We start from the raw sequence: 72,089 nt of genomic DNA, 5'->3' as shown, positions 1-72,089 counted from the left end.
CTTTTGAATAAATCTGTTGTTAAGGAATACTAAACCACAGTGGTTTGAAATGTTGCTGAAGACAGATCGGTCATTGAGTTCGAAGGAGAAAGAAAACCGTAGGTGCATTGAAGGCTCTGTTTAGCTCTCCGTTTTTGGTTTTGAAGTACACCGCCAACACTGATGGCATGACAGATTTGGGTTAGCATCCAGACCTTGTTTTGGATCTTGCTGTTTTTGCCTTGGAGAAAGGGCCATAAATGCTATAGCAGTCACGGAAATCCCTCCCTGGTTAAAACTCCATCTGTGCACACAAGTAGCAGAATGTGCGCGAGGCAGTAAAAAATGAATGTGAGGATTGTGAGACGGCCCAGGGAGTCTGTTACGCTGATAGAAAATGTAAAGTGCTATAGTCATGGATGTAATGTAGAATGATTGTCTGTCCCCCCTGTTTATTTGCCGGTGTAAGGGCTGTAATGGAGACAAATGCTCGTCTGAGCCTGTGAACCTGCTGCTTTGGCAATCTAACTCCTCGTATGTGTGGCTGCTCAGACAGTCTGCACTGTGAGGACTGTGGAGGCAGGTGAGAGGTCCTCAGGTGACTAACCTGGGTTTTATGCCTTAATGACTCCTTGTTACTCTCATAGCTATTTCCCAATTGCCACCAGCAATTCCACCCTCTGTGTCCATTAGATGCGGGGAACATGGATCAATATGTGATGCAATTTCCCTGGGGAATGAACGAGGCTTCTTTAGGGTGGCTGGCCCAATTTCTCCCCCTCTGTTTCACAGCCTCATTCTCCCTCTCTTTAGCTTGCTCTCCCCTCTTTTACATGCTATGCCGAGTAAACCTCAGGTAGGTGTTGCAAATACAAACGGAGATTTTGCTGAATCATTAATCTAAGTGGAGTAAAATTCACCGATGACAGGAAGCCAGTTGTTGCAGCAGCTAAAACAGAAAGCTGTCACCCAGGTCTCTCTAAAGCAGATGAGGAATGAGTCATCAGCGGCCCAACACCCACCCTGTAGCGAGGCTGGCACTCAGCATGCCAGCATCATCATCTGCCTTACAAGGAATGTTGCCCAGCCATTATCTTTGAACAATGAGACGCGGTATGCTAGTATTCGATTTTGCAAAGGTCAACATCATTTAGCCACTGAAGTAAAGTGTTGTTTTCACAATGAATATGCCCTAGATCATGCACAGACACAACATAGCCTGTACAGTCTCAATGCATTAAAGCTCAGAGGGTAAAAGCACATTATATAGCAATTGCATACCTTTGTTAACACAATTAATACAACTTTTTTGTCATGATACTTCTCTGCAGACTGTTTGTGATTTTCACACAATAAAACCCATTAATAATTAAGTTAATCCTGAGTAGCAGCAGCTGTTCAAATATGTTTGTTATGTACCTGGACCTCTTGACTCTGAGACACGCTGGTTTATAATTACATTTAAATACTAGTGTTATTGAGATTCCATTTATCCTGTACTACTTTATAACAATATATATTGTCTCACATCCCTAACAGCCCACGGCTCTTCAAGAGTATGCATGACATTTTTCATTGTTGTTGTTTAATACCTGAAATGTAACCAAACTGTTAGAGCATTACAAATCTGCACTCCCTGAATTAACCCTTGTGTGGTGTTCATATTTTTGTTACTCTGCCAGTGTTCGTGGGTCTGGTGGACCCGCTGCCTTTTTGGGCTTCAATTCAACACAATCAAACTATTTTATGTTAAAGGTCCCATGTCATGCTTTTCCGGTTATTACCCGTCCCCTTGTGTGTTATGTAGCTTTTTATGCATGTAAACGGTCTGCAGAGTCACAAACCCTCAAAGTACACCCTGTAGCGAGTAAAACTCTAACACAGAAAAGACCTGTCTATGCTGCCCCAGAACGCCTCGTTGGAGATTTCTCTTTTTCCATTGTTTACTTCTTGGGTATAGTGACGTATTTCGCGTATAGTGACGTAACGTAACGTAGCGGAGCCGTTACGTTTGGACCAATCCGCGGACTTCCTCACACACACACGCGAGGCGGGACGTTGCGAGGCTCGCTGCTGCGAGGAGCGGGACACTGTGAGCTGGCTCACTGGTGTGGGGTCGGCGAGACAGCGAGACACCACGGAACTCATAATTTGCAAGGCCCTCTGAGCAGAAGATCTTTTGGCCATCTTGATCAGCTGTGATAAGGACCCAAACTGGCGAAGCTTTATTTATTTTGTCTCGCCCCAAATTTGCAGCTGGGATAGAGTAGAAAAAAAATAAAGATTGGTTCCCGCAAAACATAATGCGGGAATATGAGAGCAGACATGAGTCGGTGCTTGAATTTATCAACAATGATGCAACCTTGTGCGGGAATGGCAGGGGCAGAAACACAAAAGTCTCAGACACACACACCACACACACACACACACACACACACACACACACACACACACACACACACACACACACACACACACACACACACACACACACACACACACACACACACACACACACACACACACACACACACACACACACACACGCAGAAGGCCCAGACAGGTGCACAGGACCTACAATTTCCACACTTTTGTTAGCCCCGGGTCCCGAACACCCTGTATGTAATGTAAATGTGTGTGGGGGGGAGGGGGTACAGTGGGTGATCATTGAAAATGTGTTCTGATATATGTTCTTCACAGAAATTGAGCCAAGGCCATTGAGTGTGAGTTTGAAAAAATAATTTATCATATCATTTTTCTTTAGCTAAATAATGAAAACGGGTCCCACAGACCCGAATACCATACAAGGGTTAAGGAGCTGTCAGCGGAAAACACAGGCAAGGCAATAAGTCCCAAGGGCATTTAGTCAATGGTGATGGCAGTCAGTGAATCTTGTAAATTGTACAGAACCAGAAAACTACCTATTTCTGGAGAACATTGACCATTGTACCAGTGCCAAAGATTCACCCCACCCTGCAGAACTCAGCCATAAACGGAAGAACCCAATCACAGCAACAACTCAAAACAACTAGCCGTGAACGGCTTGGTTTTCGAGGTGGTTAAATACACATGTACATCTTAAAGCTCATGAACACCCCAAAGCCAGAAGAACAACTTTCCATCTAGAAGATGGGAGGTGCATGGGATTTCACCGTAGTACCGTGGCTGACAGGGCAAACAATGGCCCAAAACACTGTTGGCAGAGTTGGTCTTTTTTTAAATTGTGAGTGTCAATATATTTGAAATGACTAGGTTAGCTAAGTTTGCTATAGCTAGTTTACAGAATATCTGCAATAATATTGGAAGGAATCCTACAATTACATTGTTATAATAAGCAAATAATTTTTTTTAGGTAAGTTTCCAGTAACAGTGACAGTTGGCCAACATTAAAATCCCTGAACAAGCGCTGTGGTCCCAGCTGGGTGCATCACTTTTTAGTGTCCCCGTTTCCACGGTGCAGCGTTTTTTATTTGCAGCTTTTTTATTTGCAGCACGTTTAGTAAGCGCTGCGCATGTTTGGTCAAGTTTGTTGATGTTTTCAAAATACTGCGCATGTGTTGTCAAGTTGGTGTAGGTGTTTCTTTATTTGCATGTGTTATGGCACATTTGATTTTTATTTGCATTGTGTTTGGAACTGCAGTGCGTTTCTTCTAATGGAAATCTTTTTGGCCGCAGTAACGCGTTTGCACCTGTTGGCCACCGTAGACCTTGACAAAGGTTCTGCACTTTCAGAATGCCATTTAAGTTTTCTCTGTGGAGAGTGAAGCTTTGCACAATCAGTCTTCATTTCCCTGTTTGGAGAAAGTTGGCCTGCTGCTGTGTAAATGAATTGATCAATTCAGCTTTTCGTAGAGCCCTTGTAGTAATGGGTCAAATGGAGTGCTGCATTTGAATGTCCCTATGATGTGGTTGTTTGAAGTGTTTCTTAAGGTTTAGGTATTTCATGACAACAGATTGTGAATGCAAAATGCTTTAAATGTTTACAAGGCAATGGAGCACATTTCTCTCCTCAGGTCTGCACTGTCATAGGTCAGTGATTTTCTGTGGGCTTCAGGTTTTGTAGTTAGCACACTGAAGCAGTGGAAAGATGTGCCTGGTGCGCTGGGTGATCAGAAAGTCTGAAATTGGCCCAGAGAGAGCTCCGCTGTCAAAAAAAAGACCAGAGCATTGAAGAAAAGAAATGGAAAATGCCATCCCCTGCTGAGTGAATGAATACATGAGTTTCTCTGTGAACTTTTGCTCGTGCTGCTTGGATCACAGCATCAGCAAAAAGCCCTCTTAACAGTCTACAGGTTTCTAAAGGGTATAATAAAACGGGAAGGGTTATTTATCTGAGAATGCATAGGTTGGATAGAGGTAGGAGCATGAGGGGGGGTATTCAGTGTGATAGCAGAAGGAACCGAGCGTTAACATCTCGTTAGCGTCTTGTCCCATTGTTGTATTTGTCCGCAGGGGGATATTTATGTCAGGCTTTCTATGTTGATTCCAAAGGATGATGTAGGTGTCTTTCTCTGTGTCTTTAATCAACGCACAATGTTATCTTCCACCAGCCCGGGCCCTGCATTTGTCTCTGTGACTAATTCACAACTGTGCCATGGCTACTGAATGGCACAATTTCAGAGATGAAAGAGCAGTGGTGCAAATGTCATAAAAGACGGAAAGACAAGACAGACAAAGGGAGAAAGAATGACACAAAGGAGACCAAAGCAAAAAAGAAGAAGTCTCTGGTTCAGGATCTGAAGCACAGACATCAGTATGTGTGGGTAGTGTTAAATAATTTACTCCTCCCTGATCAGACCCTTTTTAATTAGGCCTTGTTCCACCGATTTAATCAGGCCCTCTTGGTTGGGGTTTTGGGCTATGAACTGTGCGGGGCGAAGGAGCATCATATGCTCGCCTGCTGCGTGATCACAGCGGGGCCCCAGGTAGAGGACACAGGGACACGTCCTGCCGGCTGACTACAGTTATTGCTAACAACACTAACAGGGAAAAGCAGCAGACCCCAATGACTCCAATAGACCTGCTAACAGGCTGTCGTATAACACCGTTCATGACTTCTAATTACGCTCCTCTTAACATCGTTTTACAATTACCTTTGTATCTGATTGTGGACAGATGTGTTGCTGAAGATGTTACCGAGCATCACACACAGAACCATCCCTCTAACCCCCGTTTTAGGATTAGTGGCAGCATCTTTAGAACTGGGATCTTTCTGGAAATGACAGCAGAGAAATAAGGGTGCATCTAAGCACTGTGTTGCCCAAGGCTAGTTTAGAGGAACTGCAAGCTGCCAGAGGATCCAATTTCAGGCCATTTCCCCCTCTAAAAAAAATGGACTGAAGTGGAAAATCACACTTGATGGCCCACCAGCAAGCCTTTCAAGCCACTAGATGGTAGTACGGAAGTCTTTGTATAAATCCATTTTCTGAAAAAAAGAGGTTATGATAAAAAAAGAAAGGTCGGACAAGAGTCCAGATGACCATCTGTGTCCTTTGGTAAAATACCGTGTTCTTCCCACGTAGTAAAAAGGATGGACAAGTTAAGCAGTTTTTCCTCTCACACTGTAGGATAGATGTTATTCGGCCAGTGGAGGACATTGAATTTGTTTTAAGCTGCACTCCCACGACGTGCAGGCAGTGCTGAGGTACACACTTTGATTTGTGACATGCAGAGAAGGGGGAAGAGAGAAGACGATGTGGAAGAGGGAGAGAAGAAGCAAGGGAACAGAAGTGCAGTGTCCCGCTGAGGTAATTTGCCTTGGGTCTTACAGAGCTTACTCGCACTGCTGGCAGAGTCCTATGCAGGCTGATACGGGAAAAGGAGACGATGTGGGAACAGCGTTAGAAGCCGGCTGAATCCCAAGTGTTGTAGTTTTACCGTGTAGCTTCAGAGGAAATAAGGAAAGAGTGAGAGGGAGAAAAAGCTGGGAGTGGAGTAGGGTTTAACTAATACTCAAACAAAGGTAGCCGAGTGTGCACGGGCACATGCACACACAGTCATCATCCAGTGCGTCTGGGAAAAGCTAAGGCCAATTTTCATGGGAGCATAGCAGTTTTGAGCACACATAAGCACCTGTGACACCTTTGGCAGTGCCAAGAGCCCACACATCAGCCGGCATTGACAGCATGCCTGGCACATGCCTGAGGGGCTGTGAAACTTCCTCTCTATAATTGCATCCCATGTCAACCTGTGACAAGTCAGGCTCAACCGGCACTAATCATCATCCAGACGACCTCCACCTCCTTTACCCTCTTGTTCCCCCTTAACACAACTTTCACCCCGCTCAGCAAACTCCCATTCCAGCTATCTGCCGCCTATCTCTTTGTTTTTAAATCCGCATGGGTAGCCCCCCTGAGTGCGCCATTACATCTCTATCTCAGCACCTGAAACTATTAGCATGACTCAAAACAGTCAACGCAGTTCTGTCTCATTAGTCCTCTGCCTTAAAAAGTATCTGTTAATGTAGCCATTTTCCATTTATTCCATCTGTTATTCTCACCGGCATGACACATTTTACTCATTTTATTTTAATTACATAATATTTGTTATAATGAGTGCCGGGGATGGAGATGATAATAGTCTGTCTATTCATACAGGACTGCTGGCTGGGGAGCTTCTTCACACCTCCCGTGAAAAGTCAGAGAGTGTGACTATGATACAGTTAGCAGACGCGTTAAAGCAATGTACTTTTGTGATTTAACACGACGAGGCGATTCGTAACAACTTTATGTGCGTGACGGCAAGTTTGTAAAAGTCTGTATGGCGGAAAGTCCTTGTGATCTTTGATGAGAGATATCAGCTCGGTGTGTGTGTGTGACCACGTCTTTGATCTTTGCTGAGTGATATGTGTGTGTGTGTGTGTGTGAGTGATTGAGAAAGAGAGCGACATGGTGCGAGTGCCTCCTGCCTCCTGCAGATTGAGGTGAGAGCAGCCAGGTGGGGCCCCGGTCGTGTCTGTGTGCCACAGTAACTGGATGTGATGGGTGGCCTCTGGGGATCTCTGCCTTAGAAGTGCTAAACGAGTGAAGCAGAGCAATCACACTGTTCCTGTGTGTGTGTGTATGTGTCGCCGGCACACACACACCTATATATATATATATATATATATATATATATATATATGATTGTCAGTTTGCTTCCCTGTTGCCACTGGCTCTGTGTCAGTGTGGGTGTCTGCTATAAAGGACACTGCATTCATCCGCAGACTAAATATAAGCACCACGAGATGGATGATTAGATAAAAAGGCCTTTAATGTATCAAATGTTGCCAGGTAACAAGCCTTTTTAGGAAGGAAATACACAAACATGGCTGCCGTTTCAGGTCTGTGATGATAAGTGGTGCAGACAGTCCACATGTGGTGGAGCTGCCGCGAGTATGACTCCAGTCACAGAGGTGGTGACAAGACACTGGTTCCAGTCTGGAGATTGTGACCCCACCCTTCCTCTAACGTACTCCATCCCCCATGTCTGAATGTGATTGTTAGCCTGATGCCCCTGAAAGGGCAAACCACCCCCCGCCCCTTCATTAACCAAACGGAATTGACTTAATTCAATTAAGGAGTAATATATTTCTTCCCATGAGAGTGTTTGTGTACCTTGTGCTCCACAGCTGTGTGTTGCCGTGCATGCTCACACATATATTACAACCTGCAAACCGAGCCCCCCATGCATATGAGAGGGAAACAAACAAGTGTGTGTCAAAGGTTGTGTTCTTGCCGCGGGGCAAACGAGGCCCCAGCGGTGATGCTATAGAATCCTCTGCTTAGCACCAAGGGCCCCAAAGCTCCGCCCGGCCCCTGTGTGCTGCCCGAGCCGAGGTGAATGCCAAGGAGTATCCGAGCCACTCCATCAAGAACCCCCCCCCCAGGGGAGCAGCAGCCAATGAATTACAGATTAGATCATTGTTACAGGATCATAACAGTGATCTAATTGCCAATTTCTCTTTTTAATTGAATTTGGTGGAGTGAAGAGGCAGAGATAGGATTCTTGGGAATTTGCGTGGAGCCGATTGGAGTCGGTCCGATGTTGACCGGACACGACAGTTAATGAGGGGAAAGATACCGCAGCCTGACATTCGGCTGCGAACTGGGCGTCGACTGCTGAGACGTCAGGCCTAATATCCCCGACAGTGCTTCTTGGTTGGACTGAATCTCGTTTTTGGAACGTTTAGGGCGTTTTCTCACCTAAATTAGTCAAATCAAATGACAGCATTATAACTCAGAGTTAAATCAATGAATCTGGGTTGCACACAGTTGGTTGTAGATCAATTGTCCTTTTAGATTTCTTTCTACAGGAAGTGGAATTCTCTCCTAGTATGTGTTTTCTCGTGGAAATGGCTTTAATCTAAACTCTAAGGCTGCAGATTTTCAAAAAGCTAATTGCAGTTTGCCTGTGTCTGTTTTATTGCCCCCCCTCCCCTCCACCTATCCTCATCCTCACACCGCCCACTTCCAAAAGAAATCCTCAATCCAGTTGGGTAAAAGATTAGCTCCACAGTGTTCTGATTATAGTTTGGTTAAATTAGATGAGATAAGTTAGCCCACATCTCCTTTACAGCCCTTGCTTGAGAGCTGACAAGCCCAATACATCTGCCGTGGCCATGGTAATTGAGATGGGGAGGGGAGGAGGGGAGGAGGGGAGGAGGGGGGGGGGGTTAGCGGATGGATGTGGAGCAGTGATTTGTGTGTGTATGTGTGTGTATAATGGTGGAGTTGGAGGGGTGGGGTAGGGGGGGATCCCTCAGTCTCTTGTTCCTCAGTACCTGTCATTGATGAGGAGCCAAGGAGAAGCTTCAGCTTGAAGCTGTCATTGGCCCTCTGAATCTGTCTGCCTCACTCTATCATCCCTCCCTCCCTCCCTCTCTCTCTCTTCCTCGCTCTTTGTGATGAGGATGCAGAGTGTGTGTAAGTCGTGAGGCAGCCAGCGAGCGTGTGTGAGCCGTAGGAATCCGCGCGAACCGGCTCTCGAGGTGTTTGGAATCGGGAGACGCCACAGACCGACCCGCCGCTCCACCACCGCCGAGACCAACGCTCCCTCTCCCGGACTGACAAGCAGGGCACCGCTCGCCCTCCCTCCATCCTCAGCACGCTCTCTCTCCCCCTCTCTCTCTCTCAAACACACACACTCCCTCCTCCTCCTCCTCCTCCTCCTCTTCTCTCTTCTTTCTCTCTCACTCTGGTTTCATTCCTTTGCGTTCAATCCGTGCATCCCCTCCTCCTCCACCACCTCCTTCTCCACCACCTCCTCCTCCTCCTCCTCCTCACACCTTTTGGTCAGAAGAGGAAGAGGAAGCCCAGCCCAGGGAGAGACGCTGAGAGGATGAAACTCTGACACGCCGACAGACCACAGGGAAACAAGAGCACAACTGTGAGTACAGCGGTCCTTTCACCTCTCACTCAGGCTTAACGCTGTCACACCAAACCTCGTCTCTCTCACACACACACACACACACACACACACACACACACACACACACACACACACACACACACACACACACACACACACACACACGCGCGCGCGCACACGTGTCCGGCATTTACTTCAAGCTCGCACAGTGACTTGACTCTACACACACAGATCCCAGAGCGTACTCACCATCCAGCTACTGCTCAAGTGTCTTTGTCTTTTTCAGGCAGGCACAGAAGTGTAGGATTGTGGTTTTTATTTTGTGCGATGTGTTCCTTTATGTCTGCTGTTTGGCGTGTTCTTTATTTGCAAACCAAAACAATCCAGCAAAAAGTCTCACACTTCACAATACATGTTTGACTTTAAACCCCCACTTTAATGGATGTACCGCTCCGCTGAAAAGTCATCTGTGCATTTTTCACGTGTCTTTGTTTGGCTCAGATGAAAAATCTCCCCAGGAATATGCAAGGTCAACTGAATAATGTTTCACACACAGCGCCTCCTGTTGTGAGCGCCTTTTGCCTGTGCACTTGTGCTGTTTTTATTAGCAATATACAGGCATGCTGGATCACAACATGAGGAGAACGTCCCTCTTCTTATCTCCCATCTTAAGCTGCTTTAAGCCAATAGATGCCTGCGGGGTAAAAAAAGGGGGGCGTACTTTCTTCTCAATGGCAAAAGAATCCCGAGCAATCCCCACTGCTTATTGCTTAGCGCTCAGCCAGGGGGAGGTCTGCATGGCGGGCTGATCTGCGCAACACTATTTTTTTATTATCTTCCTGGTTCATCTCTGGCCGAGGCGATTTCCTATTTCCTTCTCCCATTTCGAGAGCGGGGAGTATAATATGATAGCGGCTCACATGCGGGGAAGTGCAGACAGTGGATCTGTGCAGAGGACACAGATTGCATTTCCCCTGGAGAATGCTCCCTCTGTATTAAAGGCAGTGGAGGGCTGGCTCGGCACTTGTCATCAGCTCCACTAGTAATGCTGGCGAGGGTAGGGAAGTAGACGTGGTGTTTACGGCCACTCTCTCATTTAAAGAGCTCCCATTGGCCCCTAATGCCACAGCTCTCCATCTCCACCGGCCCGTTGCAATCCAGGTTATATTACATTTGTGAGGCCCCGGGATATTGTGTCGCGCCTCACTTTGCTCTGACAATCTGTTGAGCAAATGTTGGAAATGAAAAGGTATATATGTTAAGCATCCAGCGGTATATTAGGTTTGTTGTTGGGACTCTAAACTCCTGGAGTGAGCACTGCGGTATTTGCATTTGTATGATGTGGTTTAACATGGATCACGTGCACAGCGCCCGTGTCTGCTTTGCATTTGATTGATTTTTGTTCCTTTTTGTTCTCATATTCTAGCTCCATATCTCGTTTTTTTCACTTTCTCTGTTGTTCACTTTTACTCTTATACTTTCCTATTGTATTTAAAAGCTATATGTGATATTTTGTAATGCTTTCCACATTGCTAAATATAAATGAAGGATTGATCTTGAGTGTTAGGAAATGCGAAGTGACACATCAATGGCTCCTCTCGATTCCCAACAAGCCACTGGTTGGCGATGTGTCAGCAAAAGTGAATGAGACTTACTTCCTCCTCTGTGTCTGGCAAACTCACTGAACCCTTGTGATTTTAACACAAACACGCACAGACACACACTCAAGGTAAACAAGACAATTATCTATCCTTCCTTCCTTCCTTCTCTTGCCTCCTTTTTTCCCATGCAAGGGATTATAGGAAAGGGTTATTAGAGAGTGAAAGATTCAGTGTCCTACATCAAAATAAATCCACTCTCCATGCATCACCTATAACCACCATCAAAGCTACGATTTTCGCAGCACTGGAAGATTACAAAAGCTACATCACAAAAAAGTCATTTAAACTCTCAAAATTAATGCAACTTTCAATTTGGATTCGCTCCTGGCTCTCCATGAACATATCTGTAATTTAAATGCAGAAAGGCCTGTCTGTTTCTGACCGGCGATTGAAATCTATCTGCTCCACGTTGTATGTTTCATTGTTGAGGAATATATTCAAGGGGAAGTTAATAGCCTTTTAGGCCTAGGAAACATATTTAATTACATATACCCTTCACTGCAAAGCGCTTACCCCGGAGGTGCCGTTAATGTAAGTCTGTGATCTTTGGAGTTATTAAACCGCTTGTCAAGGCGAGATAAGTTACTGTCATCCCGTATGTATTACTATCTGCTCGTGTATCTGCACTTATCGATTAGAAGGTTGGTAACCATTCTTGATCATCAATAGAGATCCTACAAGGCGAGGGCCAGATAGTCTTTCCACTCTCCCTAAAGGCTCAATTACACAAGGAAACGTGGGGGGAAGGAGATCAGCCTCTGACAAGGTCAAATTATATATGTCAGCCTCAAATCATTTTGTTGAGGTATTCCGCCACATCTGAATGTGTAAAAGACACATTCTGAGAATCAATAAACGTTGTACGCCAGAGCTCTTGAAATATTCAGATGCCTCACTGATTAAATGATGTCTTCTGGAAGAGATGGGCTCCCCCTGCGTGTTTTCATTTATTTTCAGAAAACCTCAGAGTGACTTTGGGGTATTAGCTGCCGGTAATTGCACATCTTATATAAACGAGTGGAGGAATTTACTAATTTGCTAACTTGTAACCATTTAAACAATGTTGATTATGATTGCAAACCCCATCATATGTTTCCCAGTCTTGACACAGTGGAGAAAAGTTGTAATTGGTGCTTTGTGGGGCTGTTTGCTTTCGCTTCCTCAGACAATGGGATACACAGCCCTATTCAAAAACCCATGAATACCACAATTCAATGATGAAGGACATGTGTAGCAAATACTGAAGATTTCTTTTCTTGGTGGAAAGCCAAAAAGCAGAATTGATTTGTTGAATGAGCCTGGGAAGAGAACGGCCTCTCCTCATAAGGCCTTTGTGAGAAAGATGATTACTCGCAGGGCAAAGTGCTGCTGACAGAATACAGGAGGATTACCGCGCAACGCCAACTGCAAGTTTCTGAAGATATATTATGAACAAAAACATTTGTTTGATTCCCCAAAGTAGCAACACGGTTTAAGGGCCAGCTCACATTTTCTCATTTACCTGTGGTGCTATCCATCCTTGCAGATAGTTATGTGTTCTGAATGTGGAGGTATCTCTAAGATGTCTGCCACCATTCCAAACAATTGGAGGTAATGGGATTTCCGTGGGTGGTCAAAAGAGTGAAAAAGGACATTTCCATACAACAACACCGTCTCTTAAAAGGAAACTCGAGCTGGAAGGAACTTTTAGCCTTTGCAGACCATTTACAGGCATGAAGAAAAACCTTTATAACACACTACAGGAAAGGGGAGACCTTCAAAAGCATAATTTGGCCTCAATGTAATGGAACATATCACATACCCCCGGATGTACCACATGCTGTTGATTCAAATGCCTTTCTTTAATGCCGTGAGGAACACATGCAAAATGATTCCTCCATGGTTTTAGGTTTAAGGCAGAAAAACAGATTTAACAAAGCCTGGGAAAATAAACCAAAACCATTTGCATGTTACATATCACTAGGGGTGGGTAACAAAATGTGTCTGTGTCAATTACCTTGTTAAAGTTGCCCTGTACAGAAATGGTGCTTTGAACAGGATGTTTATTTAGTTCCTTTTATTAGAAAGTTTATAGCAGCCCTGGGTGAGCTTTTGCCACTCAGTCGCTATTTAATCAGTCCCTACCCCGAGCGTTAACCTTCATTACCTCTCTGTGTCATTCTCTGCAGGGTCATGCAAAGTATCATCAAATATTTATGATATTAATAACTGCCTTTAGGAAGGAAAAAAAGAACATAAATAAATCTGCTCGGCAAAGCACACGATTAAGAAGTCCATTCCATTTAATAAATGGTTGAAGGGGAAATAAAAGGGCAGACCTGGAGCAAAAAAAAAGGGAGGGGGGTGGGATGTTACAAAAGCAGTGACTAAAGATGGAGATGCTAGAAGTAGGAGCAGCAGACGGCTTTTGTGGTACAGTGGGATGTTTCTTCTGTAAATGTCATCATTATCTGCTGTGCGATTGTTCTTCTGAGAGATTATACGAGCCGGAGAGGAATGGTTGTTGTGGATGGCTTGAGCATCCACCATTCCCCGGGGGGCCTCCTACATCGACAGACTCCAAATAGACAAACATGCAGACACCCACACACATGCGCACACATATGTACACAAAGCTGTTTAGCATGGAAGCCGATTGAGGCACGGCCCAACATTAATTATCTGTTTTTCAGCCGAGGTCTGGTGACAGTGATTAGAGTGAGTTTTTTTTTGGAGAGTGGCGCACACACGGTCTAATGAGGAAAACTGGCCTCTCTATAGAGCTCTCCAGGCACACTTGATCTACTCTGCAGCTCTGCGAGTGTGTGCGTGTGTGTGTGTGTGTGCGCACAAGTGTGTGGGTGTGACTGTTGCTCCTCCAGGCTCACTGCTGGGAGAGACACTCCGAATCTGAGGTTTAGAAGCTGATGCAAGAGGGAAGACGCTCCCAAAGCAGAAAAGGTCTTTGACATAATTGCTGTTTAATTGTGCCTTATTGTGATGATTAATGTTTGGTTTACTGGTGGAGGACGCATTGGCTTCGGTGCTCGCAAAAAGCTTGAGCTGCTTAAAAGTAATGTGATTTTGCGAGCGGACCACATGACAGCGTGGACCGGTCTGCATCCCGTGGAGTCTGTTTAGAGAAAGAGAGCAAGCTGCTTTCCTTGCGAGAGAATTATAAATGGTTGTGTCCAAAGTTTGGCAGAGCGGAGCCAAAAATACTCTGCACAGTAGTGTGCAACAGCAGTGAATCTGGTGTTCATCTCAAAACAAAGGAATGATTTTCTGCAGGCTGAGAAAGAGACGGCTTGAATGAGGTTAGGGATTTAGAATTCAGAGTCAAATGCTCACAAGGTTCAGGTTACTTTGACCTAAATAAGCTGTGATACACTGCGGGGTCTCTTATGTAAAACATTGTTTTATCTGAACATGACAGAGTTCAAACTAAGCCAACTGCACAGGCATTCTCAGCAGCAGGAGCGGCAGATTGCATGGCTTGAAATAGTATTTTTCTTTCACTGGAAGCACTGGTCCAGCACATCAGCTCTCCAGTATCGTCGGCTAAATCACATTTGTGAAAATGCCAATGTTGGTGTGCACCTGACTGATAGATTTCTGCCCGCACGGGGTTGGCTTTAGGCTAGGGCCTACACGTCATTTTCCACACCATTTTGTCCCAAGTCGATTACTTTGCCTCCGCCGCTATGGCCGCCTCTGAATTGAACTACACATTTAGCTCGGGAGCTGCCAATAAAAGTCAGAGAGCCCGGTTTCCATCAGCGTAATGATATTTCAGCCTCAGTATTAGTTCAGCACTGTTCTCCACAGCAGTTTCTGCTCAATTAAAGATGGTCCATATTTAAATAAGTGGAAAATCAGAACGCTGGCCCGGCCCGTGTGCATTCACATATGCTGTGGAACGGTTAAATGATGAAGTTTGAAATGGACTTTCATAAGCAGCCAGACGCTCCACACCTATCGGGTTTGAATAAGGAGAACTGTTCATTTGTAGCTGTGAAATTTCCCTTTAACGTTATTGATGTAGATTAACTTTTAAAAAGGTAAGTAAGTGAAATGTGAAATAATTCATCAAGAGTCAGCCATGTAAGAAATGTGATTTTCCCTGGCAGAAAAAAACCTCTAGACCATTACCCCAAACAGAGGAAGTAGATTAAGGGCGGGGCGCGCTCCCCCCTCGCTTTCCGTCTCTCTAACTCTCCAGGCCTAAAAGTATGAATAGCACATTTCCAACTAAATTGCCAGGCAGAGCGAAGGACATACATTTCAGCTCGTGTCAGCCCTGTGCACTCACGGTTTGGAACTTCCGTTGTCTTCCTTTTCCCTGGCCACTTCGGCTTTATTTAGCGGGAACTGTCATTTCCCATAAATCCCTAGGAGGAGGCGTCCGTCAGAGCTGCCAGCTCCCCTGTGTGGAGCACCTGTAACAGGGGAGCAAAGTGACAGTTGTGCTGGGACAGTCCCATCAAACGTACAGACACACAAACACACACAGACACACACAGAGTCGCCTGCTCGGAGACCTTTGTAGGTTTCTAAGTAGTAGTAGCAGCTTCCACAGTCATTGAAAAGTCAAGACATCATAGGAGTTTTAATATATTTTAAGGCAATCAGTTAATTTGAATATCTTAAGAAGCTATTGTTTCAATAAGGTATAACATAACATTGTAAACTGTTCCCAAGATACTGTAAATAAACAATTAACTGGGTTTTTATTCTGTCAATCGCATAGTTTTGTATTTATGTCTGTGCCTGTCAGACACTTTAATAAATGACCATGGTGAAAAAAAATGTCATGGTATCTGTCAATTGTCATTTGCCACAGACTAATTGTTTTATTATTATATTTATAAATGTCGCATATGAATGCTCGTGAGGTGTAAAAAGAGGAGAAGTCTTTTCTTTCCTTTTTTTATCAGATTCAGCTGTCAGCACACATGCTCCATCATCTGCGCTCCAGGAAATTAGAAAGGAGAAACGTTTGACAGCACAATTTCACAAAACACCGCCACGCCATCATTTCATTTTCTCTGAACCTTTTTTTTCCTTCTCATTTATTTATTTCATTGTCTTTTGAAAAACAAACAGAGCGATAACAGCGGCTCCTTCTCTGGTAATGTATCCTTGTTGCTGTGTTAAGTTTTAATCTCACCTTGCGAAGGTTTAACCCCAGCTGATTAGCCAGCGCACAGGTGAGGTGTTACCTAATAAACAGAAGTTTGTCGTATTATGTAGGAGATGACTAACGTGAATAAAGGGCGGCTGTGTTTATCGGCTGGTGGCTTGATGGCCTTTGAATGAACAGGGTCTTTGGGGAGTTGTTGGTTGTTTTGGTCTGGCTCTGCCCTTGGCGTGCAAGAATGAGTTGCTCTAGTGAGTCTTGACCAAGGCGGCAAGAAGTCATCAGTCGGCGCACAGCCACGGCGTTATACATCACCAATATCAGTGGCTGACGGCTGCTTATCTCTCTGGTATCGATTGGAAGACTGTACAGGGGGGACCAAAGCGGCGCGGCCAATCAATGGGGGCATTTCATTCTCCTTGAACGGCCGCGTTTTGATCCTCAACACTGATTGGTTGGGCTCACTGTGATACTGTGGGGATTTTTGTATTTTCTGTTCTATGTTATGAAAAGGAGTGGGTGGAGAGTGATGAACACTTTGGTGTTGGCAGCCTGCTGAGCTTCTCACGGATGTGCATGGCATATGTACGAGAATCCTGTTGTGTTCCCCCTTCACTGCCAAGAACCCACAGATCTCGCTTAGAGGTTTGATTCAAATTTGCACTCTAATTTCGGAACACATAATTCCATCACAGAGATATGGAGACCAAAAAGATTTTCGTCTCACAAAGTTTCTCTGGATTACCTCCAGTGTCTCTGCATCTCAAGTACATGTGTAATCTCTGCAAAAACCTTTGAGAGATCTTTGTATTCCAAGCGGTTGTTGGAAGATTTAATAGAATTACTGAGCTTTACTATGTTCAGCTAACTCTTACAGTCGTTAATGCCAATTGTACACATCATATGTTTATTTTCTGCCAATTGGCATTTTTCTATTACAGGCTTAAACTTGACTGTCTACAACAGTCATTTCCGAGTTTCCAAACTGAGCAAGAGTGATGTAGACAGTCTTCCCCAACAAAAAGCTGTTTTGAGTCGTCTTTTCAAGCAACTCGTTTCGACCAATTGCGTCTATTGATAGGCGACGACCTCTAGTGGCCATAGTTGTTACGACAGAAACACAAGTGCAATATAGTCCGCAAAGGGTGTAAACTGTGATGGATGGGTGGGTCAAACAAACACAGGACTTCCATCCAGGCCAACTGTTTGTGTCCTGTGACAAACCAAAAGTCAACTTTTTAACGTATTTAAGTATGTTAACATACGTAACAAACTCACCTTACGTAACATAGGCATTCAATCAACTAACGTAAGTATCCTTAGTGACGCACTGAATCCTTTTTTTAATTCACACTTCCCCTTTATTCCATTTTGTTTAACCACTTGCTTTAAACGTCCCTTTCTTCACAATGTGCACCTGTCACTGGTACTCTCCATGTTGTTTTGGGTGTTATTAGCATACAAGTCCCGCTGTAGCCCAAAAAACATTTACACTGCAAATAATCATGTTAGTTCTTTCTGACTTTTCACAAGTATTTTCCTCTACAATACAGGAAAGTTTAAAATCTCTAAAATTAGACAATCTGAGAAGTGCTTATGTAAAGTGTAAACTAACACTGAAGCCTGCAACCAGGGCTCAAGGAATATAGATTGTATAAGCAATATGGACAGAACTTTTCTTCCCTTTCTCAAATCAGTGACATTTTCTCCAAACCTCTTCTGTCCCCTTGAGGCAACAGTAGCCGGTAATAGAGAGAAAATAAATAAGACTCAGTTCCCATAACTGAGCAGAGTAAGCCAGACAAACAGAGCTGTTGTCTGGAAGAAACTGCAAAGAATTTAGATTCGGTTCTGACCTTTTCCACGTGGTTGGCTTCTTTATGAAACAACTTTTGCTAATCAGATGTATTACTTGGACAGAATACCTCAAGCTTAATGCTAAGAGCATGTACAACTTGTTTTTAACAGATTCTATTGTGGCTCCACTAGTTATCAAGGAATGAGAGGTTGGTGGAGTTTTGGAGTGACTCCTGTTGGTTTAACTGAGCAGTGTTTAACAATCATCATCTTGTTCACAATGAATATGATTTTAAATGTGTTAATTAATCCTATGATATTTACAAGACAGTAAACCTCAGATGGAGGACACTGCCTCATTCATCCTCCTCTCTGTTTGAACAAATAACCTCGAAGCCAAGGCTCTATAAGTTAAAAAAGTTTGGATGTGCCTCCTCTGATGATTAACTTCACCCTTTCTTGGTAAACACTTACAAATCAGGTGCAATCTCAAGGTAGGCAACTTCACCTCCTCATGCTTTGTAAAGGAAATTCTTCAAAATTAATTTTTAAACTACAACAGCCAGAACAAGTTGGAGTCACCAACAACTATCTACTTAATGATAAAATAATCCATCAGCTCTCTAGAAAGTATAATACCAAATTACCAAATAATGATTGTTCTTTGTAAGAGACAAAGTTCATGCCATTCGATATGCACGTTTTTGTATTCAGAAAGTACTCTGTGTGAAAGTGTATATACGGCTCATATTGAATTCATAAGCCAGTCATGCAGGAAAACTAAGCACCTTCCTATGATTTACTTTCTGATGGGAAATGAACAAAGACGGTTATGCCACTCTATTTGTGGTTCTGCTGGAACCAGAGAGATCACTGTTTGCATAATATCTTCTTTATAGGTCTTCTTAACCTTTGCGGAAGGCTTATTGACTCTCACTAACCTTGCAGGGAGCTGCTGGAGGACAGGAGATGATGAGCGTGCTCAGTGTATGGAAAAAGGCCCATGTGGAGGTTTTTCCGCCCCCACCCTGCCCTTGCCGAGCGACACCTCTACCAACGCTTTGTGTGACCTTTGCCCTCTGATCTCTGTTACCATGGTGAAGCACACAATATTGGGAATTCAGGCTCAATAGACATCTGATACAGAAGCGCTGAGTACATGCTGCAAAAGTATAATGCTTTTTAGGATAGAGGTTAAACGAGAAAGTGAGATCACAAATGGGAGATGATCTCTGCAAATGGTCGATTTTGTGTAAATTGTAGGTTCATTGGGCAGATTTTCATGGTCCCTTATGACATACAGAAACCTTCTTTGGCTGTGCATACTATGAGTATTACACTCCTTTGACCACTAGGGGCACGTTTGCTCTTAAAGGGGCCCTATTATGCTCCTCTTTTTAACAGTGATTTATTTTTCTCATACTGCCTGTGCTGCAGCACCTCTTTTCACCCTCTGTCTAAAACCAGAGCCCAGTATGCTCTGATTGGTTAGCTGGCCGGCTCTGTTATGATTGGTCAAGCACTTAGAGATGTGGGGGTGAGTGCGTGGGAGAGAAATTCCCTCTGGAGGGAACTTAGCTTCGCAAACCCTGAAAGTATAGGGCCTTCAAAAAGGTGCCTTTACAACTCCTTTGCAAGATTTAAAGTAAAGTAGTTGTAGTGCCAAATAAATACATTAACTGTAGCAGTCATTTTTTAATGGGTCAAGGATAACTATACAAAAATTTCTAAGGGAATAGAAAATACAATTCTCTCTACAACTCAATGAGAAAAAACAGAACGTGTGATTAACAGTAAATAACTCCAGATTTCTCCCTCGTTCACTTGCCTTAACATTTACATTTCTTCTTAAATAATATATTTTACCACTACATGTGTATTTTAAGCTTTTACCCGAAAGAAATGGCTGAATCTACATATTTCTTGTACCTGAACAATCCCTATTGTTGCTCATGCGTGTCCTCAAAAGTGTTCAATAAAAGGCTTCTAACCTTTGATGCGCTTCAGAGACCAAGGTTGCACAGGTAACCGTTTCACTCCATTTTCTCAGAGGCCCTGCCTGACACATTTATTTTGTGATTGATGATGATGTTTAAAGTAAAATTATAATACTCCGAAGATCTGGACACGGTTCGCCCTTAGGGATAAAGCTGGTCCAATTGATGATTGGTTAATCATCAAAGTTTTGGGGAATCATTTGTAAATAACTCATTTATAGCATCTCATACAAAGTCCATTAATACATTGAAATATGTACGTTTATGGAGGTCATTTCAGTTTGCGTAATTGGGGCTTTAATGGATTCTTTTGTGAATATGTTTTTAAACGAAAATCGGACCTATAGCCTTTCTGTAAATGTGCAAACAAAACAAACTGAAAGCATAACCTCCTCGGCAAGGTAACAAGTCAAAAGACATATTGAACGGATCTTGTGCATGAATTGCAGGCAAGAAAGGTTAAACATTTAAGCAATGTTGAAAGAACATGTATTCAAATGAATCTTTTCAGCTAACGTGAAAGGTTCCTAAAAGGTGGAAATTATATTTGTCAGCGCTTTGAAAAGAGTGCATTCTCAATGTAAATACAAACAATACCACAAGAGGTATTTCAAATGTGTTTTCTGCAGAAGAAAAACCAGGAGCTTGGAGTTCTTTTCTGTTGGCATCCACTATGGTTGAGGTAACTGAATTCCCAGGCAAGTTGGAAAGGCATCAAACAGAACCGATTGTGTAACTGTTCACAGATATTTTCCTCCAGTTAAATCCAGTGGTTGTGATGTTGATAGCGGTGGTGTTGGATGAGACAGGGGAGGGGTCAAAACAAGAGAAAGGCGTTGAAACACTGAGAGCCATCCTTCAAGTCTGACTGTAGTGGTTAAAGGGCAGCCAGGCTCTTAAAGAAACCATTAGCATTTAGATTTGAGATGCTCCCCCCCCCCCACAGAGCAGCGGGGAGTAGTTGTGTCACACCTTACACTTTTGTTTTACCTTGAGTGTGCCCAAGTGGCAGCTCCGTTGCCCTGATCAATCTCTCAATATGCCTAAATTGCTTTGGATGACCTCCTTGTGAAGAGACAGGATTGGCCATACTGATTCTCCTCCAATCAATAGCAGATGCTATCATGGCTCATCAACAATGAAGTGTTTTTAATGGAGGTCAGGGCATGGAAGATCTAATTCATTTTAATTTGTAAATTGTGGCATGACAAAATTCTAATCAGGGCGCTTTGCTATCAGATATGCAGACTTCTGAGTCCCCTGCTCTCTCTAGTTCCTCCACTCAGCCTCATTTGCATTTATGTCTGTCTGTGAATCCACACAGGACTGGGAGGCATGAATGTATACATGACATATATTAAATATCACTCAGCATCAAGTATCACACCGTTTTTAATTTTCAGCATTTCTTTAAGGTGTACTAGCTTCAGCGAGATTACTTTTACTCAGAAACACACCCTTGCACATGTTACGCCTCATTAAGTAAAAATTGGAAAGATTACAAATTTGACATGTGCAATTTGTTATCTTAATTAATTCACTGTCTTCCGTGAGAGACAGGCAGGGCGGCTCTGTCATCCCGAAAAAAAAATTCATAGGGGATGTTCATAGCGAACCGGCACAGTGTTGTTTGCCCAGATTAGTATAAGAGGTGAGCCGTTTCCCATCTCTCCTTCCATTTCAGCTAAATTTGCCTCAGCCACAGTAATATGCACCGTGGGATCATTCCCCCTGTGAGCGGAAATGCAATTGGAATGGGATGCGGCCGTCCGTTGTAATTGTGTGCAGATGAACCTGTCTGCCCTTGCACCCCGGTGCATGAGTGAGGCCATGCAATGCCCGTCGTCTGTGAAGGCTCTCAGTGCAGCAGAGAGGAGGGCAGGCCGGGGGGGTCAGCATCTCCACACAAGGCAGCACGCTCGCTGAGCTGTGACCAATGCAATCGCTAGAGAAGATCGCCACACCATTTCAAATGGATTAGGCTTCCTTTCAACTCAGAGAGAAATTGGCAAAAACCTGTCATTGTTGGCATAAACAAGAAATAGGTCGCTTTCATTAGAGAAATGTTCAAGTCAAGGATTCTGCCAGTATAACATGTGTTGTGCACTATCAAAGGGCCTTGACGTCGTCCAAATGTGAGGAATGCACATTCAGTTAGGGAGGGTTTTCTAAAACGCTCTGTTCAAGGCTGTTGTGCCTCCTCTTTCACTCGGAACACAGAAAATCTATCTGTGAATTATGGAAAAATAATTATTGATGAGAGGCAAGGGTATAGTGCAGTAACAAAAAGGAAGCTTCACTCTCTAGTGTCCCCATTGATTTATCAGGACTCTATTTTTAGTTGCACATGGAACAGTAATGGATTCGTGGGAATTAACAATGATTCATGCGAAGCTAATATCAGATATTTCAGATGCTCGATTAATGCTGGAGGAATTCTGCGCCTCAACTCCCCAATTATTCATAATATTTCCTCCCGCTGCATAAACACACAGAAGCTTATCACAAAGGCTTGTTAAAGGAGCAGGTGTGTTTGTACTGTAAGAGCATCTAATGGGTTGCAATTAATAGCATTGACTGTTGTTCCCTTCATGGTCCAGCTGATAATGTTTCAGATTCCTGTTATCAAAACAACAGCACCTATTCACTCTAGCTCTTTACCCCTGATGGTATCTATACAAGCCGTTCATTTGGGTTTTCTTTCTTTGAGATTTTTGCTTTACCCCAAAACAATGGAAGTTTAATGATATTTTGTAGATGTTTTTTTAAAGCGCTACTCTGACTTCTTGGCATAGAACAAATAGGTTATTTACCTACAGGGTTGGGAGGGTTACTTCAACAATTATAATCCATTACAATTACTAATTAACTGTAAAATCAAAATGTAATCGCTAAGTATCACAATATAAAAGTAATGTAACCTGATTACTTTTCATTACGTTTTGATTTCCTCAATATCTGATGCAATGCAAATGAATACAAAAAGGGAAAAAAAAGAAATGAGATGTTTTTCACTTAAATGTAAGAAAACAGAAAAATGTGAACTTTGAAACCGTAAAAGATATTTAGAATCAAAATGTGTCCTCTGCTCAGAGATTTTAAGGAAAACCTGACTTAACAGCGACAATTAAACACATGGTAAATGGACTACATTTATATACAATTGATCCAGTCTTTACGACTCCTCAAAGCACTTTTACATACAAGTCATCATTCAGCCATTTACACCCCATTCAACAGGGGCTGCCATGCAAGGTGCCACCTGCTCATGGAAGCTTACCATCACACACCATTGGCCAGGCCATCGGTAGCAACTTGGAGTTAAGTATCTTCCATACTTCGACATGTTTATTGCAAGCGCTGGGATTGAACCCACAACTTCTTGATTAAAAGTCGCCCAACATGATCACATAAAAAAAAATAATAATATCTGAGCTAACAGAAAATGCTCATGTTCATTTATTAAATACATGTTTTTAATAAATACAATTTTATGAACAAATGGGTTCACCAACTGAACCAAAGAAAGTGAAAACCATAAAGCAGATTCAGGCAGTAGGCGTATAGATTCACACTTAAAGTATTAGCCTACAGAACATCACAGTTTACAGAGAAGAGATCAAATCTGTTCCTTTTACAACAAACACTATGCTCTTTTTTGGTTTACTACTGTTAGATTAAGAGCACCCACAGCATGTGTTTGTAATACATCCTTCTTTAATGTAACTGTAAGGGAATATAGTTACGTTTTTTTGGATCCTGATTATGTTGCATGTAATCCATTACTCCACAAGCCTGTTTGCCTATAGCTTCTCTAGATATAGTTCCATGCTTCTCCATCACTTTCCTCAGGTTCTTCAGCAATTACAATAATTATGGTGTTTCAGAATTGATAGGCTGGATAAAAAATAGACCAGAGCCAGAAAAGTGACAATGGAAAAATGCCAAGAAAATGATGAACAGTACACATGACATTGACACAGCTGTGCAGTTATTATGTTGACTTATCAGAAAACACTTACATTCGCTTAATGTATTTAGAATTGTTAACTGTTCTTTTCATTTGCCATTACAGCTACTTTGTCTACAGAAAGTGACGTTGACAGGACACATACATCACCCGTTGCTGGTTGGTTAGGGCAACATAACAACCCCTCCCCAACAGAAAACAGTCCCATAATGTCAGGGTGAATAATGAAGTGGAACAAAATGGCAATTCAGTCTGATTGTCAGGCTACGTTTATACAGCAGCATCTGTTAGTCTGCGATTGACTTAAGATTGAATTTGATGGTTTGCTCCGCTGGACGAATGAGCACTTTGTAGTTCTACATTTATGATGACTTGTGTGCTGTTTAGATACTAATAGATTTGACCGGTCTGATCTTTTGTTTCCTCTAATTGAATGAGCTAAACATTAAGGGCCTCCAGTTGTGAAATGGCCTGTGAGGTCATCCATAAAAAAGCCTGGATGGAAGACGTTATAGGCTCATAAACATGTCAAGTATTTGATGTCTTTGGATTACATAGTGGAACAAAGCATTACATAATAACATTTAAAGAGGCCTGTTATTGTTTTGGTGTTGTCTTTTATATTTGTATGCATGTATATGCTCTGGAAAGACTAAAATCCCAAAGTTTCACCAAAGGGAAACATCACATTTCCCCCCCCCCCCCCGCCTCCATTGGACTCCTTTGTTTACTTCATTACATGGTGACATCACTTGTAACACTTACGCTTCTATTGGCTGGCGCTCCAACACATTGTGATAGACTAAGGGACGGGACATCTCTAAGTGATTGACCAATCACAACATAGTTGCACAGCTATCAGAGCAGACTGAGAGGCACAAAATAAAAATATGAAACTTGAAAATGAGCATTCTGTGTCCTCTCTTTAAAGAAACCCAAACATGTCCCATTTGCATAGTGTAATCCACAGACCAAATTGTGTAAAGTTGTCTTTGGTACTACAGAAAAAACTGAACTACTAGTCAGTGGAGTTATTCCACTAGTCAGTGGAATAACTCATTTTAGTGTTATTGCCCCAACGGATGCACTAAGAGTCAACAGCAGTGTTCAGATTGTTGTGAAAAGAGAAGAGTGTTCGCACACCATTATGCAAGATTTGATAGTGTGTGTTCGGGCATGTAATGTAAAATACTTTGACTGGATATTTATATGATGCTGGGTGCTTTGGGGATGACGATGGTGGGAACCAGCAAAGGCCAGTCCACACACTGCCATCCTCCACTAGGTGGGACTCATCGCCTCTCAACTTGACTTCATAACTTCGTATAGCATCTTGTTGTTTGTTTTTCTACACTATGGATCAATGAAGCTGCTTTAGCTTTGTGTTTAATGAAAGGAATCACAAACGATTCTTATGAGTTTTGTCTACATGGCGAGACTTTTCTTATAACAACTCTGCAGTGTCTGGCATAGAAGATTCAGGTCTCCTATTGAGTCAATATGTTTTTGGCAAACAAGTGAGAAATACTTTACATGTTGTACCGAACCATTATTTGATATCCAATCAACCACCTTTTCACATTTCTCAACAATATTACAATCCTTTTAATTTGATCCGCTTTATTTCTGCTTAAATATTAAGAATTTTGGCATTAGCACAAAAATGCCTTTTGACTGTTAAGGATGCTGCGGGTGTTTACAACTTGAGCTGTTGAATGGATGTGACCAGTCAACCCTGTCTCTGAGAAATGAAGTTCATATACAACTAATTTGCAACAGCAAATACGCTTTGAGCTAAACTTTATGCAGAACGGATTATGTTTTCTATCAGCATAATGAGAGAATGTTGTTAATTAACATATCCGGCAACTCGCATAAATGGTGATACTGAAAGTATCAGTAAAATGTTCACTGACATACACTTTGTAATTATAACCTGCTTCATATTGGAATATGGTCATTTAGATGCAGTTAAATAACAGATACAAGTTACGCCTGGAAAACTTTAATTGGACAACCATTAATTTAGACAAACTTTATCCTTTTAGCCTCATCATTTAAACATAATTTGACCTTAAGAAAATAATCAAATCAGGGAGCACAATTACTGGATATGTTGTGGTGTTTTACTATATGGCCTTACTGTTTACCGCTGACTATAGCACTAAAAATAAAGAAAAACAATGCTTTAGAAGACAGCAAGAAAGCTTACATGTACAGTATACAAAGACTGCCTGTGGGTAGAAAGCAGTGATAGATCCAGTGTTGAGGATTAGAGATGTGAGCGAGTTCAAGTCTACTGTAGGTTATGTAATATCTTGTCTCCTTGGATGTACCTCGGACTCAGCATTGGTACTTGTGCTTTAGTCACTTCATGTGAAGTTTCACAACGAGAGTATTCACAATCTGACTGTGAGAACATGAACTGATGCACACCGTTACCTGGAACTCGACCCAGATGTGTTATAGCAGATCACTGGAGCTGTCCAAAAGCATTTCCATTTACAAAATGAGCCCTAAGAAATATGGTACTTTTACTTTTCAGACTTGTCACACTGCCACCGCTCCTTCAAACCGATTTTGTGAATGAATAATTTACGCTTTAGGTCGCCTCCTGCTGAAGGCACTCAATTGAAAGTAAACCAATTCATAACAAAACAACATGACACGGCCCTGGCTCCCTATTTCACACAACATTTTTTCAAAAGCCTACAAAGCTTTCATTATTGCAGTTGTTAATATTGAAAGTATTATCACTTTTTGTCGGACGCTTTGTCTCAAAAGTCAGAAAATAAAGGCATTTTCAAGCATATCTTCAAAATAAAAAATGGTTTTACTGAACTATGCACTAACAAAGGCTGGTCTTTCCAAATACTAAAACAAAACTGTACACCATTCTTTCATATCCAATATATTCAAACAAATGTTGTATATATCCTCTATTGATGTTCCCCGAATATTACTTGATAATTTGAATAATTTATTTCATACAATCCAATCCAATGTTTTTTTCTATTACATTATATCCTGTTCAAAGCTGTGGGTTAACATTTACCATGCGTTGGTTCAGAGGTAGGGTCTCCCCCAGGACTGAACCAGGACCTTCTTGTTGTCAGGCCACATTGCTAGCCCCTGGTCCACTGAGATGTCTAAAAAATCTGTAATCCAACCTAAAACTTCTTCCCTGACGAGAATTGATGAGACGTCATAACCGAGCAAGGCTCCTGTCGGTGCAGCACTTCTTTCTGTGAGTCACTTTCTCCTTGTGGGTGTCAGAGTTCATTTTTCACATGTTGTCAGGAAGGCGGCTATTTACCACTTTCATTGTGAACTATAAACACGTAAACAAGAATGTCAAAAATAGATCACCAGTGTTTCTCTTTGTGAATAAAAGAGCAAGGGGAAACAACAGACGAGGAGCTGCGGTTACACACATCAATGCAGCAGGTCAGGGTTGTTTCACATAATTCTGCTGAGGACTAATCGATAAGAGCTTACAATCCCAGTCTTTCACAGAGGTGATGCACAAGTAAGTTTGTTTGGCAGTAGAATATCTTATACTCGTATCCCGTGAACAAATAGCATTATAAATAATAACAAAATTAATGTAACACAGTCATACTTATATATAGTTGATACAGTATATCAGTCTTAATAGCTTTTGTTGTACTACTTTATGCTAAGTAAATATGAATTTGTTCTGGTAGAGCATGATCAGACATACAAAAATACAACCGTACTGTTTGATTCATAGTATTTATGTAGAAAGTGACAATGCTACGAAATTCAGTATAGGGTTCCCCAAGGATCTCGCATAATGTAGGTGAGCAGCTGTAATGACTGAATTTGCAGTGTCCTTAAACAAGTTATAACATACGTCGCCATTTTTGTATTTAAAGGTATCTGTTATGCACATGTTTTCATATTTGTATTTAGTGTCTCTACTGTAACATGTCTCCATGTTTTAATGTTCAAAAAGCTCTTTATTTTTCTCATACTGCCTGTGCTGCAGCACCTCTTTTCACCCTCTGTCTGAAACCAGAGCCCAGTCTGCTCTGATTGGTTAGCTGGCTGGCTCTGTTGTGATTGGTCAACTGCTTGGAGAAGTGTCGGAAATGTCATGACCCTTTGAATATCATGTACAATGTTTTGCCTATAGAAGCGTGAGTGTTACATAGTGATCACAATGTTACTGAATTAAACAAAGGAGTCTATGGAGGCAGTTCAGGCGGGGGGGTAGGGGGGGAGTGTTTGGGAGGGAACTTTGGGATTTGAACTATTTACATGTACAAAAACCTATATAACACACTTCAGGAAAAGAAAACCCCAAAAAGAATAATGAGGTCCTTTAACATGCTTCATAGCTTATACCTTTTGCTCTGAATTTCATGGTAAATATTACTTAGCACTTCCTACAATAGTATTGCTAACGTGCTCCGAAAAACTAAAGTAATTTGGGTATTTCTTTAATGATGTTTTCGTTTTGCAATTCTAAAAATGGTAAATCAGCGGGACATTCTGGGAGGGTAAAAGAGCTTAAATTATTCAAAATAGCTACAAGGATGTTGAATATTCGATATTTCATTTTACATGAAAGACTGCAGGGACTTCAGAACTGGAAATACTTATTTCAGCCTCGATCATTTCTTTGCCGAGTTTTTCCAATATTGTAGGCTGCAATCGTTTTTTTTTTGTGATTGCAATTTTATCAATTCTGTTCATACCTTTATTACTTGTCATTAAAACTGTTTAGCTTGAGAAATGATGCGCAAGTGATCCCTCACAAAAGTTTTGAGAGAATATTAAAAGTTATTTGCCAGTCGGCTGGCCATGTAATGCGATATGAGAGATGGGCGGAATGCAGGGAGGAGTAGAGGCCACCGTCTCATCACCTGGTCACCCAGACCGGCAGACAGAGCGCCGGCCGTCTGTCCAATCGTCAAATTTCCATCCCCTTGGCACACTGGGTAATAGAGATCAGTAATTGGGTGCTATAAATCCTGGCCGAGGACAAGGTGGGTCAGAACAGGCTGATTACTTAGGCATTACAGTCAATCTAAGCAAGTCCTTGAATTGAAATATTTGGTGAGGTGGATTCTCATTATCGGGCCCGGTGCATGTATGCATTTGTGTGAAAGAGTAAGGGCCAAGGTCCCCTTCCCATCGCCTGTTGTAGAATGACATTATGCAACGCTCCAATGCCCTCAACCGCGCAGACTCGTAAACATCACAACAAATTTATTTTCTTCATCCCCCACGGTTTTATAAGAATGTTTGTAGAATCGTCAGGGAGCTTGAAGGGCCCGCCTGCAGTTTTAAGACCTCTCTGCTCAAGCGTTAAGGGCCTCCACCTGGGTGACACATTCACAGCGGGTTCAATGTTAGACCACGGTGATGGTCTTTGGTTTCAATCTGCAACAGGCGTGCAACCGAGACCTTCACTCTCACCATCTGCCTTCATCATCCCTCAGCTTCTCTGTTTATCTCTCAGTGTTGCCAGAAAACAAGCTCTCAAGGTGATTAGCTCCGTCATTTAACATGAAGCAGATTGATGGCTATATGGTGAAATGCACCTTTCTGTTATTTTTCATCTCAGGGCGTATGAGCTTAATCCATTTTAAGCTTCTCAGTAAGAAAACGAGTCTATGGAAGGTGAATTAGAGTGTAAAGCCGATAGTCTTTTCTCAGCATTCTCTCCAGCTGAGGGTGTGACTTACTGGATTATGGGAACAGTAGTTTCTGCTCCAACCCCCTTAAGTTCTCTGATGTAGCTTTTATATTCCTGCCTATTTTGATACAGTATTTTTTGTATCTAGAGCGCATCGACACATTCTGACTGTGAATTTCTTCATCACAAGTTGTCCCGCTCCTTTGTGTGTCGCCGCACAACTCTTTCATTCGCAGTCTTCAAAGTCATTTGTCTGAAGGAATAAAATCAGCAGCAGCCTGAAAATAAAAAAAATCACGTTATGAATAGTGATGTGGGTGGGATTCAAAATATGGGCTAAATGAGTAAATGTGATAAATTATCTCAGCATATGTTCGGAAACCGTAAAAAATAATAATAATAAGCAAGAGAAAAAGATATATGACAAATTTATGCCGTGGCATCAGTGCAAACCCCTGCAGTGTGAAGTGTTCCCACTCAGAAAAGCACTCATGCTACCATCATCCCTCGACTCCTATAACAGCATGCTACTTCACTTAGCAGCCTCCATTTGGGATGCAGCACAAACACTGTTTTAGCGCTTTTATCTTAATGCACTGCAACACTCTGTAGCACTAAAGGCATGATTATTGTACAGAGATAGGAGCGGCCTGCGTTTAAGCAAGACTTATTTAGACAGGAAGTTAGCACCAGCCTAACCACTCAAGGGCAGATGGCTTTGTGATTCTCATTGCTTATTCAGATCATTTTGTTAAATGGATTCTTTCCATATATTTTAATAAAACACTAATTCTTAGCGTCGTTATCCCAGTGTAAACCATAATATCCTACTGCGTGTTTACTGTATTGGAGAGCCGTTTATCTGCCACATACAAGACTGTTGTCACTTTAACCATCTGCTGGCTGGTTTGTCTGTGAACAACTCTTCAAGGGAGGGAAGAAAAAAACAGCTGAAGGTTGGAGGGATCTCAGAGAGGTTGGGTTGCTTATTTCCATTTATGTGATGGGAGCTGAGCGGCATATGGCTGCTGTCGGCTTTGTGGTGAAGCCGGGTGTGGAGGTGAGCCTCGGCAAAAGCCCTCGCTGCCACACCTATGGGATAGCGTCTCCAACACGTCCGTCACCCTCGGCTCTTAACGTGCTTGGACCCAATGTGACAGCGAGGCTTGTTCTCACACTTTCCGAGGCCACTGATTTAATAGAGGCACGATGTCAGCGCTGACCTCATCCACTGATGTCTTCACAGCTAATGCCCTAACATGTGACATTGACACTCAGCAAGACAAACAGTAAAGCGGGGAGATGGATTGACAGAGAGACTCATACGTCTCTCTGGATGGAGGAGAATGATGGACATTAGACAGGAAGTCAGCAATGTCAAAAAACAAGAAAATCTCACGATCGTGTTATGTTACATCACATAATGTCATCTCATGTTTCTGTAGTGTGGGGAGGCGTCTTTCACCACGTTATAGAAGAGTAATCTTACATTTAGTGCAGGAAGTATTGTTACTATGCAAAGTAGTAATCTCATGTTTCGTGGTAAATTCATGTTATTATACGCCTGCTTAATATTACAAATATAATCTGGCATTAGAAAAATATATATGCGTTAAGAAAAACCTTAAGTCTGAAAAGTGAAGCCAATGCGGAAGTCCCTTGATTTAAATTCTGTTGTGTAGAAGTCTATGAGGAAATAACCCTACTTCTCATGATTGTTTACTATATAAATAAACATATTTCTATTAAGTTTATGGTCATGATTGGTAGTTTCAAGTCTTCTGAAACTAGATAAATCATAAGATTCACTTTTGAAGTTTTGTTATTTCTTTATTTCCATGCATCATCTCTCTGGATGGCGTATAATGATGGACATTAGACAGGAAGTCAGCAATCTCAAGAAACAAGAATATGTCATGAGCGTGTTATGTTACATCACATAATGTCATGTCATGTTTCTGTAGTGTGGGGAGGCGTCTTTCACCACATTATAGAAGAGTAATCTTACATATAGTGCAGGAAGTATTGTTAGTATGCAAAGTAGTGATCACATGTTTATTGTTAAGTGCATGCTATTATACACCTGCTTATTATTTAAAATAAAATCTGGCATTAGAAAAAAAGATATGCTTAAAGAAAAACCATAGGGTCTGAAAAGTGAAGCGGAAGTGCCTTGATTTAAATTATGTTGTATATAAGTCAATGAAGAAATGACGCTACTTCTCATGATTGTTTACTATATAAATAAACATATTTATATTAAGTTTTATTTATATTTATATCTCTTATTGTCTCTCTGGATGGCGTATAATGATGGACATTAATTAGACAGGAAGTCAGCAATGTCAAGAAACAAGAAAATCTCACGATCGTGGGATCGCGTCTTTCACCACATTACAGAAGAGTAATCTTTAGTGTAGTACAGGAAGTATTCTTACTATGCAAATAAATCACATGTTCTGTGGTGAGTACATGTTATGGTATGCCTGCTTATTATTTTTCATGAAAACTCACATAGTCTTTAAGACTAAAATAGTCTTAAAATATGTTGGCATAAGAAGCAACATCTCAGTCTAAAAGGTGAAGCCAATGCTGAAGTGCCTTAACTTGCGTCCTCTCTATTATCAAGGAGGTAATTAGGTGACTAGTGGTTTAAAAGTCAGATGTATAGAAGTCTATGAGAAAATTACTTTACTTTTCATGATTGTTTACTATTTTAATAAACATATTACTATTACGTGTATGGTCATAATTCGTTGTTTTAAGTCTTCTACAAATATATACAATTTTCTGATTGACTTGGGAGTTTTTTATATTCATTTGTTACCATTCATTCAGAAAATAAAACATGTAATCACATGGCAGGGATCCACAAACCATCAGCCTTCTCATACTTGATGTAGCTCTTTTATGATATGTAACAGGTTATGAGAGCTGAGTCTAATCTTTGTACTGTACATATACTGTACTTTACGTAGTTTTGCAACAGAAGATGAGAGTGCACTAATGGTTGGATCAATACAAAAAGTATCAACACTGTGTTAATTGTGTCATTTTAATATCGGGTTTCTATTTTTGACACGTGGATCAATACCTACTAATTATAAATGATAATTATCATCGTTTCTTTTTACCCGAAATATATATTTCTCCGTCCTTTTGCTGCTAAATTGTAACCGTTTGAGCCGTACTACTGCACTCTTTCCACCTACAGTCAGAGGAGAGATCACACATTACCTGGATATACTCCCCAGCCATCAGCCCCTATCAATGAGAGTGAAAGCGTAGCATCTGTGAAGTTAATGTTCTCAAGGTTGAGCATTAACTTTTATGCTCAATTGTTCAAACTTTTTCAGAGTTAATCACGGAAAAAAGCGTACGGTTCTGTGACGAAAGAGAAAGGAGGAGGCAGAGGTCAAACACATTTTGATACTGAAGGATGCTTATTCAGGAAAGCTGACCGTCTTTAGACAGGCTGCATACAGAGTCAAGAAAGACCACAATTGCCTATCAGATGCTTTTGTGACAGGCTGTCTCGCTGCTTTATTATTGGGCTACTATTTAGTATTAAAAGCAGCCTGAATGTCAACCCACTCTTGAATTGTTCTCCCATGTGAATCTAGGCATATTGCATTAAAGCAAAGTTGAGTGAAAAGTGTCATTATCAGTATCAGTAAGATCTCTTCAATTAAGATTATAATCAAAATGTGATATCCGTTCATGTCCTTATAACTAAACATCAGAATTGGTTGTTTGCCAATGTCTCCCAAAACAATATTTATCACTACTACTTAGGCAATAAAACTTCTTGGTTTGTTTAAGGCAATAACACTACTAGGTTATGTTTGGGAAAAGATCATGGTTTGGGTTATGTTTGAAAAGCGAATAAGGTTACTTATGTATGTTAAGTATGTTAAGTGTGCAACATAAGTTTATATTAGTCAACTTTGGCTTTTGGTTTAACACAAATAGCTGTCTGCTGAGTGAAAACATGGATGGGTAAAGACAATTAGATACACTGTGGAGGTGGGACCCTTTGCATTATTCTAAACGTTTTTCAGTGCGAATGAAGCAGAATGGTTTGACTCATGAGAACAAAAATGGCTCATAGAGCATGTGGAATTGTGTTTTCCTTAAGCCTCGCCTACAATCCGCAGCATCATGGCATAAAAAGGTTTAACAGTGGTCGTACTGGGTAGTGGATTTAGTTAAAACGAAAATGATCAGCTGATTTACATCACGCTTCAGTAAAGCTGATGAGCAGTCATCAGAATACAGGAGTGGAAGCAGCTTGTTTAATCAGGGATGTTTACAGATTATGTGAAATAATCAGCCTTCAAAAGGTGCTCGGACCTGCTGGACTCAAATGTAAAAAAACTCCCAGTGGTGATTCTCTGTCCTATTTTCTCAAAAATGTAGCTGAAATGGAAATAGTTTTTAAAGTTAAAAGTCATTGAAATAAAGAGAAGAAAAACTTAAATCAAATTCTGAAGGAAAGCAGAGCTGAAGGGAATGTGGAACTAAAGTAACCTTGACATGATCCTTCCTTCCTTGCTACACTGTGGTGTGTTTTATTATGTTTGGGTTGTATTATATTCTCTCTTCATACATAGCTGAACTCTGCTTAATGGACTAACCTGCCAAACTCACAGCAGCACCAACACAAAAAACCTGCTGTTTTTAAAATGATTGAGCCATGACTTGTCAGCGAGAATCTACTTTCACCCTTGAATGCTAATTATGCGATGTTTATGCAAAGTCACGTACACACTCCCGAAGGATTTTGGAGTGTGTACGTAGAGGCTGGATTTTCCAAACTCATAAAACAAATCTTAACATGTTGTCAGTATAACAATGTCAATAAAATGACACTTCACTTTCTGTGGCAGCGAGGTATTTTTTATTCCCCCAACAGGAAAAGCTTCAATAAGATCCCTCCGAAGCTTTCCACATTATCTCAATCTGTGACACAATTTCTAAAATCAGCCTGACAGCTGTCCTGAAACAAATTAAAATGTATGAACTGAAAATGCAAATGCATTCCAACTCATTCCAAAAAGTTTTCTGTTTTTAAATGTTTGCTGTAATCATTCACGCTGTCTGGGGCAAAGCTAGAGGCATATTTTATTAATATTTGAAACTATTTTTACAGCCGAGTTTCTGGCAAAAAAGCTACTTTAAAAGTTTGAAAAATGGTCTAAACAGAGTTGAGTGCATTAGTTGGTTATTGCTGGAGATGTTGTAGCTTACTTGTGATTTAATGAAATAAGATTAAATTCCTTAAAGGGATCCTGTTATGCTTTTTGCAGTTCTCCCTTTCCTGTAGTGTGTTATACGTTTTTCTGCATGTAAATGGTCTGCAAAAGCTACGATCCCAAAATACCCTCCAGAGGGAGTTTCTCTCCCACCCCTTGACTGAAATGCCTCCATTGGACTCCGTTGTTTACTTCCGTGACATAGTGACATCACTATGAAACACTTACACTTCTATTGGCTAGTGGTCCAACACATTGTATTTGATAGGCTAAGGGGCAGTCTTGGCTCTGGTTTCAGACAGAGGGTGAAAATAAAGCAACAAGTCCTCCAACTCATACGACCAAATAGGTCGATTGTTCAAGCATTTATTGCGACCTATAATCACGTTTTAAAGTTTTCGACCTCTAGTGCTCCTGTTGACTGCAAACGCTCCGGAGGGTCGTATATTCACAAATAACCCTCTCTGGAAAATCCTAAATTGTAGGATAGTTTGGCCATTAAAATGCTTTTTGATTAGATTTCTAGCGAGACGTGTATATTGTACTTTCAGAATCCACGTCCAGTCGATGTGTAGGATCTATAGTTTGATATATATTACGAAGATGATATAAGGTCTCGCCAGGAGAACGTGTATATACGGCAGCGTCCATGTAAAGTTAGCGTCAACCCTCACGGGGTGAAAACAATATTTCCGGTCTCGAAGTTATCATAATAAAACCGTATTCCCCTACAGTACTCATCCACTAAAAAACATCAGTTTATCCTTGTTAATTACACAACATTAGTTGGTTTAAATTGTGTACAATGCTTTTGTGTTTTTCCCATAGGTTTTTCCCTTTCGATTCTGAGAAACACATTTCTTTTGATAGGCTAAAACATCGAACTACCCATAATCCCCAGCTATCGTAGAATCTCGTCGATTGGGTGTTTTAGCCGCAGTGCACGTTGGGATATGGTGTTTATGCAATATGAAATCCGAAAAACATTAAAAAAATTAAACTTGGAACTTAAAGGGGACCTATCATGCAAAATGCACTTTTGTACGTCTTTTATACATGAATATGTGTCCCCGGTGTTCCAGGGAACTCACCAAGTGTCAGAAAACACAACCCTCTCTATTTTCCTCCATACCCAAATCTCTAAAAAAGGGGCTGCAACGGATCTGATAAAAACTGATCCAGATTTGAACACTGTCCTGACGTCAGGACGGTGGCGCTACGGCTATTGGGCCAACTCCACCAATCAGGAGGAGACAGCCACGGCCATTGCCGTTTGAAAGCGCTGGAGACGCTGTAGTACATATGCCAGGCCTGTAAGTGGCGCTGTAGTCTGCCACAAAAGCAGCGAAGAAGACTTCCCGCCCATAGTTACCATGGTTACCCTTCTGTTTATTCTCCGCTGTGGCTTTTTTTTTCTCCCTCCCCGAGGCAAGCGTTTGCTCCCGCTGCTTTAATTCAATGCAATCCCTCCCCGTCGAGGCAAGCACTGTAATTCTCTCCGGTTAGTCCACCAGCAGATGACAAACACCCACCTCTCCGCCTCTTCCAAGGAACGAGGGGACCGTGCGGCAGAGTTTCAGTTTCAGTTTGTTTCGCCGGTCAAGATGTCCGTTAAAGTTTAAATCTTCCGGACAAAATTAGAAAAGTGCCGGTCAAAGGTCTTCTTTGTTATTTATTGAGCTTTAAAACAAATGAATAACGACTCTATATAATAAAACACGGAGGACGGAGATCTCTTTTTCTCCCCCTCTTCTGACAGCCCAGAAGCTGATCAGAGCACGGCTCCCCTCTCCTGCAGGGGGGCGTGGTCAGCAGAATCAGACCCGTAGACAGCAAACAGCACATGGAGCGAAATGAGGCATGGCTAAAATGCATGATCTGTTTGGTATTTTGAAAACAGAAACGTATAAATATACCTTATATAGGTATGGCCCTACAATATATCATTTAAATATAGCATGATAGGTCCACTTTAAGTCATCACATAACGGCAGTGTAATACACGGTTCGGCTGCATTAAATATTACACATCTGCCGTAGTTCTCTATTTATAGAGCCCTGATGAGAAGACTTCTGGACAAACTGGAAGAACTGCCACCGAAACTGAATACGTGACGTGGATCATAAATATATCAGCAATTAAACAACATCTTCAATTTCTCTTCACACAATACGTCTCCTTGCAGTATCAACACTAATTCGGCTGACTTTTACATTTGATCCAATTGGTAAATAGGCTGTATTTACACCATAACGGTGCACAGCTGATATAAAAGGACTTGTAGTTTTTAAAGATATTACTGATTTTCTTTGAATTAAAGAATGTAAATAGTTGAGAGAATAGTCAGGGGTTTTGGGTGATGGGAGACACATTTATGGATTCAGAATTTCAATAGCTCACCATTAAATGACGGATATACGTTTCTGTCTGTGATGTTTTACAAATCAGATATTCATGTGTATACACATGAATATCTGATATATTACATTATATATATCATATATAATATATATGATATATATATATATATATATATATATATATATATATATATATATATAATATATATATATATACATTATCAGCTATAATATTTCTATAGAACTACAATATGTGAAATATTATAGCAATATCCTATACAATTATGTGAAAACATGAATAAAATCTTCAGATGTTATACATACATAAGTGTCCTACACTAATGCATAAGCTTCACATCGAGAGACTGAAACTGTATTTTTCTTTACCGTTCTGTTTTAATTTCACAATAAAGTTAATAGTAATATTATGTTTGATATTATTATGTTTTATTAACTAGACCACTGGTTTTTTAACCCGCACCGCCTAGTGGTTAAAACACGTTATTGAATTTAGTTGCATAAATACATCTTTGAACTACAGAGAAGTACATATGGGGCCAATTCACAATCCATGTCTCCATTTCAGTGTACTGTAGCTATGAGTTCATATTGATGGTAATCTGGTTGAAATTGTATTGTTTTGAACTAATGGCTTAAAGCTTATTCCCTGCATCTGGAATAAAATATGTTTACATCTGTAGCCCCAAACTAAAAAAAACAAAACTGCTACTGTCCCTTCTTTGTCCAAATGTCACCAAACAAATGTCTTTTCAATGTTCTTTCTACCGCCCTTTTAAAATCAGAATTCCTTTGTAAACCCACTTGATGTGTCAACATCTAATCAGCCCAATTTGGAAATGAAATGAGGGGAAGGCAAGGGGAGAAAAAGGAAAGCCTAAGAAAAATGAAGCGGGGGCAGGGAGTGGGGGGGGGGGAGAGTCACCGCCGCCCACCACTGCCTGGCCCTGACACCTTGTGAAGAGCGCTCATTCATCACGCGGCGCAGGGCTTGAGCCTCCGTAAATCACTGTGGATAAAGGACGCGCCATAAAGAATGGAATTGTGAAGGTAAGGGTTTTAAATCCCCCTAGATGATCCGAGATAAACACGGAGAGACTTTTGACAGTCCCTCGTTACCGCCACGAGCGAGAGGAGCTGTCAACGCTCCCTCCTTGCCTTTCATCTCCTGGTAACAGTCTGGCTGTTAATATCCTCAATTATCTCTGCAATATGTTGCTGGGAAAAAAGGGAAAGTTCCGAAGAGGCATTCACACAATTTAAAAGTTTTAATTTGACAGCTTGTGGTGTAATGATGACTTGCGACGAGGGTAGAGGGGGCCTGCAGCCCCCACGCAGCAGTGTGACAAGTGATTGGACCGGACTGAGAATGGTTTGTGCATGTCAAGACTTTCTGGATCAGATGTCAGGAAGCCAAATAGATGCTTCACAGGTGGATGTGAAAAACCCCTCCAAGCTCCTAATTGTAAATGCCAGTGGGATTCTAGTGGCGTTTTGAGAGCAAACATTTTATTCAGCTAAAATCTTTTTTACAAACAAAATGCAATTAAATTCCTCACCCTCTAGAGTCTAGACTATACCTGTTACATTGTCTCATGTTAATGTCTGTAACACCTCCATGACATTTTCCCAGTCTTGTATCAAAGAGAAAAACGTAATAAATCAGCATGTTGCGCTCTGCTTGGCTCTTTTTTCACTGCTGTTCCTAAATCCATCTGAACGAGCAGTAGAAAGAAAAATAGTTAATTTGCATAGCGGGAGCAGCCGTCCGTCTGATCATGACGGCTAAGTCACAGTGCATGATGGAGACACAAAGGGCACGAGACTGTCGCATGAAGGTTGACTCTCAGGAAATATCCTCCCACCTAGGCACCTAGGCAGGTAATTGTATTTTTCCCTCCTTTTTTTCATATCTGATATATATACATAGCTTCAACTTGGAGGATAAACCAATCGATCATTCCAAGTGTCTCAAGTAATAACTGAAAGTGATAAATCACGGCTTTGCACTCAGGTTTATGAATTACCGTCCGTCCTGCAGGTGTGGATGCATTATCTAGCAGTCATGGGCTTAGGTGCCGGTGTCACCGCACGTAGGCAGCGTGGTGCTGCGACTAATAGGAGGATCCGCCTATGGTGGAAGTGCCTACTCCATCAAGGGCTTTTGTGCTGCACTGCAATTAGTACACAAAATATTAACATAAGGATCAGACGTGGTGTTTCCGCCGGGGCGCAACTTAAAAGTTCAAGGTAGTTCACATTGGCGCAGTTTCGTGGCAGTAATTGCTTCAGGTTCATTCAGCTCCAGTCAGTATAAGGTGGAGTCAGTAGCCTCAGTGGCATAATGACAGAGTACACACTTTCTTGCTCACATTAACAGCTTTTTCTTGATAGATAAAAGTCCCAAATAATGGCTTCTGTGATGGAGTGAAACCAGGATAACAAATTGGCCCTTTGTGATAACAACCCCCCTGCGAGCTTCCCGGGCGTGAGAGATAGACGGACAGCTTTGAGGAGAGGCAGGCTTGCAGCAGCGTTGCACCAGGGAAAAAGCTCCTTGCCCTACAGAAGGATGGATAGTGTAGATTTGTAATGGTTCCTCTGCTTTTGACAAAGTAACCTAACCTGCAACTTTCATCCTCATTGGCTGAGTGAAAGGGCATTGGCAGAGGAGCAGGCCTGAGATAAGTGAGGTCTGTCTCGGGCTGGAACGTTATAAATTGCAGCTACCTCAATCATGTGCAGGAGACAAGCGAGCTGTCTCCCGTGACAACCTCCTTTTGACTTGACATGCAAAAAAACAAATTGATACAAGGCGGAGAAGGAGGAATTGAACAGAAAAAGGGCTGAGCTTATGTGGGAGGTGATGTCCTCCTCTGCAACTTGTTTAACATTGCATAATGATGGATTTTTAATAATAAATTAAAATACCAAACACGCTTCTTAAAATAAATAAAAAAGTTAGGCTGCAGGACAGTGTCCAACATTTGTTAATTAAAACTCTTTGGATTGGCCTAATTTGTCCAAATTTAGAAGTGATATTTCTGCTCAGTGTTTAGGAAATATACAATCATACACTTTACAGTCAAGGTTAAATAATGGGGTTCTTATTCTTCTTCTTTTACCTACCGTAACTGCAGAGCAGGAGCTTGTTTAGTCTGAAAAACACAACAACATACACACATGAAATAAAAGAAAACAGAAAGAAAGGAAAGGGAACTATTTAACAATCTGCTGTTTATTAAGAAATATATTACTCCTCTTTGCACCTCATCTGCATTATTCGCAGTATCTCTTCCAAATCTCCTTCTGGTCCAGTCTGTCTTACCCTTTGATGAAAATGTACAGTTTTTTAGTCCATATAAAGGGGCCTCATTCTGCTTTTTGGGGTTTTCCCTTTCCTGTAGTGTGTTATTTAGGTTTTATACATGTAAATGGTCTGCAAAGGCTAAAAAAGTTCCCTCCAGAGGGAGTTTCTGTTCCACACACTCCCCCCCTGCCTGAAACACCTCAATTGGACTCCTTAATTTAACGTAACACAATGACATCACTATGTAACACTAACACTTCGATTGGCTAAGGCTCCAACACATTACACATGATATGCTAAGGAAATGGACATTCCCGACATATCTCCAACCAGCTGACTAGCTAACCAATCAGAGCAGACTGGGCTCTGGTTTCAGACAGAGGGTGAAAAAGAGGTGCTGCAGCACAGGCAGTTAAATAACAACAGCAATGAAAATCTATCAAGGGAAGATATATCGGTGTATCACATGACACCACCATATGATTGATTTGATTGATTGATTGATACATTTATTTCGAACAAGTAAAATAAATAATTGCAAAACAAAACAAATGTTGCAGTGCATAGTCATGTAAGATAAATCAAAAACAAAAAATGACATTTACAACAACAACAGCATTAGCAACATAAACAGTGCCACATCTAGTGTTCGAAAAGGATCCATCCTTATCGATCCACAACAATACATTGATCCATTATTACATGTGTTTTGCTTGTCAAGGTTTGAACGTCTCTAAAACTTGTATTTCCAGCCCCCCGCAAAATCAATTGTGCCAATTAAACGAGTGAAAACTGACATTTAATGTCATTATGACTGTGAATGATATCAGACCTTTTAATAACAGTTAAGCAGTTTCAACAGTTTTTCTATTGTCTCTGTAAAAAAGGAACTTCCTATTAAAAGTTGGAATTTTTTGAGCACCTCAAACTAAATGCCATCAGCCACAGTAGGTGGTAGTAGCGGCAGCATCTATCTTAAAGCCTTGGAAAATAAGACAAAAACAATCTCCTTTAGAAGATTCTATAAATGTTCGTAAACCAACCCTTTCATTTTTTTGGCCATTAGGCCTTTCCTTTGTGTGGGCGTGTACCGACTGCAATTGATTGACATCTCATTAAATCTTTCGTTTGTGTTTTAGCACATACAACAGCAGTGCCTCTTATTGATCAGCTTGTCATCCATTACTGCAGGTCAGTACCATTAATGGACACTTTCTCTGTTGCTAAGTGCTGAAAATGGGGAGTTTTCTTCAGTTACAGGTCATACAAAAGAGATTACACAACCTCAGCTGTGAGTTTTAAGTGGGTGTTGCTATGGACAAGCACAGTGCTTTGTTGATCAAAGTCACTCTGAAATAGCGGAGAGATATTTGACAGAGGAGTTGTGTTTGGGAGATACATATTTCCCTTTAACCCACTCTCCTACACCGAGTCTGTTCTTCAACTTCTTGTTTTGACCGTACGCACAACACAAATCTCTTGTTATTGTGAACCCAAAGCCAGGCATTAGCTCTTTGGCAAAGTCTCAGACAAGGGTATTAATCACATGAGTACAGTTCACTGAACTCTGCCTTGAAATATGAGACTAATTTCTCCTTCCTGGATAATCAACTGAGGGTGGGGGAAAAATCAGATATTCCACCTTGAAATGCTTCATAACTTGCTTGCGGGATTTTCAACTTGTCATGCTCATGCGGATTTTACTAGACTGAAAGGAAATTAATTAAATAAAAAATATCATTCGGCAGCAGAGCTTCTCTTAAAACATGCACACTACACACTACATGACAACAAGCACATGAATACATCTAAATGAAAGCTCATATTAATTGAAATCTAGTTTTGGCACTTTTAGAGGTGAAAGCAGATTGAAAGTTTTGGTCTGAACACTCATTCCGCCAATTGTACGGTGGCCAACAGGTGCAAACGCACCCAACAAATGTTCAGTATGGGAAACGCGCTGCTGCTTCAGAAACGATGCAAATATAAAACACACATTTGCCAAATTAAGAAACATCTTCAGCAACTTGACAACACAAGCACAACATTTAGAAAAACATTTATATGAATGTGTCATACTCACTTAACGGGAAGAAACTCAGCTAACTGACGATACGAACCATTTTTACCGAAACAAAGAAGCGACACAAGAAGCAACTAAATTAGCCCTGAGCGAATAAATGCTACCGCACTTAGCACAGAACTCTAGGTATAAATACTTTATTACTTATCGGATCTGCACAAACAAGCTTTGCTAGCAAGCTGAGATTCCACAGATTCCAGACATATAAGTATCATCACTGAGCGATCAGAACTCGCGACATGGGAAGCAAATACAGACATCACAACACGGAGCTTTAGGTAGCAAACACGGGATGAATTTTTACCTTTTGCTGTTATGCTGATCAAAAGTTGTGTTCAATGGCATTAAAACGCGGCTGAAGGTTAATCCAATGTGTCTGTGTCACTTTGAAAAAATTACTGATAATCCATAATTCAATATTTATGTCAAAAACTGAGTTTTCATATTAGCTGCTAATGATAGCTACCAGAATATATGACAGCTTCCGGTTTTGGATATTCTGGCTACGCATCACTCTCACTCCTTATTTGGTAACGTGTGTGTGTATGTGGAACTTCCCCTCGATTATATTGGCTCTAACGGTTAAAAAGAGATGTCAATCATCAAAATCGACCAAGGGGGGCCAGAGATAGGTAAAATGCACCCAAATGACCCCAGAAGTGTTTTTTTTTGCAAAATCTCTCTAACAAGGTCAGATTTCACTTGTTTTGCATCAATCTTGATACAGGGTACTTATTATATGTTATAGTTTGGATTCCTAAAGCTTTTAGTCTACTATCCCATCATTCAAGGGTGGTTATCACTATAAGTCATGTTTCTTTTTTGGACGGACACTATAATTTACATTTTTTTACTATGTTCAATCTGAATTTACTTTAAAATAAAAAAAATCTATATTGATTCTGACTCTTCTACATCCAACTCACAGGTTTATCATTGCTTTGAGAAAAAAGATTATTAATTTACCTCTTTTAGAAGTGAAGATATGGTCATTTGTTCTGGGAATGTCATTTTCGAGCCTGAGACCTGGAAAACAGGCTCGGGGCTTAACAGGTTAACAGCTTGACAAAACATTCGCAGGGTTTAATAAAGCCCTGCATAAATGAAATGCTGCAAATAAGTTAGCTGATAAAAAACGCTGCAATAAACTCAAAACGCAAAGGTAAAGGGGACATTAAAAAAGTGATGCACACAGCTGAGAGCGGAGCATATGTTGATGTTCAGGGATTTTAAAGTTGTCACTGTCACAGGAAACTTACCTAAAAATGTAGGTTTTACTGGCATTTTTATTGCACTTGTTAAGTTGTTTGGATGTCATTTTTTTATTTGCAAATCTTTTGAAACTGCAGCAAGTTTATCCAAATGGAAATCTTTTGGGACATTGTAACATTTTTGCACCAGTCGGCCACCAAACATTTGGATCACTCTACCCAAACTATTTTCTTCCAAAATGATATACAGTACTGTGCTTTGTTGTATATAAAACAACAAAGCACATTACTTGTGTGTGCTATGCGTTATAATAACCCAAACCCCTACATTTTTATTTTAACATAATGTAAAAAAGTATTTCTTGGAGTATTATTTGGCACATCAAACGAGAAAACACATCATCAAAACAGATAGTGTCAGGGTTATTGGTATTTATTTCTTATTTGTTCATTCTTTGTAAGTTTCACACATTATTTTAATACCGCATATACAAAAGGATGCACTTGTCAGGTGCTGAGTTTTAACAAAATAACACTTTGTCGGGCACACACTATTGTTAAAGGACAACTTTGCAGCTAAACATCCAGTATCCACTAACATCCCCATGAGCTCTCACTGTGTCAGCCACTTCTAAAAATCATTGGAGAGCAAATATTACACAACCTTATGTCGCAGAGATATGTACTCTGTGAACTGATCTCTTGTTCTGGTTGAAGCAGAAAGTGAGTTACTAAGTAACTCACTTTCTCCGGCTCTTCTGTGGTTTTATTCCTCACATGAAGAGGCAATTCACCCACATTTAGCTAGGGGGAATAGTTATCTTTATGATGAGTTCTCGATCTGGATTATGTTGTAGTGACCCCAACCCTGGGACTGCATGTCGTACACTGGTAACCCCTCAATCACAGCTAACATTTATTTTCTGTGTTTTGAATATTATGGACATAGTGATGTAGGCAGGATATACAACTGAAAAATCATCTTCTTGCACTACTTGTTTCCGAAAATAACGCTCATAAATGAGCGCAAGCATACATGAGATCGACGATGATGGTTAGGTTCCTCCCTTTAACATTTCAGTTGGGAAATCAAAAAGTAAACTAGGAAGTTTTAAATGATGATGTTCTTCTATCAACCATTGATGCATAGATATAAAGGATTGAGATAATAAGGCAGCTTAGAGCCCATGTCCACATTTTATTTTTCTTGCAAATAACTCGAGCCAGTGTCGTATGACATATTAGTTTAGGCCACTTCAAGTTTATTATTTGTTTGTGCCACTATATATTTGTTTGACAGTTTTTTATATTATGAGCATCAATCGGAAGATGCTTGCTTTCAAAGTGTGTATGAATGGGCTTGTCATCGCTCAGTCTGACAACGGTAAAGCAAGGAGTTTTATGGGGATTAAAGGAAAAACTGAACGGCAGCAACAGTCTGGCTGGGGCCTTTTCTCCAATTTCTACAGTGACATCACCAGCGATTTTCTGAAAAGTATCTTAATGTATACCATTAAGGTATACTATTGATGTGTTTTCAGAGATGGCAAAAGTAAACACGTCCTTTACTCAAGTAGAAGTACAGATACTCGTGTTTTGTCAATACTCTGATAAAAGTAGAAGTACTGACTAAACTTTTTTACTCAAGTAAAAGTAAAGAAGTATGGGCTTCGAAATGTACTTAAAGGGGAACTCACGCAGCGTCAGAAAATAAAACCCTCTCTCTTTTCCTCCGTACCCAAATCTTTTAAAAACAGGGGTACAACGAGCGGATACAGATTTGCTGCCGATCTGACGTCAAATCGGCAGCGGACCCACAGAAAATTGCTATAAGAAACAATGCCTGACGTGTTTTGGACGTAATCTCGTCTTTGTTTACATAAGCAAGCCTCGCTAACACTCAGAGCTAACCTGTACTGAAGAGCACATGTGTTTAAAAAGCAGGAAATAAAAAAAGGAACTCACCTTGTGATAAACCTGCAAAAGAAAAAGCATTTGAGCTCCATACTGTTTCAGAAATAATCTTTGATGTGTTTTAGAACAGGATGGCGTTTTATCACAGCAGAATTTAACTTTATCTCCGGTAGAATTCTGATCAGGCATTAGCCCTGCCTCCTCTTTTTTTTTTTTTTAAGCTAAGGACCCAAAATCCGCGTTTCTCTAACAGGGCTGCAAAAGAGGGGTATGAGCAGTATGAGGCATGGCTACAATGGGTGAACTGTTTGGTATTTTAAGCAAAAAACTTCACAGACATGTTTTGTATAGGTATGGCCCTACAATATATTTTTCCAATATAGCATAATAGGTCCACTTTAAGTAAAAAATTACCCATAACTACCAACTGTTTTAAAGAGTAACTGACCTCCCTTTATATTAATAGAACAATAATGTCATTGTTAGCTAATGAATGTTTCCATGCTGAACAACGGCAACATGACAACGTTTTCATTGGTCCCTCTTCTTTAGAGAAGACCAGGAAGTGATGGATACACGGATCGTGTTCAAATCAATAGGCACGCAATGACTCTACATAATAATGATCACGCCACCAAACAAAAATTAAAACTAAAGTAGCCAGCCTGTTTGGAAAATGTAAGAAGTAGAAACTACAGGTATGTCTGTTAAAAAAAAAAAGTCATCAGAGAAATAAGTAGCGCAGTAAAGTACTGATCGGAGTAAAGTGATACCAGAAAAATGTATTTAAGTACAGTAACAAAGTATTTGTACTCCACTACTTCTCACCTCTGGGTATCCTATTTTTTAAATAACTAGGATTTACCAAAAGCATCCATCAACACATGAATCACAATCCCAAATACAGAGGGTAAGTCAGTGTCAACATGCTCTAAAAGTTTGGAAAATCCCAATTACTGGGAGAGTCTTGAGGAAGAATAAAAATGACTATTCATGAAGGCGGTCAGATGTTAGAGGTCAAAGTGGTTCCCTGATGGTTGGGCGTCCTCGTGCTGAGCAAAGCCCCCTCTGTCACCTCCTCTGCTGCTCTCCTCAAACAACGCTCTGCATTCAACCCTTTCAGCAGAAGCTGTGCCCTTCCTAGCAACACTCTGATGTTTAATTCATTCCCGGACACCTGGGGGACACTCATAACAACAACAGAGAGCGGGGGGGAGTGAGAGGGAAAGGAATTAGAAGGAACTAAATGTTTGCTTTGTATTTTCTGTCGCTGGATGTGAAATGAATGAAGGGCCTTAAACAAGACCGAGGAGACTTTAGACATTTGAGAGGGAACATCAGGGGACATGAGGCTGTGAAGACAAACAAAGGCTGTTTCCTTCTGTTTGGTTTGCCTTCAGGAGTGGATGGGGGTGGTGAAGATGTTGCTGGACACCTTGGTGTGCTCCCACTTAATCAGAGGTTGATTAAGCACACTTTCAGAGGCATGGATTAGGGGGCTCCCCTCGGACTCCTCTAAATTGGTCGGAAGGAAAGGAAGGCAGAGTGTTGAGCGCTGCTGAGGGAACTTTTGATGTGTCAGTCAGAGAATCTGGCATGGTTTGCTTTTATTGACCTTCCCATCCTTGATTTGTGACGGATCCCCTGGTGCTCGGGTAGGTGGGGAAGGTGCTTAAGAGGTGGGGTGAGGTTAAAGGAGATTCAGCTTTTTAAGAATTTCCAAATTCTGCTGATCCAGTAAAGCTGCCACACGCACTCCTGTGATTCATAACAATGAAGGGCATTGAGATGCGCAGCATTTGCAGCCTGGAAGTTTTTTTTTATTGAAGATTATACATCTGTCATTTTTGCTTTATTTGACACCTATAGGAAAAGACATGTGGCGGGGGTCCTGGGGCAGAATCAGATCCATGTTGCACCTACACAGTGTGCATCTCTGCCAGGGAATCCTGATCTCGTCCACTTACTTCCGTTATTTCCCATCAGTCTTTCATTGAAGTCTAAACAGTAGATTTTACCCATATCTTATATCCATCTTTAATGGATTCAACAAATATTGAGCTCTAAAAATACCTTCCCCCCTGTATGGACCGTGCGTGCTGTTTATGGATTTATGGTTAATAATAGTCTGATGCTTTTTCCTGCTGTCAGACCGGTTTGTAACCCCTTCACAGAAGGAATGGCATTATTCATGTTGCTACGGTGGCACCTCTATTAATGTAATGAGTCAGGCTGTTAATGTGATCCCGCTTTAGACACAAAGGGGATCTCTCAACCTGAGCTCCTGCCTCAGACAGGAGACCTCTGTGCCCTACATAACAACGATGGGACGTGTCATCGCTGATTTATTTTGCCCTTGAACCTCCTAGTGATAGGACCTTGCGGGATAGCCTTTTAAAAGAAAGCGCTCAGAGATGAAATGAATGCTCTATTCCAAACTATTGAAAGACATGCACTACAGCTGAATGCTTTTAGAGGGAGTGCTGTAATCTAAAATGTGCTACTTCTCACTCATAGCACAGCTCAGGGATGGGCTCATCAGATAGCCAGAGATGAATCTGACTTGACCTGTGAGAGGCAGGCGCTGCCTCCTGCATTGCCGGCCATGAGGGGAATTTGCAATGGATTCCACATAGATAGAAATCAATTCAAATTCAGCCGAGGCAATATAGCTCGATAAGGCATTGCTACACCTATACTCACACATTTCATAATGAATAGATAAGGATTAATGTAATTTCAAACTGTCAGCACCTGCCAGATGGCATGTCATGGATGAGCTTATCATTGTGTCACGATTTTATTTACAACCCAGAACATAAACAGCCGCTTCATTCGCCGTCTTATCTGCAAACATGACTCCATGCAGGTGCACCTCACACGTGCCTTATTAACTCAGTCCACTTTCCCATGTAATTAATGTCTGCATACAATGCAGCTAATATCCACTATGTAACCTGTGAAGACACACAATAATTATGTGACGGTTTGAGTGACAGAGATCAGGAAAGCAAATGGAGTAGGCCTGTCCTCGGCCTCATCAGGGGGGGCTTCAGTGTTGGTCCAGGTTAATAGGCATCCTCCAGGGAGGGATTATCTGGAGATACAAAAAAGTAAAGAGGAGGACATTTTAATTCAGTATAATAATATTATATACCTGAGAAATCTTTTATAATCTCATTGTCGCGAGCCACTTGCAAGTTCTTCGTCCAAGGTATTATAAAGTCCCCTAAGCAGACATTAAAAAAACGAAACACTAAGATCCTGTGAAAGTACACTTTATTTGAGTTGGACACTTTGTAGTACCATCCAGAAATAACCAGCCATCTGTTTCCTGCTTTTGCACGAGCCAAGCACTGAGCTAGAACATTATCAAACTGACTTAGGCTTGAGTGAGGAACAGAGGAGGAGGAGGACAAAAGCGCTGTACTGTAACTGAATATATTGCTGAACCAAGATCCTGAAAGTCGGACTTTTAAAAGAGGAATGCCATTTGTAGTAGAGTGGACCTGTGATCGATTGGGATGTAAAGTGGCTTAGCTGTACCTCTGTGTGTCAATAGTTTCACCTTCTCCCTCAACCCTGTGACAAAACAGAGGCTCATGGTACTGAATCTCAGTCGGTGTACACCTGTGAAACTGACTTTATTTTTATCTTCTAACTTTATTTACTTAATCTGCTCTAATTCCTCTAATCACACATTAATAAAAAGGTCAGATACAAGAAATGGGGATATTAAAGGGTACATATCATGCTTATTTTCAGTTTCATACTGGTATTTTGGGTTTCTACTAGAACATGGTTGCACGTTTAAATGTTCAAAAAACACATATTTTACTTTTTTTTATTTTCTCTAAATAAATCTGCAGAGGTGGGAGTAAGTCCTACATGTGCAAGTCATGAGCAAGTCTCAAGTCTTGACCTACAAGTATCAAGCAAGTCCCAAGTCACTGTGGTGAGAGTCAAGCAAGTCAAGTCAAGTCATACGAAATTCTGATGAATAAGCCCAGTTTCCACATTTAAATCAGTTAAAAGACAGTGGTTATGAAAATAGATTCAACCCACACTATGATCTTCATTACATACACAGTTAATCATTTGAAATCTAATTTAGACCGATGGACAATCATATTAGATTAATATTAACCCTAGAACTGCAGACAATATAGCTAGGACTCAATCAAAAAGTCTGTTCAAAAAGGCAGAATTCCAGGTAAGAAAATCATATATGGCATTTGCCATTACACATATTTAATTTAAATGTCTGTTAACACTAGAACCGCCAACAGCGTCAGCACCTACATAGATATCATTTTCAAATCATTGAATTTGTTCCTCTTCATAATTTCCTTATAAACTAAGTAGGACGATTTAAAACTCACTTAATTGGGTTCATTTAGAAATTGCTTCAGTTTATCATCATAACAGATCAAAAAGTTCAGATTCATTTTACAATAAATCAAGGAATGATGCACTTCTACAAACAAAAACAACATAATTAAAACATTTAAACAAACTACTAAAAGTAGATGAACTACATTATTCAACAGTTTACAGTAACTTCTGATAATAACACAGGGGAAATAAACGAGGCATCTCTTTTCCTCTCTCTCTCTCTCCCTCTCCTGACAGCCCGTCAGTATCGGGGTTAGTCAAAATGAATCCCTTGGAGGTTCTAGTGTTAATTTACCGTTTTGTCTTCTCTTTGCAATGCTTAATCGATTTGAAACCAAGTCTAACGTAGCTTAAACTTAACGTTAGCTTCCTAGCTAACACAACACATTCACGCACCTTTCTCTGTGGGTTTTTTGTAGTGACGAATGAAGTTGGATGTTGTGGTGGTCGTGTCACTGATCTTTATGCTGCAGACCCTGCATACCGCTGTTCTCTTCTTATTAGCGTCATCAACAACATAATCCTTGAATCCAAACTTCACTATTTTTGGAGTAACGCTAGCCGCTGCCATGTTAACTGACACTCCTGCCGTAGTGGGTTGCCAGGTTTGCGCGCATGGCGCTATAATCACCCAATCACGTTTTTCGAAAAAACTAAACGTAATATCTCACTACAAAAACAAACGCAAATATTTAATTTTAAACAGTCAAGTCCTTTCAAGTCATCTGTCTCAAGCTTAAGTCAAGTCTCAAGTCATGAATACCAAGTCAAAGTCAAGTCAAGTCTTTTATCAATGTTAGTCAAGCAAGTCTCAAGTAAAAAAATATGCGACTCGAGTCTGACTCGAGTCAAGTCATGTGACTCGAGTCCCCACCTCTGTAAATCTGTATTCAACATCTGTCTAAAATGCTCTGTTATAGGGCGGGTCTCTTTAAGTCTTCCTCCCAAAAACGCCCGGTTTGTTCTTATTTGCTGGCGAGAAAAACTGCTACGGTAGTTCTCAAGTCGTGAGTAGAGGTACCCAGATGTGGAGGTTGGGGCAAATATTCTTATGAGCCTGTGTGTGACATAGGAAGGAGATCCAATCCTGAATGGCTGGTTGAATCCCATGTTTTGTGTCTGAGGAAGCTTACACAAACTGACTTTATTTCACAGTCTGTAGGTTGGTAGGCACTCTAAATACTTAAATGACCGCACACAAACAGATACAAAGTGAGTTTTTCTTGTTTTCCCCTTTAAAGGTTGAATTGACAACAAATTAGAATGCGCTTCACAGCACCATAGATTGAGACAAGGATTTAATTGGCTCCATATCAGGGTTAGATAGCACCGTTGTTGACTTTTGATGAGAAAAAAATAAAAGAACAAGGTGACTTGATATTGTGGTGATAAGCAAAAATCCCAACTCGATCACATCGATACGTTTCTCGAGTGCACGTAGGTGACTCACCTTGTAACCAATGACAGTGGCCGCAGTGGCTCGCCGGCAGATACACATCAGTGTTTCTCTGGTGAGCGTGCATTGTCATACATTTATTGCTGTGTGTGCAGGGTCTGTTTTCCTTGCGATCGTTCCCGTTTTTCTTGACATACTGTTGACTTAGAGGTCAAGCTGCACAGAGGCATACATTTCTGGAGCGTTGATGTTGTCTAATTCACAGCATGTCACACAGCAGCTCTTCAAAAATAAAGGTCACCTCTGAACAACGCTTTATGGCTTCATGTCTGTTTTATAGGCAGATTCACCACTGCACATTATCACAATCTGAATCACCTTTGTGAGTTCTCTACCTTCACACAAAACTTTGTTTCAAAGGGACGCAAACTGCGTGCTCCTGGGAATTCAGTGTATTCAGAGGTTAAAATACACATTCCAACTAGGTAGTGAGCTATTCTACATAATCAGTCTGAATGAATGGGCTCTCATTTAGCCTCTTTTTCAGTTGATTATATTTACACAGTGTATGGGTAAACTACAATAGTATAATGCTTCTTTAGAGATAACTACAATGTATTGGTATATGAAATATCATTATCATGATCAAATGTAAAAAAAATGCCTGAAATGACTGTTTGTATCAGATCTATGAACATTAGCCTACATTGTTAAAGGAGAATATAACATGAATGCATTGCAAGTTGGATTTTTTGTTTACTCAACTGGCTAAAGTAATGGTTCAAAGAAGAAAGCAAGGAATCCTTGTGCAGACTGCCCAGAGTGGTGGATGCAGAACACACGGAGGAGTATGTTTTAATTAAAGTTTACATAACATCAACAAGCAGTTCAGACTGCGTTTGTTGAGGTTGTGAAAACACAGCTTTATTCAAAAAGAAAAAGAAAAAAAACACAGAAATAAACATAGAAGGAAAATATCCTATTCCCTAAAGCACGGTAACACCCCTCTGTATTCTGCTCAAATGGTACAGTCTAGTGATGTGTCTTTTAAGTGAATGACGGGAGCCAGCTCGCGCCCGCGAACAAGCCGTTTTTTGTTTAGATTATTTTTTGTTAAGTAAAGGGGACCTATCATGCAAAATGCACTTTTTGATGTCTTTTATGCATAAATATGTGTCCCCGGTGTGTCAGGGAACTCACGCAGCGTCATCAAATAAAACCCTCTCTCTTTTCCTCCGTACCCAAATCTCTAAAAACGGGGGTACAACGGAGCTGATCCAGATTTGCGGCCGATATGACGTAATATCTGAAATGTGGACCCACGGCACTATCAGAAAGTTGCTATCAGAAACAATGCCCGACTGTTTTGGACGTAATATGGTCGGTGTTCACATTAGCATCGCTAACACTCAGAGCTAACCTGTACTGGACAGCATGTGTGTGAAGAAGCTGGATATAAAAAGGAACTCACCTTGTGGTATAACCGGCAAGAGAGAAAGCCTTTGAGCTCCATACTGTTTCAGAAATAATCCTTGATAATCCATGATATGGCGTTTCATCACCGCAGTATTTAGTTAGGCAGTAGCTGCCGGGTCCCGCATGTGCTCAGCCCCCTCTTTTTTAATTTTTTATCAATTATTTTAATTTTTTTAAGCTTTATACATAAAATCAGCACTTTTGAAACAGGAAGTGAAATAGAGGGATATGAGGCATGGCTAGAATGGGTGATCTGTTTGGTATTTTGAGCAAAGCGCTTCATAGACATGTTTTTTATATATTTTTATATATCTGAGACCTATGCTATTGCCTAAAAATAGCATGATAGGTGACCTTTAAGTAATACAAGACAGAATGATATGATGATCTCCGCGCTACGGGTGCTCCGTGCATGCATGCAGTGACATGTAATATCCAACGATTAGAGACTGTTGGATGCTGCTGTTTTGAGCATTGCAATACATTTATTTTTATTATGTTTTTTTTATGATTAGAGACGGTTGGATTCTGCTGTTTTGAGCATTGCAATATATTTATTTTCACTGTGTTATTTATTTATGATTATCTTTAGGCTCAGCAAAGATTTGATGTCAGCTGTTGCTGTCTTTTTTTCTTTAGTTAATACTGAAATAGAGCCCTGCTGTTTTGTTAGGGCTTTTTCTTTAAATACAATTCTAAAATGTCGATACAGTAGCCCCTTTTTTTAATGTCTATGCTTAAGTTTTTATAGGTGTTGCTATCTGCTTTGTGTAGCGTGGTTCTACAAGCAAGTCAGTGCATTCATTGGGTGGTATCAGAGAGTTACAAGGGTCTGTAAATGCAATGAAAACAATTGGCCACAGCAAATCATTGATATTAAACATGTCATTTTTACTTTTGAAAATACTTCAGTAAAAAGGATGTATTGAATAATTTAAGTGATATATGTGTACACATATAAATCATTAGTCAAAACAGGGCTACATTTGATTGAATTATAAAAGGTATGTGGTAAAATGAAGAGCCGTTTGGGAGCCGAAAGAGCTGGCTCTTCTTGGTGAGCCGGGCCAAATGATCCGGCTCACTAAAAAGAGCCGGAATTCCCATCACTAGTACAGTGATATAAGGAAAACACAGACACTCATCACCGAGGTCACAATATCAATCGATCCAGCAGAGCAATAGCCTATAGGCAAAACACAGAAGACCAACAAAATATATGACATAAAATGAACGAAGCTGAAGCAGATGGTCAACTTCATTCATTTTCTTTCCGTTTTACTGATTTGAATCGCTATACGCTGCTCTCTCTCGTCTCCTCTTCACATCTACACTTTTCGCGGCACACTTACAGCCAATCAGCTCTCTGAATAATGAGAGGACGTTTGGTGGGTATGGCAGCACAGTGCCCCTATGGTGATTATTTTTTTGCAGCACACATGGAATAGAAAAATGGGCTTGCCCCACATCGCTCAACACGGCTCAATAGGCACACTGTAGACTGTAATTAGAAGAACGCAGACTAAAACAGCAATGTACAGACGAATCAGATGATTAAACATGATCTTAAAATATATTTTATTTGCATTACTTTCTGCTGACACTAGGTGGGGCTGCAGACACTAGGTGGGCCCCACCTGCCCCTAATGACGAGTCGCCACTGATTACATCACTTGTTAGACGCTTTTATCCAAAGTGACTTACATACATTCAATACTGTGGGCAATCCCCACAGGAACAATTTGGGGTGAAGTGTCTTGTCCAAGGACACAGCGGAATGTTGACTGCAGCCGGATTCAAACCAGTGCCCCCGTGGTCCGAAGATCAGCGCACTAACCACTGAGCCACAACCTCCCTATATATATATATATATATATATATATACACTATACATTTGCTAAACTACTACAACTAAAATATAAACAAATGGAAACAACACTGAAGTAGGTTTTTCTTTTATTAATTGAGGACAAATTGGTATTAACCCTCTAAAACAGATCAAGTACTTCCTCCTTTTTTTTGGAGCAGGTGGCTCTGAACTACACATTGCTCCTATATTCAATGCAATTTTGTATACAACCCGCTGTTAATATGTTAATAGGGTTATTTTGTACACTAGTCAGAGCTTGTTCCTTTGAAGACTGGTTGACATATAAAGCTAATGTGTGGTGCTTAAATCCAGATTTTGGAGTTTCAGTCAGCCTTTAATGTTTTGATTCACAGAGCACTTAATCTATATTTGACATTGAGCTGTTCAAAGTGTCTACCACCTTTTTGCAGCTACTGTACATGTTGATTACGGGTTGAGCCCTGTGTGAGGAGACTGTGTTGACATTATGTCTCTTTGTCTAAGCTTGTTATCTTCGTGTCCCACAGTTTGCTTCACTCGTTCCAAAAAGCCCCTTTATGTGTCTGTAGTTGCGATCATCCATGGAAACTCCTTTTTACCAATACTTTATTGGAGCCAAATGACCCTGTACTGTTATTTAGCTTCTTGCTGCTTTGTGTGGAAGTGTTTTCTTTGTGGAGATTAAACGTTCAAAGGCAAATTGAAGTCCTTCTGGTTTTATTGCTCGGATATTGAACAAGCGTATGTGGAAAATACCAATGCGTGGTACGGTAATACTTCATTTAAAAAACAGATTATGATATATTTATTTGCTTCTTAGGTGCACACATCAATTTGGTACTGCACAATTGTATCCAGCAGAAACAGGGTGTGGACTGTATTTTTCTGTACCAATGGAATACTACTGACCTTTTTTTATACGCAGAACATCAACATCAAATTAGCGTTTTGCCTTGAAAATAATGATACTGGTTGTTTTCCTCTAACCATATTTTGTTTCTCGTGAGCGCTAGTTGTTTCGGGATTCCCTCTTGAATATTTACGCTCTTATTCTCTCCAAAAATGTCCACAGATAATTGCTTGAAGGCAGCGCCCAGGAAGGTCAGCCAAGAATCCCGCTGTAGGAGCCAAAGTGAAATCTACAGGACTACAATTACTTGGACAGACTGAGGCGGTGGAGCAAAGTGAATGACAGGTAGGAAATAATTCATATGAATCACCTGCTGTATTATGAATAACCACCTGCTGAGAGGACATAGCACGGTCAGTTATCCTCACAATTGGTTCTGAATAGCCCGTTTTGTCATTTGTTGGTAATTGCCTTAATTCTCTTGATAATATAGTGAAATGAACCTCCGAGAACATTTCTTCCTTATGGCATTTATGAGACAAGGTTGAAGTTGACATGCCAGCAGTCACACAATTATATTTAGATTATTTCACTCCGCCGCTATTTGGCTACGTCGTTTAATGTCGACACTTTAGTCCTTCTCGCTGCCGCTCACAATTCATAATCTTCACTTTACCAAAACATACAGTGTTGTATCCTACAGGAAGGGCGTTCCTTAAGAAATGCAGGATCACTCACATCTATTTTCTATTTGGGGTACATCTGACCTTGTAGTGAACAGACATAAAAGGCTGTCAGTCAAACCATCACTCCGTCTTTGTTTCTTTGTGGTTGTCATTCTCCAGAGGAGTCAAACAGCCCCTGACTTAAATCTAGTGATTCTATGCTCCTGGCAAAATGCTTCTCTGTCCTTCCTTCTACCGAACTCAGCGAACGCCTCGGGGTAAGGTGGAAAGAAGGTGAAAAAAATAAGTTTTAGAACAGCGTTCGGTAGGTTACTGAATAAAATCAAGGCCAGTACAGTGCATAGTTAAATGGTTAAGGTTTTTCAATTGAATCACTCTACCAGCTTAAGAGTGACCTTTGAAATACTTTTACTTTTACTCTAAAACCTTAGGAACAAAGGATGAAGGAAAGATGAGCTGACATACCTCCCGTTAAAGTCTTGTTTTTTTAATTTGTTTTTCGAAAAAAGGTTCAAACATATTTGTGGAAAACGGCATTGATGCCTCTGAATGGGCGTTTCCAATAGCAACAGTTGACTGACAACTAAGGGCCTGTGTTGCTAAGAAACATGCTGTGGTGCACTTCCAACTGGGGTTGTCAAACCCTATATGTCTTATTTGCCGTTTCCACTAGACATTCCTTGGGTTTCATGTTATATACTGCTGCATTGGCTCCACATTAGACAATAGAGCTAGCTAGCATATGGTATGTTTCTGTGCAAGAGGCGGCAGTGGCTCAGTCTGTAGGGACTTGGTCTTGGAACCGAAGGGTCGTCGGTTCACCTCCCGATCGGACCAAAACAAATCATATGGAGTGAGCTGGTAGCTGGAGAGGTGCCAGTTCACCTCCAAGGCCACTGCAGAGGTGCCCTTGAGCAAGGCACCTAACCTCGATCTGCTCCCTTGGCGCCGGGTACCTGGCAGCCTCTCTGCTCTGCCACCTCTCCTATCTGCATGTGGTTGTGTGTGTGTGCATGTATATCCTCTGTGTTTGTGTATGTATATCCTCCCCTGTGTGTGTAATGTGTGTAATGTGTGTAATGTGTGTAAACACAACAGAGTGGGGAAAGAAATGTCCCTGTAAGGGATTAATAAAGTGTATCTTCTTCTTCTTCTTCTTCTTCTTCAATGATGGCACTCAGAAAAGGTGTGTTATCCTCTTTATGTTCAGCATAATATGATGAAAGGTTGCAGGTTTTTGTTTTTTTAAGAAAAACATTTTCAGCTGTCCGGCCTTCATGCCTACTATAACAGCAATGAGCATCTAGCTTTGGAAAACGGTGGCTAATTAAGAAAATTGACTTATTAATCTATCAAACATATTATATCAAATGTTTTCGATGTCTTTCCCATATTATACTTTTTGGGGTTTTCTCTTTCCTGTCGGGTGTTATATATGATTTTGTGCAGGTACAGTAAATGGTCCGCAAAGGCTAAAATCCACCAGAAGGAGTTTCTCCCACACACACATGTAACACTTGCGCTTCTATTGGCTAGTGCTCCAACACATTGTACGTTATAGGCTAAGGAACAGGACGTTTCTTACACATCTGTAAGCGGTTGACTAATCACAACAAAGCAAGCCAGCTAACCAATCAGAGCAGACTGGGCTCAGGCAGTATGAGAAAATAAAGAGCTTTTTGAACATTAAGGCATGTAAACATGTCACAGTAGAGGATCAAAATACAAATATGAACCAGAACATTAGCATAATATGTCCTCTTTAAATGTAAAAGTCAAAACAAAATATTCAGTTATCTATGTGAATATACTTGTATTGATGTATTTTGAACACCAAGAGCTTACAGATAGGACAGCATTTGACCATGATACTGCATGTTAAAGGTCTGAACAGAGATACGCATCACCTTTAACACACCGTGTTGGTGTGTGTAAAACTGTGTTGTTATCTCACACACCCATGTGTGTTGCCTCAGATCTCTCTGTTTGTTGTTGACCACAGTGTTTAGAGGAATTCAGACGTTTGTCCGTCTAACCACCAGCTGGCCGCCTGACTCTAACCCTCAGCAGAACATCAAACATCACAGTATCTCACTGCTTGGCTCAGTTTCACATAACCAGATCAAGGGTACCACAATGTTTTTATTCCAGTTGATATGGAAATGTCACATCATTTCAAAGAGAACTTCTGTTTTATTCATGTCTAATATCTTTTTGGTTCTGACTTGCCAGTATAGACCTGGGAGAGCTCTAACCAAGCAAAAAGCAAAGGGAGCTTAACTCCAGGAGGTAGAGCGCACTGCAATTGTTTTACTGCAGAAAAAATATGATTTTTAATGAAAATGCATATATTTGTGAATAGATAATACCCTTTCTGCATGCTGAGGGGCAATGCATTTGTAAAAATGTTAAAGCGCATAGTTCTTTCTTTGCTTTGAGAAAAATATTGTGAGATGTGTGCTCCATTGATGCCTTGCTCTTTGAAGTTATGATCAGGTGAGTGGGAAATTGCTCAAGATGAAGGATGAACTTATATGAATGTATCTGCACTTAGTTAGAATCATAACAAATGTGATATATTTTGCCCTTCCTCCCTTGTTGTGATAAGAGCTGTTCACCACTCTCAAGATGGATTTTTTTTTTATTCTAACAGCTGATACATGGGGTCTTGAGAAATGAGTATATTTGGTATCTCAACTAAGTGCCAGGCATCTGACAGGAAGATGTCTGGATAGTATAGTGAAATATCACTGATCTTAGCTGATATTTACAAAAATGTAACATTATATTTACTTTAAAACAATGCAGTACAATCGGTCACAATTACGTAAATAGGGGTGCAACTAACCATACATTTTGCTATCTATGAATTGGTCCATTGTTTCATTAATAAATTGATTAACAATATGGTCTATAATATTTCAGAAGCCAAATAAATTGGTTGACAATGCCACTGTGCTGTCAGCTATTGGTCTGTTGAACAACATTTTTCATTACCTCTCATCAACTTCTGACACATTGAAAGGGTTACAGTTGTAAGACGAAAACATGAAGAGCAGCACAGCATGAAAGGGACCTGTCAATCACTAGGTAGCCCCGCCTTAAAGCAGATGCTGCTTTATCGTCTATTTTACTCTAAATGAGATATTAATTTACAAAAGGAACATCAAGCTGTATTAAAGTAGACCTGAAACTATCATTTGAGACCATACATTCATTAGGAAAATGTTAAATGAGGTAATAAATTAAGTTAGATCATTTTCTCATAGATTTCAATACAATATGACTACATTTTGCAACCACTTGAGTCGCCCCCTTCTGTCCAAAAGAGAAGGAAGGTTTAAGGCACTTCTGCATTTGCTTCACTTTTCAGACCTGGATGTTTCTGCGTGGTTAAAATATATATAATCTTTTATTAGTATAGACTATAGAGTGACATATCTACATCACTATAGTGATGCTTCCAGCTGGGTAGCCTCAAAGTGACGTACATTCATTTTCTGACATCTTGACAACATTTTAATCACCTTTATCAAATAATTTCCCTGACATTCTGACTGTCATCTGTGAGACCCCATTTAGTCTTTATATTTGTGCACTTTAGATTAAAATTATAGAGCAAAAACAATGAAAACGTATAAGGCATTACTTTCATTAAAACAAGGGTAATGACTTAGCAGGTACCATGTGTTTTTAAAAGTCAAGCAGAGTAGGACTGCTGTGCGGACTTGCTCACGTTCTGTAAAACTAACAGCTTTATTACACTGTAATGTCATGTTTGACCTCATCTGCATGTCATCCTCAGCCTGTTACAGCACTGTATATCCACACTGACACCTTCCCCCAGGGCCCTGCTTTATGTCTCCACTGGTATGTCTGGTGCCACACCCTATACATCTCCATTCTCAATTAAACATGGCTGGAATGGGAAATGAACATAGGGCACATCATCAAAAGCTTGATAACAGAGCTAATACAATTACATTAGAGTGATTAAAAAAGGTTAAATAGGTGATCTATTACATTGATCTTAAATGCATTCCGACTTAATTTAATTTAATGCTGTAGTTAAAATGTGTCCTATTAGTGTTTGGAGCCTGCATGTATAACGATTAATTATTGAATAATTGTTCATGCATTTCAACACTGGCAAGCTCTGAAGGGTGATTTATTTTCTTCAGTGGCTGTACAGAGATAGGGCTTAATTACAGTGGATAGCCTTATCTCCCCTCTCTAATCCTCTCTTTGGAGTCTCCTGCCTTCACGCCATCCAGTCGTCGATATCATCAAACTGTTGGCAGAGCCAGACAGAGAAAGCGATCCCCAATTTCTCTGTCACATTAAGGTTCATTCATGAAGTCCTGACTTAAGAACTCCAAAGTAGGAGGAAAGACGAGTCACTGAGTGCTGGAAACCTCTCCCCAAGTCTGAGGTCAGCGCTGGCTGCCACATTACCCACTTGGGATGTCTTTTTCAGCTGAATGGACTGACAAATGTGTGGTCAAATCTGATCAGATAATGGGCTCAGTGTCTTGCCAGGAGCAATTTGTTGCGGATATTCTCACACTAATGTTGTCAATTTGGCTGTTTAGTGCCTCACTCAGTACAGCACTATATATCTGTGCTACTTATAATAAGAACATTTTTAGCCTCAAATGCAGGCAGACAAATGCATCTTACGACTTTCAGTTGACCACTGATGGTTTTCAATCAACTGCTCGTTCTTAATCAGGGAGACTCGCAGTTTAATTACTGTAGGTTGATGGAATATTTCCACCATACAGTAGTTGGCGCCGATAGTTGTTAATTTGAAATAAACTTGTGATGAATGAAATGTTGGCAGCCTTAAACAGACTGCATTTTGAAGTGCCAAACCAAGAGTTGGATCAGTTGATGTGAACACAGCTACAGTAATTCGACGGAATAAAAAATGAACTATACTGTCAATCAAGCAATGTAATAACTCTTTAAAAGGGCCCTATCATGATTCTTTTTTTTCCTGTATGCAAACATGTCTAAGTAGAGGCACAAAATACAAATGAGCATAGTATATCCTCTTTGTCTCTTCAGGCAAGTAGATTTACCAAATACTTTAAAGGTCACCTATTATGCAAAATCCACTTGTTCTGTCTTTTATACATAAACATGTGCCCCCTCTGTGTAAAGAGATTCTGAAAGTTTCAGGACAAAATATTCGCTCTCTTTTTGTCCTGATCCATTTATATAAAAGCCTGTCTGAAAATGAGCTGATCAGATTTTGGCTACTTTATGATGTCATAACGATTTTTTGGCTTGCGTAACCATTAGCCAATCACCAACCAAGGTAACCCCCCCACACACCTTATCACCTGAATCTCCTCCTAGAGCACCATTGAGTTATTGTTAACCAAATATCTCTCAGAGGGGCGTGGGGAGTGGCTCCTTATATTCATCAAAAGTAACAGACAGAGAATCAGCACTTTTGAAACAGGGCTGAAACAGAGGGGATTATGGGATGCTACAATGCATGATCTGTTTGGTATTTGGAGCCAAACACTTCATAGACATGTTTTGTATTTATCTGAATATAATGTATTGAAAAACAGTATAATACGGGACCTTTAATACAACATGTATTTGTTTAGTCTGGGGCTTTGTATTTTAATTAAAATGAATACAACGGCATCCAACAATACAAAACAATGTCTCACATATCCTGGTCTACTGACAAATAGTTTTTCCCAGTTTGGTGTGAAAGAACTGCATGCTAAAACCTTTAGATGAACAGGAGCCAGGCCTTATCAGCCAACATCAGTGTTAGACCTGGCTGAATAGAGGCAGATCTCTCCAGCCAGGTTCCAAAATGTTCAGTAAAGTCTAAAAGTAGAACAGCGGAGGCTGTTATAGCAACATAGTATTTCTATGTTCCACAGATACAAACCCTGCCAGACAAGAAAGTTAACATTTGAGGATCCTGCAATATGATGTTCATTGACAATGTTTCTGACGTTAAATGCCAACCAGCTACATACTTTGAAAATGTATTCCTAATTGTTACAACAACTAGCTACCTCTAAAAAAGTTAGATGAGTATCAACATATAGATGTAATGTAACATGATTACTTTCTGTTACTTTTGGATATATCAATATCAAATGCAATGCACATTACAACAGAACAATGTACCCAGAGAAAATAAGAAACCAAGATATTTAGTATCAAAAATGCATCCTGCTCAGAGATCTTTTTTAATAGGAAAACCTGCCATTCATTAAGCATATTCCAGCCTGTCCTCCTACAAAAAACGACCATATAGGCCGATTGTTCAAGCCCTTATTACGACCCAGAGACACGTTTTAAAGTGTATGTTGTTTCTTACACGACCACTAGAGGTGCTCTAGTGGTCGTGTAAGAAACAACATGCTTGATTGCAAACGCTCCGGAGGGACGTTTATTCACAAATAACCCTCTCTGGAAAATCCTAAATTGTGGAATAGTTTGGCCATTAAAATGCTTTTTGATTCGATTTCTAGCGAGAAGTGTATATTGTACTCTTAGAATCCACGTCCAGTCGATGTGTAGGATCTATAGTTTGATCAGTGGCGAGCCGTGAGCTTTATACCTAGGCCCTCTGACCCCCACCCCTTCCCTCGAAAAAAAGAAAAAAAAAGAGTTATTACGTCACAGCGTATACTTCAGCGGAATATCAAAACAACGGCCCAGGGTGCAAAACGCATCAATGACAGCGACCCTCTACCACACAAAACAACACCTGTGAACCCAATTTGTGTTCTTTGACATTGAAAATGATATTGCATTGTGTTTGTTACTTTCGTTGCAGTTGTATGTCTTAAGTGTAATTTGGAATGCTTTTATTTTGAAGGCGAGTTCACACTGTTGACAGGAAGTTGTTGTTGCTATGGAAACAAGAAAAGTTTCACAGCGGGCGGAACTTGTCATAAAGTCCGCGATAATAAAACCCACCCATTTAGAGGGAAGATATGATTGGTCAATTGTACTGTCATTTGACATTACTCTCTCGTTCAGTTACTATAGCGGGCCCTCTGTGAATCGCAGAGAGGGCCAGACGAGCTTCTTTCATGTAACCCTTCACATTCAAACAGAGACTGAACAGGCAGATTCGAAGGATTTATTTATTTGGAAATGTTATTTTAAATACAATTAAATCAAGTTTTTTTCGGTAAAACTAATGAAAAATATAACAAAAATAATATTAAAAAAATATATATTTAAAAAAAATATATATTTTTAAAATGTTTTTAAATATTATTTTTTGGAATATCTTAGGCCCTCACAGAGGGCCTAGAGGGCCCTGACGGCTCGCCACTGAGTTTGATATATATATTACGAAGATGATTTGAGGTCTCGCCAGGAGAACGTGTATATGTGGCAGCTTCCATGTAAAGTTAGCGTGGGTGAAAGTTTTTCCGGTCTCGAAGTTTTCATAATAAAACCGGATGTATTTCCCTCACTGTCAAATGATTACACAGTGATATCTGCATTACTCATCCACTAAAAAACATCAGTTTATCTTTGTTAATTACACAATATCAATTGGTTTACATTGTACAATGCTTTTGTGTTTTTAACCTTCGATTCGGAGAAACAAATAGTTTTTTCGGAGTTTAGACACTACAGAGTTTCCGAAGACACTACACTACCCAGAATCCCCAGCTATCGTTTGGGACTACAACATCCGCCTTGCTTTACAAACCCCGTGATGTTGGAATGGCAGTGCGACAAGGTTATGCTGAGCGTCAACAGCTCTTTGAAATGGAATGGAACCACGGCAGACTATCCAAAACTGGAATTACACATGCTGGCTATTGTGTGTTTCGCAACATGTTCTATGGCACGTCTCTACTGGGAATTGTAGTTTTATAAGACGTTTTCGTATTTCCCACAATTAGAAGTTGCCAGTATTAAACTGTGTACACCCTGGAGGTTTAGGGGATACGAAACACAGTGGTGTTATCACATTTATAACATATAATTAATAAATGGGTGAACATTGCTTGTGTCCATAATGGGCAGCATTAATATACCCACATGACAGCTAAGGTCAGAAGAGCTTTATTTAACAGCTGGTCTTATGTCTGTGACCCCTCCTGTTGTTCATTGATAAGCCTGAAACATGCACTTGTATAGGTTCAGAGGCAAATTTTGCAAATATGGCAGTGGCCATCGATCATCTTAAGATAAGATAAGATAAGATAAGATATACTTTATTGATCCCAAGTTGGGAAATGTTTTTGTTACAGCAGCATGTACTACTTTGTTCTACTCCACTACAATTCAGAGGTTAACCTGGTATTTTTACTCCACTACATTTATTTTAGTTACTTTGCAGATTCTGATTAATGATGTGAAATATAAACAACCCTTAAATCAGACTTTAGTTACACCTGAGTCAAATTCAGGGAAGGTGATTGTACTTTGTCAGACTTAATATTTATCTGTGGATACCCCCAATGTTTCTTTCTTATTCAAAAGAAGACCTTAACTTAAAGTATTCTTTAATGTTTAAAGTGGACCTATCATGCTATATTTGAATAATATAGTGTAGGACCATACCTATATAAGGCATATTTATACTTTTTTTTTTTCAAAATACCAAACAGATCATGCATTTTAGCCATGCCTCATTTTGCTCAATTTGCACTTTTTTATCCCTGTTTTAGCAAGGGCAGATTATGTGAGAACAGCACCATCTACTGGCCTGGCATATGTACTACAGCGTCTCCAGCGCTTTCGAACGGCAATGGCCGTGGCTGTCTCCTCCTGATTGGTGGAGTTGGCCCAATAGCTGTAGCGCCACTGTCCTGACGTCAGGACAGTGTTCAAATCTGGATCAGTTTTTATCAGATCCGTTGCAGCCCCTTTTTTAGAGATTTGGGTATGGAGGAAAATAGAGAGGGTTGTGTTTTCTGACACTTGGTGAGTTCCCTGGAACACCGGGGACACATATTCATGTATAAAAGACGTACAAAAGTGCATTTTGCATGATAGGTCCCCTTTAAGTAAAGCCTTATTAGTTTGTCTGTTTTGCACATCCTCCTATTGATATCTTTGGACGTCCTGCACTAAACTGTTTTATTGTAGAGATCACTACAGTCATTTTTTGTAAAGCACTTTGAATTGCCTTGTGTTGAAAGGTGCTATATAAATAAACTTGCCTTGCCTTGCCTTACAGTATCTTCTTGATATTATCGATTCTATATTTCTATCATTGACCTTCTACTTTCCCCCTATGAAAGTATGTACTCTTAATATTGTTTTCATCAAATATAACATATTTTCAACAAAATATAGCATAATTTCAACAAAATATAACATAATTTCAACAAAAAAATGCAATAACGTTTTATAACCACTAGGTGTCCCTTTCTATCAGCTGTGCATCGTTATGGTGTAAATATAACCTATCTACCAATTGGATCAAATATAAAAGTCAGTCCAATTAATGTTGATACTGCAAGGAGATGTATTTTGTGAAAATAAATGTAAGATGTTGTGTAATTGCTGATATATTTATGATTCACGGCATATATTCAGTTTCGGCACTCTCATCAGGGCTCTATAAATAAAGAACTACGGCAGATGTGTAATATTTAATGCAGCCGAACCGTGTATTACAAAGCCGTTATGTGATGACTTCCAAAGAGAAAGAAACACTCGGAATAAAGTATTATTATTATTTTTTTTAAATGTTTTCCGATTTCATATCACATAAACACCATATCCCGACGTGCATTGCGGCGTGATTTTAGCCTATCAAAACCTCTGAAAAAAGAAATGTGTCTCTCAGAATCGAAAGAGAAAAACCTATGGGAAAAACACAAAAGCATTGTACACAATTTAAACCAATTAATGTCGTATAATTAACAAGGATAAACTGATGTTTTTTAGTGGATGAGTACTGCAGATATCACTGTTAAATCATTTGATCATTGGTTTTATTATGAAAACGTCGAGACCGGAAATACTGTTTTCAACCCGTAACTTTACATGGAAGCTACCGCATATACACGTTCTCCTGTCGAAACCTCAAATCATCTCTGTAATATCTATCAAACTATAGATCCTACATATCGACTGGACGTGGATTCTAAAAGTACAATATACACTTCTCGCTAGAAATCTAATCAAAAAGCGTTTTAATGGCCAAACTATCCTACAATTTAGGATTTTACAGAGAGGGTTATTTGTGAATAAACGACCATCTGTAACGTTTGCATTCAACGGGGGCACTAGAGGGCGAAAACTTTAAAACTTAATTATAGGTCGTATTAAGCGCTTGAACAAACGACACATTTGGTCGTAATAAGGGCTTGAACAATCGGCCCATTTGGTCGTATGAGTTGGAGGACTTGTTGGCATATTCAGGCAGAAGCCTATACACCAACATTAAAACACATGAGCACATACTACAGTTAAAAAAATATTGCATCTCATTTCAGCTATAGTAGAGTTAAGGTCTAATAAAACAAGACATTTAGAGATTTAGAGAGAAGGATTGAGAGGCAGTTTTAATTGAACTTTTAGTTTTGCCACTGGCAAGCTCAAGAAATCCTCAGGCATAAATCAGTCCAGTCGGTTACGGTGTGAAAGAAAACTAAAAAATGGTCTTCTTCACATTTTAATGAGCATAACTTTAACCTGCAGAGGGATATAAACACTGGCAGAGATTAAAAACTAGAAAAGCAAAACTAAAGTTTTTTGTCTGAAGTTAAGGTGCAAATTCGTTACAATGGCCCAACACACTTTCATTATGGGAAACGCGTTTCACTTTCAAAAACGATTTTGTGCAAAAACACATTAAAATGAAGAAACATCTCCAACTTGACAACAGGTGCAGCATTTAAAACAAATTCACGGCTTAACAAAATAATATGCAACGTTTACAAAAAGCGCTGCATAAATGAAGCAATTAAAATACAAAATGCTACAAGACGATCGAAACACAACGGAAACAGGAAAAACTTGAAAAGTGATGCACACAGCTGGAACTGAAGCGCTTGGTGACTATCGGGGATTATACATTTGGCCGAGTCTGTTAAGTTTTCTAAATGCTGCAGCACGTTTCTCCTAATTGAAATGTATTGGGCCTTTGTAGCTCATTTGCACCTGACGTCCACCAAACTTAAGACTTAAAGAAACAGGCATTTCAAAGTAATCCTAGAAAGCTGACATGTGTATTGAAGTGGAATTAAACACATTGACTGTCTCTGAGTCCCACCTTGCCTACCTGTTTTGTGGAGTGATGAGCTGAGATGCTCAGTATGCTGATTTGTCGGGGAGATGACAGAGGAAGCTGGGCGTCCTGCTGTGGTTTCATTGGCTCAGTGCACTGATGTTTGTCAGAGCGGCTTGCATTACAACTTTTGACTAGTTTGGGCATCTTTAACATCAGATCCGCTGCTGTAATCTTAGTTTTTCAGTGACCAGAAAGAAACTGTTTGCATCGACAAACTCACTAATAAACCGCGCTCGGGGCTCGGTGACAGCTCTACTTGAAACTGCCACAACTCTCGGTGCAAAGAGACGAGAAAGCTAACTAATTAGAGATCCAACACAAATGTTTAATGAGGAGATTATATAATGAGGAGATTATATAACACCGCACAGAATCCTGTAATAATAGTGCTACTTTGTCATTTGCCTTTTTTTCTTCAGAGTTTCTCCTTTTATCCTTTCTAAAAAAGTCCTCCGGAAGTTTCTAAAGAATATTACGTTTTGTTCTTTTCACATGCGTTTCTCAACTGGCTTTCATGATGAAGTACCCTTCCCCTGGATTTCATTTAGTTTTAGAAGATTAATCCGTTTTAAGGCACATTAAGCACATTCACTCTGACTTATTTTCAACTGATTTGGTTTTTTTCATCTTCTTTGTTCTTTCTTATCATTATTCTGCCATTAAGCTACACAGACACCCTGTTTAAAGAAAAATACAAACAAACACTATTATTATTTCCTTCTGACTAAACGGAAGTTTCAGCTTCCTACTCTATATATTTTAGCTTTAATTTGCATTCCAACCAAATAAAACATATTTTACCATTTTGTTTAATTAAATAAAGGTACAAAAATACCATCCAGTTGGATTATTTTATGATGTATTATATATACATATATATATATATTATATTATCCCGTAATGTTGAGATCTATTTTTCTTTTTTTGTAATCTTTTCTTTTTTACATGACTTGTACATGAGATCACTATTTGTCTTTAATTGAACAAAAAAGGTAAACTGGTAATTATTGATCCTTTATTGTCCTCTTCACATTTTTTAAATCTCTTTTGAAGGGGCCCTATTATGCTCATTTTCAGGTTAATATTTTAGCCTTTGCAGACCATTTACATGCATAAAATATATATAATACAATTCAGGTGAGGGGAACCCCCCCCCAAAAAAGAGGTCCTCTTTAAGCCGGTCTAGAATAAACGTTTATATCTAGTTCTACATTAAATATTTCACAATCTTCCCGTAAATGGACATTTCAAAACCACACATCTTTGCACCTTGTAAACTCACTATCAAATGATTGGTTTGTATCAGTAACTTTAATTTCAGAGATTCATCCTCATCTTTTCCTTCCCTCGCCAAATTATTGCAATTTATATTTAGTCTTATTGCCTTCTTTTTAAAATGTTGCTGCTATAACTCATCCTCTTGCCCAGAATGCAATCAATATTCAAACGAGGTAGCTGATTTCTGCTAACTGAATACCTTATGCCAGCACCTGAAGTTATAGTGATGGTAATAGCACTGTCAAGTTTGACAATGTGGAGAAAGCAATACTGTCATTCCCCATATTCACTTTTGAAAATCTCATTTTGCTTTCATCTCTTCACTAACACAGAGCTGTCAACATGTAATTCAATGAGTGTCACCACTGCGCTTGAACATTTTCTTAATCTCTTTTTTCCAACGGTGCTCTCACCATACAGCTCGACTTTACTTACATTGTGTTTAAATCACGTTACGCCACTTTGGTTGTGATTGTAGTTAATTATTATGCGGAACAGCTTCCCACCTTTTGTATTATATATTATACACTGGGTTTCGCTTAATGTCTTTTATTGTGGGGGACCTTTGATCTGAAAGTGATTTGTTGATGTGTACAGTAATGCCTCCGCACAATGGCCGCCTTTATTCAAACTGTTGGATGAAATGGGCTGTCAGAGTGGAGGAAATTGAAACCAGTCAATATTTCAGGCATTGTTAGAACCAAACACAGTCAAACCACAAAAGACAAACACACACATAGACCTCATCATTCTACACACATATAGTATATACTCTGCCCTTTCTCAACCTTACAGAGTGAAATGCACTTCGAGAGGGGGAAGCCATTAAAAAGTGTACTTCAACCAAAGGTCATCCATTTGAATTCAAGCAAAACCCCTGCATCTTCTTAAAGGATGAGGCGGCCTGTATTTGCATTCTCACTATTGCCAATAAATTGCATAAAAGGACTGAAAAAAACAACATTTATATACAAAGGCTAATATGTATTTTTCCTCTGAATAGCGCCACATTGTTGTCCGTAAATGATTAAAAACAAATCACTGAGGAAAACTGTTGAAAATAGTCCTCAACAAATCTCATAACATTTGATAAATCTTCAGTGACCAACAGATTTAGGAAATTATGTGAACAAAGGAAAGTACATTTCTGTAAGCTGCTTTTTTTTTGTTTAAAGGGAGGGAAGAAGAGTATCGAGCCACGTTGGAAAAACATCTTAGGTGCGTCATGAAAAGGCACAATCTGGAATATTAGTATCTTCACAGGGCTGTTGAGATTCAGAGCAGATCTCTCTCAAAGTTGTAGTGTGGGATGTGGATTAAATGTGTGGAAGTGACTTTTTTTTGCCATATTATTTAATCAATTGTTTAACTACCTTACATTTCCTAACATTCCTAATGTTAGCTTTGGCCTACACTTTCTAATACACTTTTTTTAGCCCATCGATCTGATTTATTATTAGCGGAGCAAATGATCAAAGTAGTAACGGAGGGAAGATATTTTCGTCTGGGGGAAGCTGGCAAGTGTGTGTGTATTTTGTTACTCCGTTCTCCGCTTGTAATTATGCCGTTACAAGCTTCAAAGTTGTATTTATCATCTGAATTTGCCGAAACAAGTTTCATATTCTGAAAGCCAAGACTTTGTTTATTTGAAATTAGATGAAAACAAACTGTCCCGGACCCTGCCGTGTTATCTATGAACTATACGCCTTACATTCATATTTTTCAGCCGGAGGGAGGGGGAGCAGCGCTGCGGAACAGCAGAGTGCGAGTGAGACGTGCCTGTCATCTTCCCTTTACAAGCTTCAAAAATGTATTTATCGTGTGATTTTGGAAATAAAAGTTTCATATTCTGAAAGCCAAGACTTTGTTTATTTAAAATCAAACAAAACACCCGAACCCCGAAAAACTAGTTTTTTACGCAAATCCACGTTTATTTTTAAATGAGCCGTTGCGACTTCCGACTGATTTCGATAGAGCGGGTCACATATTAGTAATTGGTAACAGTTTGGCCAGTTGTTATGTACTAAGTATGGACACTTAAATAGGCCCCATTATGCTTTTTATGGTTTTCCCTATCCTGTACTGGGTTATATAGGTTTTTGTGCATGTAAATGGTCTACACATTTTAAATTCCCCAAGACTTTGTAGATCATTGCCTTCTAAATAACACAATTGAATTCCTTTGTTTTCTTATGTAACATAGTGACATCACTATGTAAACATCGCCCATATATTGGCTCGTGCTTCCGAACATTGTAATTTGTTAAGGGTCGGAATATCTCTAAGCAGTTGACCAATCACAACAGAGCCGGCCAGCTAACCAATCAGAGCAGACTGGGCTCTGGTTCCAGACAGAGGGTGAAAAGAGTTGCTGCAGCACAGGCAGTTTGAGAAAAATAAAGAGCTTTTTGAACATTAAAGCATGTAAACATGTCACAGTAGAGGAAAAAAAAAAACTTTTACTGTACAGTATGTCCTCTTAAATGACGTCCTGTCCAATAGCGACCACATGGACTTTGAGGGAGGTGGACAAATGTGTTTTAACTATATGAAATGGATGTGAAGTAGCAAGCCAATTCCAACTATACCAGCTATCACAAGGCATTACCACCATATTGGTAGTTTTTTCTATTTCGTTGGAATTGTTGGCAATATAAAAGTAGAATAACATCATGTGTTTACTCCACACATTTCCATGCAGAGATTTTCGTTCCTCAGACAGGATTTGAGTCACCTGTTTAATCTGTTTCCTTGTTAAAAAGCAAACACTTTTTTTATCGTCTCCCTTTCTTCGCCAGAGATCCAAAGATTCAGGCGGATCATTTACATACAAAGGGATGATCCCTCCTTCTCAGCCCTGCAAGTGATGGGAATTATCCGCTGTAGTGCTACTTGTGTTGTTGGCTTGTTTCACCACAAGACGTGTGAACAACACTTCAGTTGTTTCCAAGCAGGCCGCCACTACAGTCATTTTCATCAGCCCTCTTGTTCAGGTAATGTTCCTTCAGGCTGGCTGATTTCAGGGCTTATCTTGTTAAGAGCCCCCTGCCTCGTCGCAGATCCGCTGTCAGATGCGGGGCTCGTGCATTTCCAGCACTATTATTGGTGATTGTGGAGTGACACTAATTAAAGTCATTGATGTTTAAAATGAAGCGCCACACGTTCTGCCTGATTTGTCACAATAGCTCAGATAGCTTCTCAACCTGGCCCC

The sequence above is a fragment of the Trematomus bernacchii genome, unplaced genomic scaffold, assembly GCF_902827165.1.
Source record: "Trematomus bernacchii unplaced genomic scaffold, fTreBer1.1, whole genome shotgun sequence".
Classification (NCBI taxonomy): Eukaryota; Metazoa; Chordata; class Actinopteri; order Perciformes; family Nototheniidae; genus Trematomus; species Trematomus bernacchii.
Note: the sequence above shows the minus strand (reverse complement) of the source record.